This window comes from Microcaecilia unicolor, chromosome 1 (genome assembly GCF_901765095.1).
Source record: "Microcaecilia unicolor chromosome 1, aMicUni1.1, whole genome shotgun sequence".
NCBI lineage: Eukaryota > Metazoa > Chordata > Amphibia > Gymnophiona > Siphonopidae > Microcaecilia > Microcaecilia unicolor.
Window position 1 is genome coordinate 491,907,848 of NC_044031.1, and position 72,089 is coordinate 491,979,936.

Genomic DNA, 72,089 nt, shown 5'->3' on the forward strand with positions numbered 1-72,089 from the left:
TTTGTGGAGGAAACAGCGAGCCCTCCAAAACCCACCACAAACCCACTGTACCCACATCTAGGTGCCCCCTTCACCTGTAAGGGCTATGGTAGTGGTGTACAGTTGGGGGTAGTGGGTTTCGGGGGGGTTGGGGGGCTCAGCACACAAGGTAAAGGAGCTATGCACCTGGGAGCTATTTATGAAGTCCACTGCAGTGCCCCCTAGGGTGCCCGGTTGGTGTCTTGGCATTTGAGGGAGACCAGTGCACTTCAAATGCTGGCACCTCCCATGACCAAATGGCTTGCTTTTGGTCATTTCTGAGATGAACGTCATTGGTTTCCATTATTGCCGAAAATCAGAAACAACCAAGTCTAGGGATGACCAAATCTAGAGATGACCAAATTTAAGAATTTGGACGTCCCTGACGGTATTTGCAAAACTAAAGATGGATGTCCATCTTGTTTCGAAAATACGGGTTTCCCCACACCTGGTTCGGGACGTTTTGCGAGGACATCCATATCAAAACATGGACGTCCCTTTTGAAAATGCCCTTCTTTGTGTCATCAGCATATTTAATTACCTCACTAGTTACTCCCATTTCTAGGTCATTTATAAATATGTTAAAAAGCAACATTCCCAGCACAGACCCCTGGGGAACCCCACTATCTACCCTTCTCCATTGAGAATACTGACCATTTAACCCTACTCTCTGTTTTCTATCTTTTAATCAGTTTTTAATCCACAGCAGAAAACTACTTCTTATCCCATGGCTCTCCAATTTCCTCTGGAGTCTTTCATGAGGTACTTTCTCAAATACCTTTTGAAAATCCATATACACAATATCAACCGGCTCACCATTATCCACATGTTTGTTCACCCCTTCAAAGAAATGTAATTGATTAGAGAGGCAAGATTTCCCTTCACTAAATCTATGTTGGCTTTGTCTCATTAATCAATGCTTTTGAATATGTTCTGTAATTTTGTTCTTTATAATAGTCTCTACTACTAATGTCAGGCTCACCAGTCTATAATTTCCCAGATCACTGATTTTAAAGATAAATTACATATTACTAACAATAGTTCTGCAAGTTCATTTTTCAATGCTATCAGTACTCTGGGATGAATACCATCTGGTCCAGGTGATTTGCTACTCTTCAGTTTGTCAAATTGCGCATTACTTCTTCCAGGTTTATAGAGATTTCATTCAGTTTTTCTGAATCGTCAGCTTTGAATATCTTTTATGACACTGGTATCTCTCTCAAATCTTCCTCGGTGAAGATGAAAGCAAGGAATTCATTTAATCTCTCAGCTATGGCTGATAAAATGATAAGTAGTAATAGTAGTGAATATAACACATGAAAAATTTTACTTATGAAAGTCAAAACGTTAATGCCTAATATAATAATTTTTGAGTAAAAAGTAAAAGTATCACAACTACAATAAATGCAACTATTGTTAACATTTTATCCCAACAACTTTATTGCTCTACAATTCAATCCACTTTGCTTTTATTAAAGCTAAATTTTTGAAAATGACTGTCATGCATGCAAGTGTGCTTGTGAGTCATTAACTAAAAAGGTGTTCACCAACTCCACTAGCAGAAAATGGAGTGATCAGTCTGATAAACAGTTCCTTCAAATCAGGCCAGGTTGCAAAATTACTGATGTCTTCTGACTGGGTTTGCAGGTTTTGATCAAATGAATCTCTGAAACACTTGACTTCAGTATAGCAGAGTACTTTATAACCATTATTTTCATTATCTGCATTAGAAATTGTCTAATTCATCACTTGCATCTTCATTTTTATCTTCATTATCATTGTCATGCTGTCTAATTTCAAAGAAAACTTGGAATCGTCTGTTGTTCTAACAGTTTTTTGTCTGATGGCAAACTCTGAATATCTTTGAGAACTGATGGGGTTTTTTTTGTTTGTTTGTTTTGTTTTTAGCAGGGACGGTATTATGGCATGCACTTCCTGAATATTTGTGAAGTATGATATATCTTTTTACAGTTTTGGAAATCACTGAAGGCCTTTCTGTTTACTCAGGCTTTTAACTGAATATTCATGAACTGGATTGGCCACTGAATTTGAAGTCTATTTTTGTGCATATATGTATGTGATATGAGTATGATTTTAAAGTTTTTTCTATATGCTGAGCTTGTACACTGCCTAGTACGAAGGATAGAGCAGTTTATAAATTGTGAAATAAATAAAATAAATAAACTTCACATGTATGGGAACCCTTCAATCTTAACACCAGATAAGGAGACCACCTCTCTAAAGTCTATCAATCCAGTGGACAGTGATTCTAATGTAAAAGTTTCCATCAATGTCAGAAGTTTATATTGATAGAGACATATCTGTTCACCAAGAATTGCTACCAGTTTCAGCTTCACCTCTGCTTTTAAGTGACCCAAGTCATTACTGTTCTGTTTGGCTAGAGACCTGTAACCAGTTCAACAAACACAGGCAGCTCCACTGTTCTTATAGACTATATTCACTGAACAGCAAAATTTAAGATGAGATGTTCTACTGTTTGTGTGATGAGATTAGCAATAGCAAAGTCCTGTTCCTGGTTTTGCTGTTTCATTTCCTTTACTGAGGAATAATCATTTACAACTCACTTCCACTTTTGCTTTTTACTTTTAACTGCAAGCATCCCACTTAACTGATTAGTGCCGCTATATATTTGCAGTGAACACTTGAGCTTAATCTGGCTAACTTGCGGGTGATCCAGGGGCAAGGTTGGCACTTATGTGGTTAAGTGCCAATATTCAGCCCTTAACCACATAAGACAAGCATATGAATTGGACCGCATAAAAAGCAGTCCTATATTGTGTGGTTAAAGGCTGAATATTGCACTTAACTGCATAAGTTTTAGCGACCAACATATAACCAGATATTCAATGTCAGTGCCCTGACCTGACCTAGCATTGATTATTTGGGAATACAGCCAGCAGTCAGGGCTTAACCATTGTACCAAGCCCTGACTGCTTAGCCATTGTACCAAGTGAGGCTCTGGCCGAGGGTGTTGGCAAATAAGGGCACCAAAATATCCAGCCTCTGATATCACCTGGTCTACAGGTTGTCTTTTCTCCTCCCCCCTTGGTCCAGTCTCTCCCATTCTCTTTTTGTCCTCTCTGCGGGTCTGACACTGTTTCCTCATCTCTCTCACTCCCCCGTTATCTTGTAAAGTTTCATGTTGGTCGCTGGCAGGAGCAGCAGTAGCTTGACAGGCTGCCTTCGGGCAGCACACGAGAAGGAGAGATGCCGAACCCCATGGGGGTAAGGAAAGAGGAGGGAAGGGTGCCAGAAGCGATGCTATGGGGGTTAGGGGTGCCACCAAAGCAAGTTGGCACAGGGTGCCAGTATCCCTTGAGCTGGACCTGCCAGCAGGACACATTAAAACACTGACAGCTACCAGCTGAATATCGGCCAGACTGTAACATAGGCAACCCAAGTATACCCAAGTATACATAAAGGAATCCTGTGCAGAAGGAATGGATCCTCAGGAGCTTAACCGAAATTGGGTGGCGGAGCCGGTGGGGGGAAGAGGGGTTGGTGGTTGGGAGGCGAGGATAGTGGTGGGCAGACTTATATGGTCTGTGCCAGTGCCAGTGGTGGGAGGCGGGACTGGTGGTTGGGAGGCGGGAAATAGTGCTGGGCAGACTTACACGGTCATGCCAGAGCCAGTGGTGGGAGGCGGAGCTGGTGGTTGGGAGGAGGGGATAGTGCTGGACAGACTTATATAGTCTGTGCCCTGAAAAAGACAGGTACAAATCAAGGTAAGGTATACACATAAGAGTTTATCTTGTTGGGCAGACTGGATGGACCATGCAGGTCTTTTTCTGCCGTCATCTACTATGTTACTATGTATATGTGGAGTTGTGGCAGGGGCAGAGAGCAGCGGCGAAGTGGGGCAAAATGTGCCTCCCTCCCACTTTGGGCTCAGCCCCCCCCCCCCCCCCCCCCCCCACCTTGAGGTCTGGCTATACACCTGCCATACATTATTAGAGTTGAAGGGAATTATTTACTCTTTTATAAAAAGCTAAAAACTTTTTTGTTTAGGAGTGCCTACATTTTTACCTCTGCATTATTCTTTGAATATTAGACATTTTACTTATATTATTGCTTGTGTGATGTAGGCCGAATGATATTTGATATGACCTTACATGGATATTTTGGAATGATGTAACTTTTATGATGTTCATATTTCTATTTTTGAAGGCCACACTGAACCCTAACTAGGGGATATAGAGGGTAACAAAAGTGTCATTGGTATTGGTATCTGCTGAGTGAATGAAGGAGGAGGGGTAGGCAGGGGGAATTTTAGCTGCGTTTATCTATCTACCTTAATAAATCCTTTGAATTGAGGCCTCTGAGTTACTAGACTATTTAAGATGTCCACCAGATGGCATTAATCAGTTACTTATGGTCCAACTATTGAAATCCACATCATTTTATGTCAAATCATAGCATTTATTTACTTATTTATTTATTTATTTACTTATTTTTTTATTTCAGTATTTGTTTTTTGCTCTAGCTTCCAAATTCTAGGCAGATTAAGAAGTACATACATAATTCAGCAATACATAAAAACAAGCAGAATATAAAATGGCATACAAGACTAATCCACAATTCATAAGCAAATACTAGTATGCATCACCAAACAGAAAACTTGAAACCATGGAAACAGCTATATTTAATATTTGTTATTAAATTAAATTAATTAAGTTAATCCATTTGTTTAAAATAGAACAGATATCTAAACAACCACAATTAGGACCTCTTTTACTAAACCACCATGGCAAATCCCAGCACAGCAAATGCACTGCAGCCCATTCAGTAAATGGGCTGCAACGCATTTGCCTCACAGGAATCACTTGTGTGGTTTAGTAAAAGAGGCCCTTGGATTTCATCTTTCAACTCCAAAGGCATATTTATTCTTTGCATCAAATTAAGAATGCACCATAGCCATGAGAATATTTTTGAATTTCATATAAATAAAGATGAATAAAAAGTATGGATAGCCTTGTGTGTTTAAATTCCTGTGACAGAATTGAGTGGTGTGAAAATTGCATAACTTTTTAATTGAAGTGGCTTATGTGTAACATACTACGAATACTGTATGAGGCAGTTATTTTTTCTGAGAAGTTCTGACAGGAGGACTTTTCTCTGGTTAAGTGAATATTATTTTGCTCTGTGCTTTGGTGATTTAAAGAATGGTGATAAAAGGAAAATTGTAGGTTTACAAGTAAAGAGAGCTTGAATTTTGAAAAGCAAACAGGTGTGCTGAAAAATGGCTTGCGGTAGTGTAGGTGCAGGCTTTGGGGTGCACGCAGAATCATTTTTCAGCGCACCTGTAAATGTCTTTTTAAAATTTTTGCCAAAAAAGTACGTGTGTCAAAATCAAAATTGCCTCGCGTCCATTTTGGGTCTGCGACCTTACCACCAGCCATTGACCTAGCGGTAAAGTCTCACACGGTAACCGGGCAGTAATGACCTACATGTGCCAAATGCCACTTGGCGCGCGTCCAATACCCGCAGCCAAAAATAAAAATTACTTTTTGGCCACGCATATCGGACGTGTGCCAAAAATGAAATTACCACGAACCATGCAGTAGCCAGGCGGTAACTCCATTTTGGTGCACATTGGGTGAGCATAGAGCCTTACACAGATAAGTAAAAGGGCCCCTATATCAACCAGTTTCCATAGTGTAAAACTCTTTTCCTTACAGTTTTAAACTTGAACTTTCTGGCGAAAGTAGAAACTTAACTGTTACAGCCTACAATATTAACAGATACCCTCTAGAAGGCACAGCAAGGTATAGTTCAATCTTCACAAAAAAATAAAAAAAAAACCCTTTTTTAACTAGTTTCCATACTGTGCAACCCTTTTTTTTAATGTTCTTTGCATGGAAGAGAAGTAGCAGTGCACCTGTCCTGAATTAGGTACATAAGTATTGCTATACTGGGATAGACCAAAGGTCCATCATGCCCAGCATCCTGTTTCCAACAGTGGCCAATCCAGATCACAAATACCTGGCAAGATCCCAAAAAAGTACAAAACATTTTAAACTACTTATCCCAGAAATAGTGGATTTTCCCCAAGTCCAATTTAATAATGGTCTATGGACTTTTCCTTTAGGAAGCCGTCCAAACCTTTTTAAAACTCTGCTAAGCTAACTGCCTTTACCACATTCTCTGGCAATGAATTCCAGCATTTAATTACACGTTGAGTGAAGAAACATTTTCTCCGATTCGTTTTAAATTTACTACAATGTAGCTTCATCGCATGCCCCCTAGTCCTAGTATTTTTGGAAAGCGTAAACAGACGCTTCACATCTACCCGTTCAACTTCACTCATTATTTTACAGACCTCTATCATATCTCCCCTCAGCCGCCTTTTCTCCAAGCTGAAGAGCCCTAGCTGCTTTAGCCTTTCTTCATAGGGAAGCCGTCCCATCCCCTTTATCATTTTCGTTGCCCTTCTCTGCACCTTTTCTAATTCCACTATATCTTTTTTGAGATGCGGCGACCAGAATTGAACACAATATTCGAGTTGTAGTCGCACCATGGAGCGATACAAAGGCATTATAACATCCTCATTTTTGTTTTACATTCCTTTCCTAATAATACCTAACATTCTATTTGCTTTCTTAGCCGCAGCAGCACACTGAGCAGAAGGTTTAAACATATCATCAACTAGGACACCTAGATCCCTTTCTTGGTCCGTGACTCCTAACATGGAACCTTGCATGACATAGCTATAATTCGGGTTCCTCTTTCCCACATGCATCACTTTGCACTTGCTCACATTAAATGTCATCTGCCATTTAGATGCCCAGTCTCCCAGTCTCGTAAGGTCTTCTTGTCATTTTTCACAATCCTCCCGCGATTTCATGACTTTGAATAACTTTGTGTCATCAGCAAATTTAATTACCTCACTAGTTACTCCTATCTCTAGGTCATTTATAAATATGTTAAAAAGCAGCGGTCCCAGCACAGACCTCTGGGGAATCCCACTAACTACCCTTCTCCATTGAGAATACTGACCATTTAACCCTATTCTCTGTTTTCTATCTTTTAACCAGTTTTTAATCCACAATAGAACACTACCTCCTATCCCATGACTCCCCAATTTCCTCTGGAGTCTTTCATGAGGTACTTTGTCAAAGGCCTTCTGAAAATCCAGATACACAATATCAACTGGCTCACCTTTATCCACCTGTTTGTTCACCCCTTCAAAGAAATGTAATAGATTAGTGAGGCAAGATTTCCCTTCACTAAATCCATGTTGACTTTGTCTCATTAATCCATGCTTTTGAATATGCTCTGTAATTTTGTTCTTAATAATAGTCTCTACCATTTTGCCCAGCACAAACATCAGATTCACCGGTCTATAATTTCCCAAATCTCCTCTGGAACCTTTTTTAAAAATCAGCGTTACATTGGCCACCCTCCAATCTTCCAGTACCACGCTCAATTTTAAGGATAAATTACATATTACTAACAACAGCTCTGCAAGCTCATTTTTCAGTTCTATCAGTACATTGGGATGAATACCATCCGGTCCAGGAGATTTGCTACTCTTCAGTTTGTAGAACTGCCCCATTACATCCTCCAGGTTTACAGAGAATTCATTAAGTTTCTCTGACTCGTCAGCTTCGAATACCATTTCTGGCACCGCTATCCCACCCAAATCTTCCTCGGTGAAGACCGAAGCAAAGAATTCATTTAATCTCTCTGCTACGGCTTTGTCTTCCCTGATCACCCCTTTTACTCCTCGGTCATCTAGCGGTCCAACCAATTCTTTTGCTGGCTTCCTGCTTTTAGTATACCTAAAAAAATGTTTACTGTGTGTTTTTGCCTCCAACCTATCTTTTTTTTAAAGTCCCTCTTAGCCTTCCTTATCAGCGCTTTGCATTTGACTTGACATTCCTTATGCTGTTTCTTATTATTTTCAGTCTGTTCCTTCTTCCATTTTCTGAAGGATTTTCTTTTAGCTCTACTAGCTTCCTTCACTTCACTTTTTAACCACAATGGCTGTTGTTTGGTCTTCTGTCCTCCTTTTTTAATACGCGGAGTATATTTGGCCTGGGCTTTCAAGATGGTGTTTTTGAACAGCATCCATGCCTGATGTAAAATGTTGACCCTCGCAGTCGCTCCTCTGAGTTTTGTTTCACAGTTTTTCTCATTTTATCATAGTTTCCTTTTTTAAAGTTAAACGCTAACGTATTTGACTTCCTATGTATACTTCAAAGCTAATATCAAATCTTATCATATTATGATCACTGTTATCAAGCGGCCCCAGCACCATTACCTCCCACACCAGATCATGTGCTCCACTAAGGACTAGGTCTAGAATTTTTCCTTCTCTTGTCGGCTCCTTTACCAGCTGCTCCATAAAGCTGTCCTTGATTTCATCAAGGAACTTCACCTCCCTACTGTGCCCCGATGTTACATTTCCCAATCAATATCTGGGTGATTGAAATCACCCATTACTATTGTGTTGCCCAGTTTGTTTGCGTCCATAATTTCCTTTAACATTTCTGCATCTGTCTGTTCATCCTGGCCAGGCAGACCGTAGTACACTCCTATCACTATCCTTTTCCCCTTTACACATGGAATTTCAATCCACAGTGATTCCAAGAAGTGTTTTGTTTCCTGCAGAATGTTCAATCTATTTGATTCAATGCTCTCGTTAATATACAATGCTACCCCTCCACCAATTCGATCCACCCTATCACTATGATATAATTTGTACCCCGGTATGACAGTGTCCCACTGGTTATCCTCCTTCCACCAGATCTCAGCGATGCCTATTATATCTAATTTTCATTTAGTGCAATATATTCTAACTCTCCCATCTTATTTCATATTTCTTAGGCTTCTGGCATTCGCATATAGACATTTCAAAGTATGTTTGTTGTTCCTATTTACATGATGCTTAGTACTTGACAGCATTAATTTGCAATCTTTTGTCTGATTTTTATTTTTATTTAAGGACACCTGATCTACTACGGTCTCTTTTGCAACCTCACTATCAGGATACCCTATCTTCCCTGTTTTGGTGATATCTTTGAAAGATACCTTATCCCGAACCATGCGCTTTTGAGCGACTGTTAGCCTTTCTCCCATTTCTAGTTTTAAAGCTCCTCTATCTCCTTTTAAATGTCGATGCCAGCAGCCTGGTCCCACCCTGGTTAAGGTGTAGCCCATCCTTTTGGAATAGGCTCCCCCTTCCCCAGAATGTTGCTCAGTTCCTAACAAATCTAAAACCCTCCACTCTGCACCATCGTCTCATCCACGCATTGAGACTCCAGAGCTCTGCTTGCCTCTTGGGTCCTGCGTGTGGAACAGGTAGCATTTCAGAAAATGCTACCCTATAGTATCTGGATTTGAACTTTCTACCTAAGAGCCTAAATTTGGCTTCCAGAACCTCTCTCCCTCATTTTCCTATGTCATTGGTACCCACATGTACCAAGATAGCCGGCTCCTCCCCAGCACTATCTAAAATCCTATCTAGGTGACGCATCAGGTCCGCCACCTTCGCACCAGGCAGGCAAGTCACCAGGCAATCCTCATGTCCACCAGCCACCCAGCTACCTATATGCCTAATGACCGAATCACCAACTACAACAGCTGTCCTAACCTTTCCCTCCCGGTCAGCACTTGGAGACATATCCTCGGTACGAGAGGATAGTACATCCCCTAGTGGGCAGGTCCTGGCTTCAGGAGTACTTCCTACTTCACCAGGGTGATGTTCCCCTTCTAGGAGACCTCCCTCCTCCAAGGTAGCACAGGGGCTACCAGACTGGAGGTGGGCCTTCTCTACAACATCCCTGTAGGTCTCCTCTATGTACCTCTCTGTCTCCCTAAGCTCCACCAAGTCTGCTGCTCTAGCCTCAAAAGAACAGACAGTCTCTGGTAGCTAGGAGCTCTTTGCATTGGGCACACATATATGACATCTCACCAACTGGGAGATAATCATACATGTGACACTCAATGCAAAAGACTGGATAGCACCCCTCTCGCTGCTGGACTGCTGACTCCATCTTAGTGTTTTTGAGTTTTTCAACAATTTAAAACTTGCTACAGTATTAAGGATATTAGCCTAATATAAAAGTGTCTTTTAGTTTATATAGAATATTGTATGATTTATTTAGTGTTTCCTTCTTAGATGGTAATGAAATGTATTTAAAACTCTGTAAGAGCACTCTTTGTTTGTTACCCTAATTACAATAACTGACTATAAATGAAGAGTTGTCCTGGGGTGAGAGGGAAGACTAAACTAGATCCTGCAGTGCCTGCTAGATTCTATCTGTTAATGCTGTGGTACAAAGTTTTTAAAACTAAGTGGAAAAGACTACGGAGATTAGGTGATAAAATTTGCTTTCTATATTTTTATTTTGCCTAACACTAACCTACAATTCCTCCTTTAAACCCCAATCTTTAAGTTCCCAAAGCACAAAGCAAGATAGTGTTCACTTACCAAAGAAATGTCCTCTTCTCTTGGAACTTCTCAGAAGTTAACTAAGGTGTTAACTAAGGTACTGTGAGGAAGACTACAGAGGTCACTAGGGCAATATGATTACTCAAGTCAACTTTCAAAGGGTCTGTTTGAAGCAGTTCCCTTAGAATCAAAACTATAGAGAGAGGAAAGGTCCCAGATAAAGTTTGGGGATAAAAGATAAATTGGAGGTTTATTGATAAAGGCAGTTTATATTTAGAAAACCAACTTTATTAACTAGTTTTCATAGTGTAAAATGCATTCACTTTCTGGCAGAGGTAGAAACTTAAGTGTGACAGCCTACAGATAACCTCCAGATGACACAGCACGACATAGTTCAGTCTTCAATCCCAACCACCAACCCATAGCACATCAATTCATTTATAGCCTTAATGTATAGCCAATTCTAATTAGGATAAGAGGAAAGCTTTCATTACAGAGTTTTAATTACATTTTATTACTTTCTAAGAAGCAAACACAAAATAAATATAATCTTAAGGCTCTTTATATTAGTCTAATATCCCTAGTACTAAGATGCAGACAGCCTAGCAGCAAGAGGGGTGCTATACAGTCTTTTCCATTGAGTGTCACATGTATGATTATCTACCAGATGGCAAGAGGTTATATGTGACCAAGCTGAAGAACACTAGCCATTTCAGCCTTTCCTCATAGGGAAGTCATCCCATCCCATTTTTTGTCATCCTAGATTTAAAGACGGCCAGAGTTGGAGCTTTACATACTGATTCAGGAAGTCTATTCCAGGTGTAAAGTGCAGTAAGATAAAAGGAACAGAGTCTGGATTTGGCAGTGAAGGAGAAGGGTTCAGATAAGAGATCTTTACCCAATGAATGGAGTTCCCAGGGAGGAGTGTAAGGATACTGAGGAGCTGCAGAGTGAATGCATACGTCAATAACATGAGTTTGAATTGTATGCATAAACGGATATGGAGCCAATGAAGTGATTTGAGGAGAGGGCTAATATGAGTGTAGCAACACTGGTGGAATCCAAGCCATGCAGCAGAATTTTGAACAGATTGAAGGGGAGAGAGATGGCTTAGTGGGAGACCTGTGAGAAGCAAGTTACAGTAGTCTAAGCAAGGTGATAAGAGTGTGGATACAAGTTTTGGTAGTGTGCTCAGAAATGAAGGGACAAATTTTGGTGATGTTATAGAGAAAGAAACAGGTTTTAGCAGTCTGTTGGATATGTGCAGAGAAAGAGAGAGAGGAATCTAAGATGACCCCTAAGGTTATGAGCTGATGAGACATCTGGTCTGGGCATCCATAGTACCAGGGTCTAAAGCATTTACCTTTGATTGAGGGCCTCCTCTTAGCCCTATATGAGCCTTTGCTTTTGGTCCATGACATCCAGCTGCTGGGTTGTCTGCTGAAACAAAATAGCTAGTATCTAATCTCTAGTAGCACCTAGGATGGCTGCCATGGCTATATCCCTACTTCTACAGGGGGATGTTGCATTGGCTGCTTGAAATGCAGCTGATAGCAGAAGCTAGAATGTCAGGAACCTCCTCATTATAAGATATCACCACTTTCCTGAACATTATCTTCTTCTTCCTATGATGGCAAGTGAGAATGGGCATAGAAGGGTTAGGAGAAAGTAGTGGAGGAAGAGATGATAGGGGGATGGTTAAGAGGGAGGGGTGCAGGAAGAGATGGTAGTATTAGTAAGAGGTGGCTGGGATGGAGCTATGTCTGGGACTCCAGCTAGCTCCTGATGGTCCAAGAGTGCCAAAAACAAGCTTGTACCTGTATTACCTGGATATCCTAGAGGTGGTTGACTTTCAAATCATTCTACTTTAGTAAGGCTTTTCCCAGTGGTGCTTGATTTCACATCCTTAGTCAATCTGACTTCCTATGAGTTCTGATTTGTGAGTTTGCCATTAATGTTCCATGTTCTGTGGTTTGTAGTTGCATTTCATATGATCTATGAGCACCCCCTTTCCTCATGTTTCTCTTTTGTGTTATGCTACATTTATTTATTTATTCAGAACATTTATACCCCGCTTGATACCACTAAAGCGGCCTCAAAGCGCACATTGTACTTATACTCCTCTTGTGTTTGGTTTATGTGATTAGATTTGTTCTTATAGCTTCTGCCTCTCTTGTTGCTTGTTCATTGGTGTTTTTTTATTATCTCACTATTTTTATTTGCTACCTTTGCAAACCACTTAGATTTATCTGATTTGTAATATGAACTATAAACTATGAAACAGGTATTTGATGTTTGATCCCAATGAGCATAGCACAGAAATGTTTGCCATCATTATCTATACATAATTAGGTTGCCCTACAAATGGCAGGAGGTATATACACATGAGAGGGACACAAACATACGTTTTTGCTATGTTGTGAGTACTTACTGAACAGATTTCCTCAGGAAACTCTGCGTGGCTGGACACAGACGATGTAAGAGAGGCCTTTGGTATTGTGAGAATGGGCTAGTTGGAAGGTATGGTCCTAGGGTAATGAAATTAAATGCTGTCAGACCTGCGTCACAGTGTGAGCTGTTTGTTTGGGTGCTGGGTATGGGTTTCCAGAGATTTGTTTGGTAGAGGCTAGGCATGGAATGGGATAGTCTACAGGTACCATGGATCAAGCTATATATTGATCAACATAGCATCAGCAACTGGAGAACTTTGGAGAAGGGCAGGAAATTGGTTTGCTTGCCCTTGCCAACCCAAAAGATGTTTCCCTACCCCTGGAGCAAAGGAATGAAACAATATTGGGCCCGATATTCAGCTGGTGGCAGGTAGCACTTTTGACTACCTGCTGGCATTGAAGCTGGATATTCAATGTTGAGCCATTTTCAATGAACCCCATTTTTTTTGGATGCCAAACATGTCACCGGTTAAACTGATATTAAGTGGTTGACCAGTTAAGGTATAGCAGTTTGAAGAAAGGACTGCTATCAATGTGGTCGAATTCAACTGCTAATCTTTTCCAGTCTGGCGCTGAATATCCAACCTGATCGGATAAGTTGCATGACATAATCGATTTAGCGGTAGCTGCTAACTGTGAATATTCAGTAGTTAGCCACAAAAACACCATTTAACTGGTCAGCGTCCATTTCTGACTGGTTAAATAGTGCTGAATATCATGAGGGTTTGTGCTTACCCTAAAGGAGGTTCAGAGGTTTTCAGTGAGGTGGCTGGAATGTGTCACTAGTTGCGGCTGGTATATACACTGGGCTTTCAGCTAGTATATGAGGGAATGAGTTCTCACTATGGCAGGTTGCTGCTGGATGTAATGGTAGCTGATGAAGCAGGGGCAAATACATTCATGTAGCTATATCCTAATTTTGGCAGCATATATCAGCACTTAGTACTGACCTGCTTCTCCAATTGTGCTCTCTTACCTACTCCAGTTATTACCTTTCATACAGGCATAGAAATCTGGCCATCTTCTTCTTCAAATCCATAATCTGCATAGCGAGGGAAAGGGGAGTCACACACTTGAATTACAGGTTCCTTCTGCCATAGTGCTGGGTTTACCATGGACTCTAGTGAATGAAAGGGGGCATTTCCCTTCATTACATGTGTGTATGCTCATCTTTATAGTGAGGGGGTTCTGGGAGTTCACTCTGTTTATGTGGTAAAAGGATGGCTCTTGTAGCTAGAGCATAACCTTTTAGTGGCAACGTGACCCACTTGCACTTCCTTTTCCATCTCCTGTGTGTTTTTACCTAATGTGGGCCATGGGTATGATTCCTACATGGTGGTGGGGGCAGAGGATGTGGCAGTGTGGGGTCTAGATTTGCAGTTGGACCCTTTAGGGAGCAGTTGCATGGTCCTGCTCATATGTGTTACTTCTGGAAGAGTATGTGCTCAGTGCTTTCCACTTCACTTACTGCACAGGAAGCAAAACCCCTCAAAGCAGGCTATTGTACTCATTAGGAGTGTGCCATGTAGGTTAGTGACTTGTCTCCCACTGCCACTCTTTCAGCCTCCTTCGTCACCCTCAGAACCAGTGCACTGTTTCCTATTACTCTTTATTTGAGAAGCATGTCTGTGCATGGTAATGACTAGTGGACCTGGCAGATGGATGACATCAGAGTGCAGCCTTTTGGTCTCCCTCTGCAGTAACAGGTACATGTGATGTTAGGCTTATGCACATATTTGTTAATACTGCATGAGGGGTCCTACATGTTCGGGAATGTGAGATAGAGTTCTCCTTTGAGAGTGTGGCTGGGTAATTTGTAACCAGTTCTCATATAACTTCTATTCAATTTCCTTTTACCAGCCCCGATGAGATCCTTTTTTCAATACGTGTTAGTAATTTGTCTCTGAGCTACCTGCCCATAACTTGCATGTGGACCTTTTGATAGCATAGATATATTGTCAGACACATCTCACAGTTTACCATGCACCTCTGGCCTAGTTCATCATTCCTAGATCTGCCCCCTATTGGCACTAACCTTCCTGGGATAGAAGGCTGCCCTATTGTAACACCTGGAGTGGACAGCATTTCCCTGGCCCAGTCCATCCTGCTGGAGTCCCAGGAAGAGCCTGGCAAGGAGAAGATGATCTTTCCTCTCAAAACTGGGAATATCCTCATGCTCGTAACATCAGTGTGCACTGCATGTACAACTACATACACATGTAGGCATATGCATAGATATTCATGCACCTTTTTTGCATGTGGGTATCTTTATCCCTGCATATGCACATATTATATAAGCTGCACAGCCACCTACATGCACTTTGTAAATTAAACCTAAAGCAAAATTTTCCATTGTGCAATCAAAACCAAGGATGTAGGGGATTTAAAAATTTGCTAGGGTCTACCATGGGGGTCAGCACTGAAGTAAAAGATCTACGTGTTATTGTTCATAATACACAAAAATCTTCTGCCCAGTGTGTAGCGGCAGGCAAAAAGCAAATAGGATGCTAGGAATTATTATGAAAGGGATGGTAAATAACACCGAAAATACTATACTAATGCCTCTGTATCACTCCATGGTGCGACCTCACCTTGAGTATTCCATTCAGTTCTGGTTGCTATATATCAAAAAAGATATAGCGGAATTAGAAAAGGTTCAAAGAAGAGTGACCAAAATGATAAAGGGGATGGAACTCCTCTCATATGAGGAAAGGCTAAAGAGGTTAGGGTTCTTCAGCTTGGAAAAGAGATGGCTGAGGGGGAATATGATTGAGGTCTACAAAATCCTGAGTGGTGTAAAATGAGTAGAAGTGAATTGATTTTTTTTATTCATTCCAAAAGTACAAAGACTAGGGGACACTCAAGGAAGTTACATGGAAATATTTTTTTTTTAAATAGGAGGAAATATTTTTTTCACTCAATGAATAGTTAAGCTCTGGAATTCTTTTCCAGAGGATGTTGTAACAGCAGTTAGTGTATCTGGGTTTTAAAAAGGTTTGTACAAGTTTCTGGAGGAAAAGTCCATAGTTTGCTATTGAGGCAGTCATAGGGAAGCTACTGCTTGCCCTGGAATTAATAGCATGAAATGTTGCCACTATTTAAGTTTCTGCCAGGTACTTGTGACCTGACTTGGCCACTGTTGGAAACAGGATACTGGGCTAGATGGACCATTGGTCTGACCCAGTATGATTATTCTTATGTTCTTATTAATGTGAAGAATAGTTCCTCTCAGTTATCCAAGCCATAATGAACCACACCCTTGGCTTCATGGACAATACAATGAACAAAGCCCAAAGGACCTAGGTTTGTTCATTGTATTGTATTGTCCATTGTATTGTATTGCCTGGATACATCCTAGCTTGAACCAAGTGCAAAAAGTGCTGGTACTGGAAATATATAGTCGCAAATCTAAAATGCATCCACTACTGTCACAATTCTAACAGTTGACCCCAAGACTGAATACCATTCATAAAGTTCATAAGGTTCAGGAAAAATAATTCAAAACATAACTACTCAAAAAAGTTATTTATCTGTATATGCAGTGTAAATAAACCATTGGCTCTACAGAGCTGTGTTTCAGGATATCCTTCATCAGGAACCCCGATACCCAACAGTCTGAAGTTGCAATTGAACAGCAGTTGGCCTTCCAAGATGGTGATTGTGGTCCATCTTGGAAGACTAATGGCTGTTGAATTAATTAATTAATTTTGTACATTTTTGCATTCTCTACTGTCCTTGGTTTTGATTGCACATTGAAAATTTTGGTTTGGGGATTATTTGTATGTATTTCCTGGTTTTGGTTTGTTGTTGGATTTATTTCTCTACCTTTGCAAAATACAGGCATTTATGTAGATGCCATTTATAGAACTCTCTCTGGGCTAGATTCTATATATCGTGCTTAAAAAATCAGCACAGACAGTTGCACCACGTAAAACGGTGTAGACTTTGACGCCTAAATTAGGCATGGGCCAAGTGTATTCTATAACAATGTTCATAGATTTTAGAACCACCCATGAACCGCCTATTCCTTGCCCATGGTCATGCCCCCTTTTCAGCTATGCACCTTAAAATTTACGCACATCACTTCACAAAATAAGCTTAGATAGTTGTGTGCTAAATTCTAATTATTGGCAATCAGTACCAATAATTGCTTATTAATTGGCAATGATCAGCACTGATTGTTTTCTTAACTAAATAATTAAGTTGCACATGCAAATCCAGAATACGACCAGGCTTGTACATGCAATTTAAGTAGCACTATATAGAATCCAGGGTCTGTGTACAATTCTGGAGACCACATTTTCAAAAAGATATAAACAAGATGGAGTTGATCCAGAGGGCAACTGCTAAAGTGGTCTGTGGTCTTCATCATAAAGATAACAGGGAAAAGCTTAATGATTTCAATCTATATACTTTGGAAGAAAGGAGGTATGATAGAGACATTTAAATACCTCTATTTCATAAATGCACAGGAAGCGGGCCTCTTCCAAAGAAAAGAAGCTCTGGAATGAGTGGGCATAGGATTTTTATTTATTTATTTATTGCATTTGTATCCCACATTCCCCCACCTATTTGCAGGTTCAATGTGGCTTACATAGATTTGATAACATTGTCATAGCTGGATATCACATACAGTTAGTTATGTGTGGCAATTATGAAGGGGAGAGGGAAGAAGGAAGAGAGTTGTTAAGGTAGTTATAGAGGGTGTGCGATCATAATTGAGTGGACTTAGTGAAGTTATAGGTTTTCATTGTAGGCCTTGTTGAAGAAGAATGTTTTCAGAGATTTTCGGAACATAGTTGTTTCTTTGATTGCTTTCAGGTCTGTAGGTAATGCATTCCATATCTGCGTGCTCTTGTAAAAGAAGGTAGTGGTGTGCATCAGCTTGTATTTAAGTCCTTTGCAGCTGGGGTAGTGCAGGTTGAGAAATTTGCGGGATGATCTTGTGGCGTTTCTGGGAGGTAGGTCCACGAGGTTTAGCATATAGATTGGGGCGTCTGCATGAATGATTTTGTGTACAATTGTGCAGATCTTGAACGCAATGCGCTCCTTAAGTGGAAGCCAGTGAAGTTAAAAGGGTATGTAGTCAGGAATTATCTAAGGAAATGTTTCTTTATGGAAAAGGTGATAGACATGCAGAAAAGCCTCCTAGCGGAGGTGATGGAGACAACAAGGACTGTGTATGAATTCAAGGAAGTATTGGACAAGCACAGAGGATCTCTAAGGGAAGGTAGGGGGTTCTAGAGGTTAGTAGTTGGTGTAGTTGAGCAGACTGGATACACCATATGGTCTTTGCTGTCATTTTCTTTGTTTCTATGTTTCTTTGTATACAATTTACAGTAAAATTTCCCAATGAAATTATTCATTTCTATCAATCTTTATTTGTTCCATTTGTAAAGACATTTCAAAGAGACTGAATGATGATGTGATTGTAAATGGTTACGTTGTTGCTAATGGAAGAAATAGTTGAAAACCCATTTGCTTGATTTTATGTTTTTATGACATATTACTGTCAAGTGTTTTATTTGGCAAACTGAGAAACCAAGGGTGCTTTAGGTTCTTTAAAATTATTTCCTCAGCAGCACTACTGTTTTGCTCACAGTCAACTGATTCACATAAACATTGTGGATCACATTTGACAGCACTATGTACAGATACATTCATGATAAATTTTAATTTCTTACTACAGATGTTAAGAATATTTTTATGTTAAAGTATAAAATACATATACACTGTTATGCTACCTTGATTTTACAATAAATTAACTTTGGTTTAAAGAAATTCATGCTGAAGTTGAATCTAGAACATAGCCAAACTTAACATTTCAATGAGTAATAACAGCATAGATAGTGAAGTACTCAATGAGCTTAGAACTCACATGACAAAAAAAAACATGAGACACACCTTAGCACTGAAGCAAATGTCTTTTGATAACAAGATGCATCTTTCAAAACAACAGCATGTCTTCTGATCCTTGAAAAAATAAATTGGCAAACAGCACTTTTGTCCAGAAAATAAGAATTTCACAATGAAATGTGTAAATACAAAATACAATTTGTACTGAACATTGAAGATTATACAAAAATATTATTGTTCATGTTGAGATATGAGATTCTCCTTAAAGGCAAATTAACACTATCAACTGGACTTCCTACAATGATTCATTTATCTTCATGTGCTATTTGATCCAGAGACTATTCTGCTCTTTGTGCAAGCAGAAGGGTTATCACACTATCAGGCTCATTTTCGAAAGAGATGGATGTCCAAAAAGTGACATAAATCGGCACTTGGACGTCCATCTCTCAGACATCCAAATCGGTATAATCAAAACCCAATTTTGGATGTCTCTATCGGAAGTCCGTCGCAAGGATGTCCAAATCTCAAGGGGGCGTATCAGAGGCATGGTGGAGGTGGGACTTGGGCATTCCTAAGACTTGGACATCTTTGAGCCATAATGGAAAAAAGCAAAGACGTCCATGACTAACACTTGGACGTTTTCACCCAGACCTGTTTTTATTACGAATAAGGCACAAAAAGGTGCCCGAAATGACCAGCTGACCACTGGAGGGAATTGGGGATGACCTCCTGTTACTCCCCCAGTGGTCACTAACCCCCTCCCACCCTCAAAAAACATAATTAAAAATATTACTTGCCAGCCTCAGATGTCATACTCAGGTCCAAGACAGTGCACGAAGGTCCCTGGAGCAGTTTCGTAGTAGGTGCAGTGCACTTCAGACAGGTGGACCTAGGCCCATACTCCACTACCTGTTACATTTGTGGAGGAAACAGCGAGCTCTCCAAAACCCACCAGAAATCCTCTGTACCCACATATACAGTGGGGGAAATAAGTATTTGATCCCTTGCTGATTTTGTAAGTTTGCCCACTGACAAAGACATGAGCAGCCCATAATTGAAGGGTAGGTTATTGGTAACAGTGAGAGATAGCACATCACAAATTAAATCCGGAAAATCACATTGTGGAAAGTATATGAATTTATTTGCATTCTGCAGAGGGAAATAAGTATTTGATCCCCCACCAACCAGTAAGAGATCTGGCCCCTACAGACCAGGTAGATGCTCCAAATCAACTCGTTACCTGCATGACAGACAGCTGTCGGCAATGGTCACCTGTATGAAAGACACCTGTCCACAGACTCAGTGAATCAGTCAGACTCTAACCTCTACAAAATGGCCAAGAGCAAGGAGCTGTCTAAGGATGTCAGGGACAAGATCATACACCTGCACAAGGCTGGAATGGGCTACAAAACCATCAGTAAGACGCTGGGCGAGAAGGAGACAACTGTTGGTGCCATAGTAAGAAAATGGAAGAAGTACAAAATGACTGTCAATCGACAAAGATCTGGGGCTCCACGCAAAATCTCACCTCGTGGGGTATCCTTGATCATGAGGAAGGTTAGAAATCAGCCTACAACTACAAGGGGGGAACTTGTCAATGATCTCAAGGCAGCTGGGACCACTGTCACCACGAAAACCATTGGTAACACATTACGACATAACGGATTGCAATCCTGCAGTGCCCGCAAGGTCCCCCTGCTCCGGAAGGCACATGTGACGGCCCGTCTGAAGTTTGCCAGTGAACACCTGGATGATGCCGAGAGTGATTGGGAGAAGGTGCTGTGGTCAGATGAGACAAAAATTGAGCTCTTTGGCATGAACTCAACTCGCCGTGTTTGGAGGAAGAGAAATGCTGCCTATGACCCAAAGAACACCGTCCCCACTGTCAAGCATGGAGGTGGAAATGTTATGTTTTGGGGGTGTTTCTCTGCTAAGGGCACAGGACTACTTCACCGCATCAATGGGAGAATGGATGGGGCCATGTACCGTACAATTCTGAGTGACAACCTCCTTCCCTCCGCCAGGGCCTTAAAAATGGGTCGTGGCTGGGTCTTCCAGCACGACAATGACCCAAAACATACAGCCAAGGCAACAAAGGAGTGGCTCAGGAAGAAGCACATTAGGGTCATGGAGTGGCCTAGCCAGTCACCAGACCTTAATCCCATTGAAAACTTATGGAGGGAGCTGAAGCTGCGAGTTGCCAAGCGACAGCCCAGAACTCTTAATGATTTAGAGATGATCTGCAAAGAGGAGTGGACCAAAATTCCTCCTGACATGTGTGCAAACCTCATCATCAACTACAGAAGACGTCTGACCGCTGTGCTTGCCAACAAGGGTTTTGCCACCAAGTATTAGGTCTTGTTTGCCAGAGGGATTAAATACTTATTTCCCTCTGCAGAATGCAAATAAATTCATATACTTTCCACAATGTGATTTTCCGGATTTAATTTGTGATGTGCTATCTCTCACTGTTACCAATAACCTACCCTTCAATTATGGGCTGCTCATGTCTTTGTCAGTGGGCAAACTTACAAAATCAGCAAGGGATCAAATACTTATTTCCCCCACTGTAGGTGCCCCCCTTCACCAATAAGGGATGTGGTAGTGGTGTACAGTTGGGGGTAGTGGGTTTTGGGGGGGTTGGGGGGCTCAGCACACAAGGTAAGGGAGCCTTGTACCTGGGAGCATTTTATGAAGTCCTCTGCAGTGCCCCCTAGGGTGCCTGATTGCTGTCCTGGCATGTCAGAGGGACCAGTGTACTACAAATGCTGGCTCCTCCCATGTCCAAATGGCTTGCATTTGGACGTTTTAGACTTGGACGTCTTTGTGTTCAAAAATCGCCAAAAACCAAAGATGGACGTCCATTTTTTTCGACAATGACCTTCTCCCTGCCTCCGAATTTGGATGTTTTACAAAGATGTCCAAATTCTGACTTAGATGTTTCTTTCGAAAATGCCCCTCTATCTCACATAATGATGATGCCTAGTTTTATATTACCATTACGAGAGAGTTGGTTCAAATACACAGAGCGAACAAACCTCAAATGTTTCATTATCTCCTTATTAGCACTGTAGATATTTTTAGTTAAGTTTGGATCATAAATGCTGCCGATCCTTTGTTAGTATGGAAATGTGTGCACTTATAAATGCATTGACCATTGTTATGCATCCCATCAAATGCAGACTATAAAGACAGCAGAGGAAGCAACAGGAACGCAGACATAGACTCAGTGTTGTATCAGGAAGTTACAATCAGCTGCCATTCTTATCAGGAATTACATTTTTACCACAGATATCTATGTAAGACCTTTCATATTCAGATATATTACAAGGCAGCTACAAATGTAAGGGTCATCTAATTCCACAGTAAGTTATGCTGATATAAAGAAAATCTTTTCAAGGCTTTGAGTGTTGCAACTTGGATACACTGAAAAAAAATTCAGTGACAGAAAATTGTACAAGTTTGCAGTAGGCTGTGTCGTGTGCAGTGAGTGATAAGTCATCTCTGGACCCTTTCAAGGAGAATAATCACATTTTTTGCAGAAATTCAAGTCAGAGCTTCAAGTCTGCCCTGGATTTTCCCAGCTATTTAGCACTTGGAACTGTATGCTTCAGATCACAATAATTCAGAAAAGTTGATTAGATAGCTGGCTGCACTTTTTATTTTCTGTTCAAACTGCTGTAGTAATCTGAGTCAATCCTAGGTCACGTGATATTTCTCTTTCTTGTGGAGATAAAGAAGACAGTTCCAGTGCTAGTCATACTGGCTTGTTTGTCCCATCAACATCCTTCATGTTTGGCTGGTCCTGAACTATGTTTCTGACTCGACTGGTGCCTTGCTGGTCTAGTCTCACTTTTGACGGTATGCAAAAGTCTTTGAAGCATCTTTTGAAGTTTTCATCCAGAAAAGCGTAAAGAATGGGATTTAGACTACTGTTGGTATAACCTAATGCAATGCAGCAATAATACATGGAAATCACTGTTGTATTTTGGGGTACATCCACAAGAGCCTCTACCAGGATAAAAATATGAATAGGGGTCCAGCAGATAATGAAAACGGCCACAACCACGAGGACCAGCCTGGTAATGCGACGAAGGTTTCTGTCTTTTTCTCGAGATCCCGAGAGAAGCCGCACACTTTTCAAGCGCAGTATCATTAGGGTGTAGCAAATTGTTATAATGAGAACTGGAATGATAAATGCAAATACAAAGACACAGATTTTCATGAGAGTGTCCCAATACCAGTAAGGAGACGGAAACTGAAGTGCGCATTCTATTCTACCTGGAGAAGATATGGAAAAGATAGGAAACTGTTTAGTTTAATGTATACTGGATACTTCTACCAACAAAACAATAATCCAAAGATGCTCTGTTAAACAAAACAATTTATAGAACTGTATACACAGGGCTTTTTTGAGGAGGTACTTGGGGGTACTAAGTACCAGCACCTATTTCATTGTCTACTAAAATTGACCCATGGACCCCAAGTTTTAATGAAAAAGCTCAGGCTCTACACACCAATTCTGCCTTGTCATAGATTCTGTGACTGGTTGCAGGGAGCTTGGCTATTGTGGGGTGAGTCCCTCGGTGATCACCCCACCCCTGAAGGGTGGCCTAGCATTTGAGTACCGGCACCTTTTTTGCTAGAAAAAACGCACTGTGTATACATATTGTTCAATGAGCATAAACTATTTGTACCACTGTTGATTTATGCTACCTTCGTATAACAATTGCAAGTTTGCTTTATTTTGACTAGCCAAACAACATGTTACTGAATTTCAAAAAAAGATATCGTCAAGATACAATATTTCAAAAGCAGTTCCAGACTCAGCTGGAAAAATTGATACCAAACTATTCTTCTACTAATACCTTCTATATGCTGCTTAAAATTCTCAAACTTGAAAACCTTTGTAAACCAGTCATATCTAGTATTGTTATATTCACAGAGGTAATATTTAGATTAAAGAAACAGACTTGTCAGAAATATAGGCCTAGATTCTATATATGGGGCCCGAAAATTCCGTGCAGAAAAAAAATACACCTAGGCGTATTCCATAAAGTATGCCTATATTTTATAGAGGGCCCCTTTTACTAAGCGGCAGTAAGCCCAACACGGGCTTACTGCTTGCTAAACAGGAAGTACCGCTGGGCTACCACAGCAACCCGGTGGTACATCTTACCTCTAGCGCAACATCATATGCGGTGCTACAAAAATATATTTATTTTTATAGCGCCAGAGTGTAACCGGCTGTAATTGGGCAGTGCCGCAAACTGCCTGGTTAATGCTGGGTTGGCGTAGGAGCCCTTACCGCCACCTCAATGGGTAGAGGTAAGGGCTCCTCTGAAATGACCGCACGGCCATTTTGTGCAGGAAAGAGAGATTTCTCTTTTACATGCTGCTGTAAAAGGGGGCCTCGGTGTGTGTGAAAAACACGCGTCAACGCCAGCGAAGGCCCCCTTTTGCAATGGCTTGGTAAAAGGAGCAAGAATGTGCCAAAAGTTCCAGGTGGTTTGTAGAATATGGGGAGCACCCATCTGCTCAAATAAATTTAGTCACAGGCAGTTACATCAAATAAAACATGGTATAAATACTGATGCCTAAATTAGGTGCAAAGCAAGTTTGTTCTATAACAATGCACATAGATTTTAGAAATGCTCATGAACCTACCATGTCATGCCCACTTTTGAACTGTGTTCCTTAGAATTTAAGCACAGCACATTATAGAAAGCACATAGACAGTTATTCACGTAAATTCTAATTAATGCCAATAATTTTGTTACATTTGTACCCCGCGCTTTCCCACTCATGGCAGGCTCAATGCTGCTTATATGGGGAAATGGAGGGTTAAGTGACTTGCCCAGAGTCACAAGGAGCTGCCTGTGCCTGAGGTGGGAATTGAACTCAGTTCCTCAGGACCAAAGTCCACCACCCTAACCACTAGGCCACTCCTCCACTCACAATCATTGCTTGTTAAGTGGAAAGTATTGGTGCTGATTGGCTTGTTAAATAATTAAGTTGCATGCACAAATCCAGAACACCACTGGATTTGCTCGCGCAACTTAAGACGCACTATATAGAATCCAGGGGGTAGTACAAAACAGAGTCAGTTTCAATCAGGAACTAGTAGCTATCCCAAGCATACTCATTGTCACAATAGATATAACATCCCCTGTGCATTTGGCATAGCTGCATGCTCACGTTTCTAAAACAAATATGTAACCTAGGCTATGAATATTTCCCCAATTTATAAATCCATCTTTCCAGCAAAATGCCCAAATACATATGATTATTATTAAAATTATAAAGCAGGATGTAAAAAAAAGCATAAAATCTATAAAGCAGTTTTCAATACAAAAACATAAAAATAACATGACCTATAAGTATTACATAGTAAATAATTTAAAGAAATATACATGTATCCCCAGATTTTATGGTGTCCTATTACTAAGGCTAAGCAGCGGTAACTACTACCGCGTGCTTCCCGTGTGCCAAAATGCACTACCGCGGGGTGCATTCAGGCATCCTGCAATAGTTCAGGCATCTGCACACACTTCTCTAGGGATGTATTTGGGGGGCGGGGGAGGGTGGACAGTAGGCATTCCAACGCTAATCAGCACAGCTGCATAGCTCATGTGTTATTGGCCACACGCTAATTTGGAAATTAGTACCTGGCTATTTTACAGCCTCAGTGCACAGGGAAACCCACAAACTAATTATAGTGCATGGCCCCTTTTAGCACAGCTTAGTAAAAGGCCCCTATATATGATGCCCAAAATTGGGTGCCTATTCAAGATGTGCACCCAACTAAATTGGCTAAGTAGCCAATTAATGCCAATAATTTAGAACTAATTGACAGTAACTGGCACCAATTTGGATTTACACACATCATGTTATGTGATATTTATAACAATGTGTGCCCAGATTGCATAGGGTACAATCCAAAATGGGGCGTGGCCATTGGAGGTGCATGGGTGCATCAGGGGTGTTCCTACATTTTCTTGCACTGTTATAAAATATCGGGGATGTGCACCCAAATTGGGCAGTGGAAATTATACCCGGTTTCTGTAGGTGGAAGTCCTGGCACCCAAATTTGTACACCAAACTCTTTGAGTGCCTATTATAGAATGGCATTGATTTTTTAGTGTCATTTACTGAATCTAGCCTATAATATTATGACAAATAATCCATACAAGAAAAATTGCAAAATAAAAACATTTTGACCCACAGATATTTCAGAATCAATAATATCTATTATATTTACAAATCATGGAGATTTCTATAATTACCAAAATAGAAACATAGTATGCTAAATTTAAATGGCAAAATTGGAAAATAAATCCCCAATTGGATGCCACACCAAGTTTTTCAGATATAACTGGTAGATTGACAATATTTTTATGATTTAGATCAAGAGATATTTCAATGGTTCCAAAACCTGTCCTGGGGGCTCCCCAGCCAGCCATTTTTACAGGATATCTACAATGACCATTAGAGAGATTTGCATGTAGTGGAGGCAGTGCATACAAATCTCTCTCATGAATATTCATTATGGATTTCCTGAAAACCTGACTGGCTGGAGAGCCCCCAGGACAGGTTGAAACCACTGGGATAAGTGACTCTTAAACAAACTTGTTTTTATTCATTCCATTTTTCAATCAATCATATTCATATTAAATTATTCCACATTTTTGGACACAGTGTTTGTTCAGATAGACATCTGTAAACGTCTGTACACAGAAAAACAATAAAGGGATGCAATTATCTTCATAGTTCTACTTTCTACCATTCAGATAAAAATAGTTCTTAATATAGATCCAAACCTCACCATAGTACCATATATTTTAAACACAAAAAATAGGAATAAACACTGCAAAGCTCTGGTCGAGTTCTTCAAACAAAAAGGCTATGACCTTAAAATCATTATCCATTTTTAAGGGAGTTCTGAGAGAACAAGAAGTCTCTCTAAGTAAGTGAATATTATTTTGCTGTGATATATGATAATTTAAGCTTGGGATGGAGGAAAATTTGAAGGTCTATAGATAAAACCTGTTTTTAATTTAATGAAACAAAACAAGCATTAGTCATTAGCTTGTTAAAATATTTTAAAATAGGCCTCACATTTTTTGCCCTAGATTGTATTTTAATGTTACAGACCATGGACAGTAAAAAAAAATAAGGTATAAGATAGATTATCAGGTCTCAATTTGTTCCATTAGTTTGTATTTGTTAGAGCTATAGAACAATAAAAAGATTTTAGTTACGCTTATCAGCTACAGAACCTGTTATTTTAGCGTATTTTTATACAGAAAAATGCCATTCAACAGAGCTGAATTGGGTGTTAATGAAGGTACTTTTAGGAAGGTAAAATAGATGCAAAGGTCACTTTGGCATGCTAAATAGATTGCTAATCATCAAAAGGGCTGTTGGAAGCATTTTCCTTAGAAGCAAATTGATATAGATAGGAAATGTGCTAAATACCTTCTTTTCTGAGGGACTTCTGAGAGAAGAGGAAGACTCTTGGGTAAGTGAATATTACTTTGCTGTGAAAGTTTGGTTATTTAAGCTTGAGATAGAAGAGAATTTGTAGATTTATTATAAAAAATCTGTTTTATTTTATTTACAAAGGCAATTAAATATTAGCTTGATAAAATAGTTTCAAATTATTTTGCCCTAGTTTAGATTTAGGGGGGAAGTTATCAGCATGGGCTACTGTTAAGTCAGGTTATTTTACTACAAGTCAGGTTTAGCACAGGGTCCCATTTTATGCATTGAGACCCTGTGCTTAAATAAACTGACAACAGTAGTCCACATTGAAATGTCCCCCTTAATGTTTAGAGCCCTAGAGCTGTCAAAAATAAGGTAGTAAATAGCTTATCAGGTATCAATTCTTTTGCCTAGTTTAGACTTGACAAGGTATCTGAGCAGTTAAAAATAAGGTATTAAATAGTTTATCTGGTCTCAATTATTTTTCCCTAGTTTAGATTTAACTGATAAATCCCTAGAACAGTTAAAAATAAAGTATTAAATAGCTTAGCAAGTCTCCGCTTTTTGCACTGGTTAGGCTTGATAAGGTATCTGATACCTTAACTTTGATTGTTCTAGGGCTTTAACAATTAAATCTAAACTAGGGCAAAAGAATGGAAACATTATATGGCAGTTTGACCCCTAGCAGTAGACTTAGAATTAAAAGACACTACCTCACCAGATGTTTTTTGCAACGTCAAGTCCATTTTATTCAGCATAAGCCAAATGTTCTCTAGGCTGATCTCCGGAGTTTTCTCACGAGGATTTACCTCGGAACACAGTGTATTCTGCAGGGTTGGTCCCTCGCTTGGTGAGCCTTTTATCGCACTTCCGGCGATTTGAGAAATCACCCCCAACTCCGCAGTCAACGCTGGACACGGAGGCAACATTGTCAGTGGTGGAGAGAAGGAGACTTCCTCTCCCAGCGTTGACTCCCCTTCTCCAGTCGTCAGCGCTAAGGGATCCGTATCCCTCATTTTCGTCGAGGAAGCGGTGAGGAAGCGTTCGATGTTTTGCTGGGTCGGGGTGGAGGTTGAGGAGGGCGGGGGCACTATTCTCATCGCTGCTTTATGCTTGGTATGTGGCATCTTGAATAGGAAGAAAAAGGCAACCCTCGCTAGCTTCTCAGGAGCGCTCCACTCAAACATCCGACTCTGCCGCCATCTTGACACACCCCACCCCCCTTATTGACTTTAATCCATATTTCTATTTTTAATCATTTATACTGGATTAGGATGTATCTATGTTCTGTGTCTATGAAAAAGACATTGTTCTCTGTTGGCACTGACTGTGTAGGGTCAATGATCTGTACTATTCTGGCTGGTTTAGTTTTATAATAGGTGTATTGATGTTCTAGTGTTCAACGCAATATTTAAGATGTTGCCTTTTCCTAGGTACACCCTTGTATGACTCATAGAAGTTACTACTTATGGTATGGTAGAATTGCTTTGTAGGTCCTGAGTGACATTTCTTGTGTTTTGTATTGATTTTCAGTATGCCTGGTACTGGATTGTGGAGGAGGGTGTTAAAAAATGATTGGCCCTGGGTGTCAAATACCCTAGGTTTTCCACTGTAGGGATTTGAACTCACTACCCTAGAATGATGAGGGTGGTGATCTAAGTACACTGCTACCTTTTTGAGAGTCTAGCTGGGGCCACTTGAAGGCCAAAGACTGTCTCCCTGACAAGGTATATTCAACATGTAAGCAGCTCAGGAGGCCAGGAACCAGCAATGGATTTCTAACATCAGGCCACATGAGGGAGCAGGACAAGCAAGATGAGGACAAGGAGGAAGATGATGCTACAGTTAGGGAGGAGCAGGACACCTCAATTGCCTCCCTGATCACCATTTTCTTCCCCCACCCCAACCTGCCAACCTTGGAGCCCAGGTGCCACCTCAAGGACTGGTCTCAGGAGGGGCTAGCTCCCTTCCAACAGAGGCCAATGGCTTGGAGGCTCAACCCTCCTCCTCTCCCATACAGAAAGCAGAGGCTCAACCAGTTGAATTGGCAGTTGTAGTTGTAGCTTGACATGCACCTGCCCCTCGAGCCCATCCTGTATTGGAGACGGTTGAGGAGAGGCCAGAGGTCATTGAGAAGTGACCAAGGGTTGTGAAAGGTGGTATGGCCCACCTGGTTTGTTATCTGCTAGGCTCAGACCACTCCCAGGATGCTGAAGCCTTCCCTCGCCTCCTTACATACCTCCAGGAGTATATGGGATCCCTTCCTGCCTTTGACAACTCTCCTCTCCGTTCCTCTCCTCTTCCATCTCCCTTTTAGTTTAGTCTATACAGTACAGTAGCCCATTTTTGTCTTTGGGTCTCTCTTTTTTTTCCCCTACCCCTTTTATCAACAGTCCTTTTTCCCCTGTTCTAGATACACTGTTCCCCTGAAACCTTTTCCTTATCATTTTGGACTAAAACATATTTGATTTTTCTCAGACAGGTTCTACGGTTCAGGTTTATATGGGTGTCCTGTGTTTTTATATCAATGCTTATGGCTGCCAGATGTGCTAGCAAGGTTCTGAGGTGACTCCTCAGGTGTCCTGAGCTCTGTGAAGAGTACAGGGGAAAGAGCAATCCATTGGGCTGTTATGTGCAATATCTGCTACACGCAGGGGTGGTATACACCAGTTTCTTCTGTGTGCTGCAATATTTGACGACACTGGGCCCAGGCCCTCCAAAAACATATGACCACACCTTGATAGAATGAGTAAGATGGAGTAATGTATTGGCCCTCCACATTCAAAGTAAACTGAACAGGCATAGATGCAAGATAACAGGATTTGTCAATGTCTATACATGCTATGACGCACATGACCCTACTGGCCCACTTGAACACAAACAATATCTACAGCTACAGCTTAAGAACAGAACCCTGATGCCCCACACAACTCTTTCTCCCCCCCTGCAGACCAGCCAGAAGACAGATCCATATGTTAGGTTTTAATGGAAAACACTCAATGGGTCCCAAGGTGTGAGACATCTCACTGTCCATGGAAGACACCATCCTTGTCTAACAAACACTCAAGGTTACATAAATGGGCAAGCAGAAGATATGATGGGAATCTAAACGCACAACCCCTGGCCTTTCTTACTACTCAACCATTCCGGACTCCAGTAGGAGTTGCTGCAGGGAACGGCCTCAGAGGCGTAGTGGGGGGGAGCCATGGGAGTGGCCTCTCCCCATATGGACGTCTGCCGGCGCCGGCACCTATTTTTTACACAATCTGTCGTATTTAAAACACATGCCAGCGCTGGTGGCAGTCCGCTCCCTCCACACCTTCAACCTGGCTACACTTCTGAACGGCCTAAAAGTACTGAACAGATAAGCAGTGTGTGGGTGTGGGTAGGTTCTATTAGGACACCATACCACACTTGTAGAGGACCTGTGCAATTTACCACAGCCTTGTCCTTTCTGGATACTGGATATTTCAACACTCCACTAAGATATGCAGGTGGGATCAGCCAGGCAGCTACCTCCCATACCATAAGCCAGCTGCTGGGAGTTTTCCTGAAAAGTGACACTGTGTATATCCCCTTGCATGAGGCTAAGCAGCAGAAAACAAGGACAGCTGTCTATGATATTGCTCATTTCCCTCCACTGTTGGTACCGGACCAGAGAAACAGCAAGAGCCAGGGAGGAAGAGAAAGACAGTGAAGAGGAGGAACCCTACCTAGGGGGACTGCTGCCTCTGGGAGACCACCTCAGAGGCCAGCAAGTGAGAGGGAACCTCATCCAGATTTTGGGGGACAATAGATGGAAATCCATAATATAGACCAATGACAAATGATGACTGAATGGGACCCAAGACTGCGCTAGCTGATGTCAGAAACCTCTTTAGCTCACAGGTCCCAGCCAGAAAAGGGATCCTGATATCTGGTTTAACTGGGAAATACAGTCAACATCTCTCTCTATCCCTTGTATACACTATGCTGGTCTAGCAAACACTCAAGCTGTATAGGGTTCAGTAGGTGAGTAAGCAGTAATAGGGTAAGATTTGAAGCCACTGCCCCTGGCTTCTAGGCCACAGCCTTAACCACTAGGCTATATCATTGGGCCCACTATATCTCTCAATTGTAACACTGCGAAGTGTATATTCCCACCACAAGACTTTTCACACTACACACCCCAGCCTCATAGTCCATTGCAGCAGAGGCAGAGGTTGCCAACATTATGCTGTTGGAGGCAGATGAGGACAGTAATGGAGACACAGGCAGAGAGGCATGGGAGCAGAACGACCATCTGGAACAGGAGCCACCAGCAGGTGAGGAAGAACTGCCTGAAGATGATGCCTCTAGATGTCCAGAGGAAGATCTTGGCCACCATGAGAGGAAACTAGAAGGAAAACAGAGAGAGAAGGCTAGAGAATTGCAGAGACAAGAGCAATGAACAGCAGCTGCTGCTCAGGAAAGAGGCCACTAGTATAATGGAGGAGCTTGGAGCCATCTATTATCAGCAGGATGAAGGGGGCAGGAGATAGCAACAGTGAGGGAGGACATAAAGGGTGAGGGGAAGTGGGAGAACATGGGATCTTCATGTCAGTGAATGAGTCTCCCTTATTTGACTGTACTGCACAATGGGAGTGGTACAGGAGAGGAAAGAGGAGGAAATGGCTTATCTGGTTGCCCTCTCTGATATCAGGGTTCTGAGATTGAGGCACAGGTCTCCTGACCACTGGGAATAGTCTGGCCTCAGACCCTCCTCTAGCATAATATCACAGAATGAGGAAGAGGTTATGAGGCCTTTATTGCACTCCCACAATCGCATCAAAGAAAACATGCATTGATACAAGATTACAGAGTCAGTGCAGCTCAGATAATGGGATGAGGCAGATAACAATACAGGTCAACTGCAAAACACAGAATCCTGCTTGATACAATAACAGAGCCACTGGTTCCAGATGTACACCACACCCTACCTCAATTGTTCGCCTGCTTCCAAACTAGGGACCTCTGTGTCCCAAAAGATGAGGATATGTGGCACAGATATCCAGGTCCAAGACCCACCCCCTGATACTTCTGAGACACAGTCAGCAGTAAGACACTGAAAGGATACAGCAGTAGAGGGGGGCTGGTCAATTCTGGGATATCCAGCTGCACATCAAATTGCCCAACACAATTGTCTAATATAACTAAACATAGATTTCCAATGCTGAAAGCTTAATACATTGATGTTCAGCACTGACGCAGAATAGGACCAGCAACATGAAAAGGGAGAGCAGCAACATGACACACACGATGCTGCTGCAGAGTTGCAGGAAGCTCCTGGACACCCTGAACAGGAGGAAACACACAAAAATCCAGGCTGGGGTCAGCCATTTTGTCTGTTCAGCCATGTACAGCCCGGGGGAATGGTCATATTTAAATCACCATTTGTCACCTGTATATCCTACATATACTCACCTTTTCCAAACATGTGACTGGATGAGAAATGCTGACTTGCTGGCCTCTCTGGTGGACCCGATGCAGTGACAGATCCCCAAGGTGGCCATCTTCTTCCTGCTCACCCAGACCAGAAAGTCACAAGACAAAGAGTGAGGCGGGGTCACATTTCATATGTTCAACCATGTACAGCACTGGAGGGTGAGGGGGAAGGAAGAAAGGCTTTGAGTCACAGAAAGTAATGGCACACCATGTACAGTGTGTGTGTGTGGGGGGGGGGGGGGGAGGCTACAGTCACATTTCATCATAATTTGTCACCTGTAAATCTAACATACTCACCTATTGTCGTGTTCTCGAGGACCTTGGCATTCTGTCAGGCTTCTTCCCCGGGAACCCTGGGTATGTGAGTCCTTGGACCACGGCCGAGGAGCGGCAGTGGCAGGCAAGATCACCTTTGGAGCAGAGAAGAGACAAGGCTGGACTGGAACCCCGGACTGGAGTCCTGCACTGGAACACTCGGGACTGGAACGCACCGGATCGGAACACACTGGAGTAGGCTTCACCTACGCTTAGCTGCCTTTCCCCGAGGGTTGAGCCCTCAGGTTTGAGCAGCCGGTAGGGCTTATAGGAAAACCAGAACTGGAACCAGCAACAGGAACAACCGGAGTCAGGATCCAGCCTTGCTCCCAGGTACCTAGGCTAACGTGAGACAGGCAGGCAGGGAATGTCCGGGTTCAGGCAATAGTCCGAGACAGGTGGCTGGCAGAGAAGATCTGAGTACAGGCAATAGGCAGAGACAGGTGGCTGGCAGAGAATATCTGAGTATAGGCAATAGGCAGAGACAGGCATGGTCAGGTTCAAAGCAGGAGTCTCTGGGCAGGCGGCTAGCAGAGCAGTAGATAGGTACAGGCAAGGGTCAGAACCAATAGCAAGACTAGGGCTGGAGCTCCAGTAACAAGGAGAACTGGCAAAGGATAAGACTAGGGCTGAAGCTCCAGAAACCAAGGAAACCCCACCGGGGAAAACCAGAGGCTAAATTCAGGAGACCTAGAAGCTGTACACAAGTTAACAAGCAGAGCAGTGCCCAAGCTAACTAGGCAAACACTAGGAACTCACAAGAGCAAACACAGAAGAACTAGTAAGCTGTACACAGGCTACCAAGCAAGGCTGTGCCCAAGCTAACTAGTCAAACACTAGGCAATCACACAGAACTGGACAATATAGCAGTGCATAGAGCACTCTAGCATACCAGGGACCTTATACGATGCAAAGGCAAAGGCTGCAGTCTCTAAGTGCTTAATAAAGCCCTTCAACACCAAAGGCACAGCTGCAGCAATCGCTAAGCACTACGGAGGCTGTTCAGGCACAAACCACAGAGCAGGCAGAAAGCACAGTGAAACACAGAGAGGCTTCCCACCCCCAGGTGTAGTGTAGTGAAGCAATTAGAGTCATGCTGGAAGCAGCCAGCACACAGAGAGAGCGCTAACCCAGGCAACACCCACAGGTGCAGTATAGTGAGGCAATTAGTGTCATGCTGCTGGATGCAGCCAGCACAGAGAGCCAGAGCTAGCTCAGAAAGGACAGACAGAAGAAACAGGAGCCAGCTAGGAAGCTGACCCCCAGGAATAAGGTAAGTCTGAGGGTGGTCACGGCCACAGACGTGACACCTATCTCACAAGAAATGTTTCTGCAGGAGATTTTCTGTGACTTGCTGGGCTCTCTGGCGGGTGCGGTGGCAGATCTCCTAGGTGGGGTTCTTCTCTTCACTGTCACTCTCATTCTCCCTGGTTTGTTGCCTAGGTTGTGGCTCTGGCTCTGGGTCTGGCATCTGCCTTCTAATAGGTGAAGCATGAAGCAGGCTGTGACTATGTCACATACCTTGGTAAGACTGTACAGTAGCTCACCACCAGAACAGTCCAAATAGTGGAATCTGTTTTTCAGCAGGCCAAATGTAGGCTCAATGAACACCCTTGTTGCAGCTTGGGCCTATTGTAGCGAACCTCCTCTGGCCTCAGGGGGTTGACGTTCAGGGTCATGAGCCATGTCCTTAGCGGATAGCCATGGTCACCTGTATTGAGAAGGGAGATGAGGTTAACTAAGGGACACACACCTTTTGACAGTCCCAACAAGAGCCATCCTCCAGATCACTGGGTCAATACTGGTCACACACCAGTGGAGCAAACAGAAAGATGTGATCTCCCTATTAAATCAGAACTGAGTCGCACACTGCTCATCTGTTAGGTCCAGAACTTGGACCTGATCCTGTAAACCCGCTGCACCTTCTCCCTCCTCTGGACCATCAGCAAACCAATCCACACATCTGCCATGACTGTGTGCTGAAGTCACTGACACACACACAAACACTCGTTCATACACACACCCACAAACACACAAACTCTGGGACACCAATAGGAACACAAATAGACACACACCAAAAACAAGTGGCTGTAGAATACCCCCCAACCCTCACCCACACACTTATACAGACACTAAGTCAAACTTTACTACCCCTTTCACCTTCCTTATTTAATATTATGATGATGCCTCTAGCCTCAGCACTCGCAAAGCTGGACCTCAACCCTTTCATCTACGCGGATGATATTACAATCTACATCCCACTTCACTCCACCGTATCAGAAGTTGCTAACCTCATTGATGCCTGTTTCTCCGCCTTGGAGCATTGGGCCTGGGTGTTCCACTTCAAACTAAACAGGGAAAAACCCAGAGTCTTATCCTCTCGTCCGCTCACACCCACATATCTGACACAATGCTTCCAGTATTGGGCTCTGCCCTTCTGATTGCTAACAGCCTGTGACTTTTAGGAGTGCACCTGGACTCACATCTCCAGCTGGCTGATCACGTGCACTTGGTCTGCAAAAAAATGTTTCAGGCAATGTGGAGGCTTCGGCGCATAAGGCACCTCCTTACCAGAGATTTGTTCCGGACCCTTGTTCACTGGCTCGTCCTCTCCCATCTGGATTATTGCAGTGGAATTTATGCGGGCTGCCAGGCCTCTTTGTTGAAAAAGTTCCAAACAGCTCAAAATACTGCTGCGAGACTCATCCTTAGAGAACAACGCTTTGCTCACGCTGAACCATTGCGCTTTAAACTCCATTGGCTGCCAGTACAGGAGCGCATTGCCTTTAAACTTTGCTCCCTGACACACAAAATCATCTATGGGGCTGCCCCGGATTACATGCTCCCCTTGATCGACCTTCTGCCTAGAAATGCCAACTCTGCTGCTCGGTCCTATCTCCACCTCCACTTCCCGAGCTGTAAGGGTGTCAAGTACAAGAAGATCTTCACCTCGTCCTTCCGCTACTGGAGTCCCAAACACTGGAACGCTCTACCTCGCCACCTTAAAACTCAAGAGGACCATACCCTCTTCAAGAAGCTGTTAAAGACCTACTTCTTTGCCAAGACTTACTTCCTAATTTCCGCTGTTGATTGATGCACCCCCTTGTCCCTTCCCTGTCTAGCTCATACTGTTAGATTCTCCTCCCCCTTTTTGCATCTTGTATGCTTTTCTGTGCTTTTACCTTTGTAATTTTTACATAACTTTCTGTAAGCCACATTGCGCCTACATGAGTGGGAAAATGTGGGATATAAGCAACCCATAAATAAATAAATACAAACTCGAAGGCAAACCCCACCTCACACACACAAAGAGACACACCAATACAGATACGGTTAAACTTAAACACACCAAATTTCATGCACAGGTTGGGAGAGAGGGAGGAGGAGGGAGGGGGGAAGGTGATAGAGATAGAAAGAGCAGGTGGGGGAAGGGAAGCAGATGGGGAAAGGGAAGAAGAAACAGAGGTGGAACAGGTAAAGGTGAGAATGGAGGAAGCTGTAGGTAAAATGGGGATAGGATAAAATCACAACACATAGGAATCAACAAATAGCACCAAGTAACAGCAAAATCACATAGAAGCATGAAAAACACTTTCTGGAGTCCTAAGGACAACATGGTATCTACATGAGCACTAATTCTAGCACCTGCGATGATGGGTACGGTAATTGATGCCATTGCATCATAATGTTTACCAAGTGCAACTCTGATCAGATCAGATGAAAAATCAGTGCTGAATAATAAAAAAATAATCAGGAGGTCAATGTTTCTATCCTCTGGTGGGACTCAATGCTGCAAAGCCTGAGTAAACAGCGCAAGCCCCTAACCACTGGACTATCATAGCTACTGAGTTGAGGACATGCATTGGTTGACTTTACCAGCACTGCAACAGAGTTTCCTCTAAAAGGTTAGCATTATGGTGCTATGTTCTGGTACTCAGTACTTGTGGAACCCACAATTAGAGATACAAATCAGCTCTAACAGCAGAGGATAGGGTCCCCTGCTACTACAGTCCCAACTCTCTGGTGCAACTCAAACCTGCAAAGACTGAGTGAGAATTTCAAACCTCTGATTTCTAGATTATCAGAGCTACACAGTTTGCCTAGGGGCATTGCAGTAGAGGTTTCAGGGCACACTAAGGATCTTGGTGTTATTTTCCTCTTGCTTTACATTCCTGTTGAACAGGACACCTATGCTGTAGGCCTGTTCTTCATTGGGAAGCCATATCCTGTCAAAACAGGAAGTGGAAGTTTCCAGTGTTGGCAGAGACCCCTCAAAACTCTATGGTGGGGCATCTCACACTTATATGAGGGGCCCTCAAGAGAGGTTGTCCTCCTCCTTCTAGCTATCTCCTTGCAGTGGCTTACTGCTGCCTTGGCAGCAGCCCCAGCAAGGGGTGGGTGAGTACTAGACTAGACCTTGTTTGCTTGACTACATCTTTAGTGTCACAGAAGATCAAAATTGAGACAGATGTGTATTGTTATGGGGGATACAGAGCAGACAAGTTATCCATTCCAAGAGTGAGATGTTTTTGCTGGTCCTGGTGTTAGATTGACATCCCAAAGTAGTGTCCCTGATTATATATATTGCAATCAGTGCTGTAGGTCCCATGATGCACCAGGATGAGGTAGGGAGACATCCCAGACTAGCCAAGAGATCCTTCTCTGGAGACAGGTAACTTGGCAGATCTGGGTAGAGGGTGTGTAACAGTGGGCCGTGAGCCTCCCAGGTGTACCATTACCATAACCACAGGGTGCAAAGGGGTAGCAGATCAAGTGCCTCACTGTGCTGTTTTGGCCCATTACACTGTTCTTACCGAATTCTTCCCATCATACAAAACAAAATGTGATGTTTAAAGAGGGAAAGAGAATGGGACTTGATATACTGTCTTTCTTTGGTTAAAATCAAAGTGGTCTGACATATTATATAAACGTGCTTATTTTGTACCTCAGACAATGGAGGAATAGGTGATTTACCCAGGATCACAAGGAGCTGTGGTGAGACTTGAACCCAAACCACCTGGATTAAAGGTTGCCATACTAACCACTAGACTACTCCTCCAGTAGCTGAGGATGTGAAAAGCATGACTCCATAATGGTCCCAGGGCTCTGGCTGCTGGTTTGTTGGAGGAGAGGGGGAAATTGGCTTTTATCTGGGTGGTGGTTTTGCTTTGACAGTTGGCATTCTGGCTGTGTATCTGTTATTGTTCAAAAGACACTTTAGTCAGTTAAAGGAAAACAGGAGACTGGAAAAAGCATGGTTGCCCACAACGTTGAGATATGATTACCCCAAGCTACAGGAACAGTTTACTCCATAGGAGTAGCAGTGTCTTGAAGAAAACAATTCAAAGTTAAAAATGCCATAAACAGAATATGCCAAAATGCACCAAGGCGGCAGATGTGACCAGTTATGCTGAGGAAAGACTGGCATAATTAACGGCGCTTATATCACAGCGGACAGAACCGAATTCTATAACCCCTCATCACACCCCTTTTTCCCCTATGCACGGTAAGAATTGGGCACACTCCGTTACAGAATATGCCTAGTGATCTACACGCATAGATTCCTATTAGTAGTACTGATTGCTTGTTAGCGGCCATTTATTGGCTGTTTAATCAATAAGTTATTCATACTACATAGAATACACTTGGATTACCACACAGAAATGTGGGTGCCCTATATAGAATATGAAGGATTATGGGGGCAATTTTCAAAAACCTGCTGAGTGGGTAACTTAACTAGATAAAGGTACCTCATTAGCTTTAGCCAGATATCTAGCAAAACTAGCCAGCTACTTTTTAAAGAAAAAAAAATCTGGCTAAGTCTCTCTGGACAGATTGAATGATTACACTAACTACTCAATCGGACAGCTTCTCCTTGGATGGCCTGTAGCCCTCCTAGGGAATTTTGAACTGGGTAGATTTACCTAGCTGAATCCAATGTTGGCTGGATAAATCATTTGGAAATTAATTCTCATATAACAGTGTAGCTCTGTTCTGTGTCTAAAACAGATAATGAAAATAAACAGCCTTTGAAAAAAAAGGGGCATGGGTTTTGAACACTGTTTTCAAACAAGTGGAGCCCTTATTCTCCAAAGCTTAAACAAAGGGTCCTTATGACAAGTAGAAGAAAATCTCAACTACTACACTCTTTCAGATGTCAGCCATATTAAAATACAAAATGACATTGAGGTGGCACTTGACATAAGTGTTAGAAGATGAACGATTGAACACTCAAAGAAGATGTTGATTTGATCCTTATTCAGTTTCTTTGAGGACATTGCAAGTATATGTTCAGATCTAAAAGAGCTCTATAACAGTTAACAAATACCTCTAAACATACAAAATAAGTCTGGCTTAGTGGCTCAGTGTCACGAGACGAAACAAGCTTCAACTAACAGACCTAGTATATACAGCATGGGCTAGGGATGAGGAAGAGGCAGTGTGCATAGTCAATGAGGAGATGGAGTCTCAGACATCACTTCACAATTCCACCACATTTTAGAGGGAAGTAAAGTGGGTGGCCCCTGTAAAAAGACATTATGGGACTTTTGCTCCAGAGTGGTCCATTAAGGATGAAGCAACAGTTCCTGAGGGTCTTTTGCATAACGTTCTGCTTGCACCAGTTCTCCTGCATCTTTCTCTTATAAATGAAGTAGGAAATTAAACACAGATTACTTTTCAATTATTATAAAGATAGTATTAGGCCAAAACTACAACTGAAAAATCCAATATGTTCTGTATAAGAAGAAGAAGCTGGTTTGGGGTAGGGAAGGGCTAGCTAAAAAATTATCCAGAGAGCAGTAATATTCGGATAGCTTATACAGAATGTAGTAATCAGAACTGATACATCCTAATCAAAACATGTTCAATTCTGCTAGTGTTTTTTAGCAAAAAAGTGCAAAGACTAGGGGACACTCAAGGAAGTTGCATGGAAATACTTTTAAAACAAATAGGAGGAAATATTTTTTTCACTTAATGAATAGTTAAGCTCTGAAACTCTTTTCTGGAAGATGTAATAACAGCGGGTAGAGTATCTGGGTTTAAAAAAAGGTTTGGACAAGTTCCTGGAGAAAAAGTCCATAGTCTGCTATTGGGATAGACATGGAGAAGCCACTGCTTGCCCAGGGATTGGTAGCATAGAATATTGCTACTATTTGGGTTTCTGCCAGGTACTTGTGACCTGTCATGGCCACTGTTGGAAACAGGATATTGGGCTAGATGGACCTTTAGTCTGACCCAGTATGGCTATTCTTATGTTCCTAGGATCTGACAAAATAGAGCCTTTTCTAAACTATATGCACGAGTACACATATATTCACCAGCATATGCAGTGGAAGCAAGCATTTTTACAAAGATACACACTGAAAAACTGAGCAGAAGAACGTGGCTACTTACACATGTGAGTTGCATTTGCAGGTAAGCATTTTAAAGCATGCACATATAAGTTGCATGTGTAAGTTGTGAAACTTCACCTTACATGTTTTAATTGCAATCTGACATGAACTGCGGAATGAGTGGAATATCATTTTTTAAAAATAAATAATAAATAAGTTGGTGTTGCACAATTGACACGTATAAATTACACATGTGTCTGTCATTTTGTAAACCTGCATGTATACCTCCCATTAATTAAGCACAGAGGCTGCAATTGTTATTTATTGGCATTTTGATGATGAAAATTATCAATAGGAGATTAAAAGAAGAGCTCCCCTTAATCCTTCCTGTAAAGGACTTGGTAAAACCAGCATTTTTAAAAATAAATTTGCATATGAAAGGGAGCAATTGTTAATCCCAAAACTGATATAATGGACCATACATATGCATTCTCTTTCTAAATACATATATAGATTTTGGCTCTACCCAAACCACACTTTCTTGCAATCTACACATGTATACTCTGGAGGAAAGGAGAAACAGGGGTGATATGATACAGACGTTCAAATATTTGAAAGGTATTAATCCACAAACAAACTTTTTCCGGAGATGGGAAGGGGGTAGAACGAGAGGACATGAAATGAGATTGAAGGGGGGCAGACTCAAGAAGAATGTCAGGAAGTATTTTTTCACGGAGAGAGTAGTGGATGCTTGGAATGCCCTCCCGCCGGAGGTGGTGGAAATGAAAACGGTAACGGAATTCAAACATGCGTGGGATAAGCATAAAGGAATCCTGTTCATAAGGAATGGATCCTCAGGAGTTTAGTCGAGATCGGGAGGTGGGACTGGTGGTTGGGAGGCGGGGATAGTGCTGGGCAGACTTATACGGTCTGTGCCAGAGCCGGTGGTGGGAGGCGGGGATAGTACTGGGCAGACTTATACGGTCTGTGCCAGAGCCAGTGGTTGGGAGGCGGGGCTGGTGGTTGGGAGGCGGGGATAGTGCTGGGCAGACTTATACGGTCTGTGCCCTGAAGAGCACAGGTACAAATCAAAGTAGGGTATACACAAAAAGTAGCACATATGAGTTATCTTGTTGGGCAGACTAGATGGACCGTGCAGGTCTTTTTCTGCCATCATCTACTATGTTACTATGTTACACATAATGCAGTCATACATGTGTAAATACCAGCTTTCTAAAATTGGGTTATATAAGTGTAGGGGATATACATAGTAACATAGTAACATAGTAGATGACGGCAGAAAAAGACCTGCATGGTCCATCCAGTCTGACCAACAAGATAAACTCATATGTGTATACCTTACCTTGATTTGTACCTGCCTTTTTCAGGGCACAGACCGTACAAGTCTGCCCAGCAGTATTTCTCACCTCCCAACCACCAGTCCCGCCTCCCATCACTGGCTCTGGCACAGACTGTATAAGTCTGCCCTCCACTATCCTCGCCTCCCAACCACCAACCTCTCTTCCCCCACCTGCTCTGTGTAAATGATGAGTCAATCACAATTAGGGCTTCTAAAATAAGAGCCTTAGAATAAGGAAGATTTCCTGGCACAAACCTGTTATCTTTCTGAAGAAAAGCAGGTAGGGTTTGCATAGAGGTGATGGTCAGGGATCTCAGAGTGTGGCTATTCCTGCAGCCGTAGGTTTTTCTCTCTCTTCTAACTTTGGGGTGAAGGTATTGACTAGTCCATTCTTAGAACCTCACAGCTCATTTGCTGATTTCTTTTCCTCCTGAAAGTGGAGCTGCAACAGGTGATGCTACCAGGACTTAGAACATATTTGAGAACATAAGTGCTGCCCTACTGGGTCAGACCAAGGGTCCATCTAGCTCAGTGCCCTGTTTCCAACAGTGGCCAGTCCAGGTCACAAGTACCTGACAAAGTCCCTAAAAGTTGCAAGATTTCATGTTACTTAACCTCAGAGATAAACATTGCCTTTCCCCAGGTCTAAATTATTAATTGTTTATGGATTTTTCCTACAGGAATTTGTACACCAACTGTGATGCCCCCCTAAGGATTGTCCCTGGGTTTGCGGCCCAACCTCACAGAAGCCCCCCTGGGCCAGCTCCTTCGGTCCCTAGTTTGTGTGGTGCCTAGTGCCTCCACCTGAGGCAGAAGGGTTGTAGCAGGTAAAATGTCCCACCTTTTTACCCAGGAAAATTCCAACAAACACTTCTGTGAACTTAACTCTCTTGGAATTTTCCAAGCCTCTGTGATCTGTGACCTGCACCACCTTTGCAGGATTCACAGATTCCATAGAGCACAGCAATCACAGCACTCTTTTGGCTCAATCCTGTAACTGCAGCTGTTCCAGCACTGAGAGAAACCCCTCCTCCTGGTATAGAGACAGACAGACAGAGGGAGATTTTCCTTCTATTTTAGCTCTTTGAGATTCCCAGCCCTCTGTAGGATAAACTCTGGTATTGCAGCCTTTTAGCAAACCCTTTATCCTAGCAAATCCAATCCCCACTCCATTTTCCTTGTTTTTCATCTCTCACACCCTATTCCTGAACCTTACACTGCTTCCCTAGTGCTACTCACTTGCCTTCTCTAGGTATCAGGTTGAGACATTTGTCTGTCCATCATAAACACTTCCGTTATGCCTGCACAATTTGTACCTTTCTTTAAACATACTATAATCATTTACTTTTAGCTGTTATACTCATTTTATATGTACAATTTGATCATAGCTAGTTATCCCCTTTTAAGCAGTAAGTTCAATAATTTGCATATGGCTGTGACCCTTCTCCTACAGCACACACTGAGATCAGCGTGAGATTGCTAAGATACATTTCAAATGGGAGCCTTTCTCCAGCACTCAAACATGTCTAATTAAAACAGGTTCACAGAGGGGTCTCATAAACCACGTGCCAACACACAAACCATGTCCTCTTGAAAACTACTTTATAGAGAGTGTTTTACAACCTCTTATGATTGGTGCTTTAAATATAAAATGGGGGATGCAGTATGCACTTTTAGGAATGTGTTTTATAGAGAAATGACCATCTTTGAGGTCTGAGCAGCCTCCAGATATTAAGCATTGTTGGAGTTTTCCAGGCACAGAGACAAATACAACCGCATTATTTGTACAGGCTAACAAATAAACTTTCTCAGGAGTATGGTTAATGCAATGGGCTGAGAACTGGGAAACCAGGTTTGATTCTCACTGCAGCTCCAGGCAAGTCACTTAAGGACACTTTTACTAAGCTGTGGTAAGTGCTAGCGTGTGCTTACTGCTAGAAAATGACACAGGGACTGGGACCTGTAGTAACCATGGGGATGAGGATAGGGACAGAGCCCATGTGGATGGGGTGGGGACAGGGACAGATCCCACTGAGACGAGGCAGGGATGGGGACAGAGCCTGTGAGGACGGGAACAAACTTTGTTCCCATGTCACTTTGTACTTTGAAGCCTGTTAATGAACTGGACTGTTAATTTTGTTTGATTGATGCAGACGACAATACTTTTATTTTTTGGAAAAACACGCAAACATGCTGGCCACAGCTAGCAAAATTTGCATGGAGGATCCTGCTACCAGCACATCTTCTAAGAAGACATCTCCTATTGCAGGAGGGACTGTGGAAGACAGGAGAACTAGACTGAATTCTGAGATTGTTGATGACTTCTTATTCATCCACAGATTAAAAAATCATAACAGTGCTTCATAGGGTATATTTCTCAACTCTAGGGCATACACAACGGGTTGTATTTTGTATCCCTGGACATTTTAATAGGGTGGATTAGGATTTCTTGGGGTAGAAGAAGTCAGTTTCTTGGGGTTGGAAGGGTAGAGGGTGGTGGTGGTGGTGGGAGGGTTTATTATAGCTGCTCATTGTTATTATTGTTTTCTATTTGTAATTTATACACAACAGTTGCACAGCACATTGTTCCTTTTTATACTTTAATAAAAAGATTTAAATATAAAATCGTAAGTGTTTGAGGCTTCTGCAGATAAGAACAGAGCCCACGGGGATGGGGCAGGGACGGGGACAGAACCTGCAAGGACGGGGCCTGCTGGGACGGGATGGGAATGTAGACAGGGCCTGTGGGGATGGGGTGGGGACGGGGACAGAACCTGCAAGGACGGGGCCTGCTGGGACAGGATGGGAATGGAGACAGGGCCTGTGGGGATGGGGTGGGGACGGAGAGAGAACCCATAGGGATGGGGCATGGATAGGGACAAATTTTATCCCCGAGTCATTCTCTACTTACTGCAGCTTAAAATAGCAATACTGTGGGATGTGCTCAGGCATCCTGCAGTAAATGCTAAATCAGGACACACTAACCATGCACTAAAAAATATTTCTAATTATTCTGCAGAGGTGGCATGTCTGTGGCAGAGAGAGGGTGTTTCTTCACTAATCAGCACAGCTACAATACCGTATGCTAACTGATTAGCACAGGATTAGTGTGTAAGCCAGTGGCAAAGCCAGACCTCAATGTGTGTGTGTGTGTGGGGGGGGGGGGGGGGGGGTCCCAGAGCCCAAAGTGGGGGGTGGACACATTTTGGCCCACCTTCCCACCCCCTCCCTGCCACCTCACATACCTTGGCTAGCGGGGGTCACCAACCCCCACCAGCTGAAGCCATTTGTCCAGCGCTGGTCTCCACCGCATTGCTTGCCTTGCTCTTCCCCTCACATGGCATATACACTCATTTTAATGCAATTGAGCATGCACAAAGTGTCATGCATGCTCAGTTTCACTAAAATGAGCATTCACGCGACATGAGAGGAAGAACAGGGCAGGCAATGCGGCGGAGAGCCGGAGACCAGCGCTGGACAAACGCTTAAACTGGTGGGGGTTGGGGACCCCTGAAAGCCAAACCAGGGGCCTCAGAGCCAATTTGTGGGGCCCAAGCTCCTGTGCCCCCCCATTGATACGCCACTGATGTAGCCCATTCCATCTACAAAATAGTTGTCGGTAAGTGCTCACAAGTTCATTTTTTATAATGACTACATGTTAATAGCAACATTAGCGCATGACCATTAATTCAATTAATGGAAAATTTGCCATTTTACTGCTGCAGTAAAAATGGCCTTAATGCATGCTAAGGCTAAGGCCACTTTTTACTGCAGTTTAAAAAAGGACCCCTTAACCATCCATTGCCCCAGGTACAAAAATTCAAATCATGAGCCTATTAGAGATAGAAAAGTACCTGTATGTAATATATAAACTTATTTGGTTGTACCACAGAAAGGCAGTGTCAAAATGTATGACCCTGACCAAGTGGTGTGCTGGGAAATTTTTAACAACAGGTTCTGTTTCTGGGGGTAACTGGCCCTGCAATTGGGGGAGGAGGCATGGAGACTAGGGGGCATTGCATTCCTCTCTCCCCCCTCCCTCCCCATGCAGGCACACTAGCCATATCTTTGCTGGTAAGGATGCTGAGCTCCATCAGCCAAGTAAATGGACCACCACCACGCCCCACTGCTTGTTTCTGGCTCTGAGTAGCATTCTCGCACATATTTGCATGCATTGGCGCCAACTCCGTGGGTGCTGTGGGTGCTTGAGCACCCCCAATATTTTCCCGCTGGAACCAAAAGTTCCCCAGGAGCTAGCCTGCTGCCCAACCTCTTCGCCCACTCCCACAACAGTCCTTCTCCTGCCCCTCGCCTTTCTGAATGCTGCCCATAATTTAAAAGTCATCTTACTAGGGTCCCGGCGGCAGCAGTAGTGAAAGGCAAGCACGAGCAGGCTCGGTGAGTCAGCGCTAAGTTCAGCCTGCCTTCCCTTCTCGTTGGTCTCAGCTCTGCCTATGGTCCCACCCTTGCGGAAACAGGAAATGAGGGTGGGACCAGAGGCAAAGCTGAGAGCAATGAGAAGGGAAGGCAGACTGAACTTAGCGCCGACTCGCCGAGCCTGCTCGTGCTCGCCTTTCACTACTGTTGCCGCCGGGACCCCGGTAAGATGACTTTTAAGTTATGGGCAGCATGCAGGAAGGCGAGGGGCAGGCAAAGGACTGTTATGGGAGTGGGAGAAGAGGTCGGGCTGGAACTTGAGTCGGAGGGAGGGAGGGTCTGGAGCTCGGAGGGAGGGAGGGGGTCTGGTACTCGGAGGGAGGGAAGGAGGGGGGTCTGGAACTCTGAGGAAGGAAGGAGGGAGGGAGGGAGGGAGGGATTGGAGTCTGGAACTCTGAGGGAGGGAGGGGGGTCTGGTACTCAGAGGGAGGGAGGGGGGTCTGGAACTCAGAGGAAGGAGGAAGGGAGGGAGTGGGGTCTGGAACTCTGAGTAGAGGGGGGAGCTGGAACTCTGAGGAGAGGGAGGGGGGCCTGGAACTCTGAGTAGAGAGGGGGCAGGAACTGAGGAGAGGGAGGGGAGCCTGGAACTCTGAGGAGAGGGGGAGGCGAGGGGAGGGGGGGAGAGAGGGGAGGGAAGGGGGACAAATGCACCACCTGTAAAAAAAAATTAAGCACCCCCAATCATTTTGAAAAGTTGGCTTCTATGCTTACATAAGAAGTCCTGACATGCTGGTCAGAGCCAGAAACAAGCAGCGGAGAGCAGTGGCAGTCCATTTATTTGGTTGGCAGGGCTCAGTATCCCTGCAAGCAAAGGTAAAGGTGTTCAGAGATGCCAATGGTGGCCCATCTCAAAGCTGGAGATTTACCACCACTATGCTGGAGACTGAAGGCCAATGAGTGAGGTTTTTCTCATGAGCCCCCAGCCATGTGTAAAACCTGTTCTGGCAGATGCACATTCCAAAAACTGACATATTCTAATCAATAAATATATAATAATTTTTTTTCTACCTTTGTTATCTGGTCAATTTATTTTTCTTCTTGTGTTGGTCCCAGTCTCTGGTTTCTGCTTTCCTCTTTCTTCTTGTAACTGTTTTGCCAAAGTCTCCTTGTACATTGGCACTTCCTTTCTCTTCATGTCCACCATCCATCTTCTCTCCCAAGTCCAGCACCTCTTTCCCTCTCTGTGCCTTCTCCCTCCTTCATTCCCCTCAATTAATCTCTTTCTTCCTGTCCAGAAACTTTCTTCCTCATTGCTCCCCCCAATGCAGTACTAATCTCCCTTCCTGTCCTTCCTGATGCAGCACCTCTGTCCCTCCTTGCCCCCACCCCTGATGCAGCACCTCTGTCCATTCTTACCCCTCCTGATACAGCAGTTTTCTCCCTCCTTGCCCCCCCCCCCGCAGTACTTTTCTCTCTTGTGTTGTTGCCCACTCCCCCAATGCAGCACCTTTCTCCTTCCTTGATCCCCATCATGCAGCACCTCTCTTCTTCTTACCACCCTATGCAGCTCCTCTCTCCCTCTTTGCCACCCCCCATGCAGCACCTCTTTCCCTTCCTGCCTCTCTTAATGTAGCACAGCTGTCCCTCACTCACTCATGGTGTACCTGACTGGCTATCTGTGGCACCATGTTGCCCTCTCCTACAATGCAGTATCTTCCTGCCTCATTGCCCCACATGAACCAGCACCTCTTTGCTCTCTCCCTCTTTGTCCTCCCCCTGCACCTCCTTGCCTCTTCTGCCACGATTAATTTTTTTTTAAGCAGTGCTGGCACATGTCAGCAAGAGCAGGCTTCTTCAGCCAATCTCAGGGGCCTTCCTTCAGCATGTCCCACCTCCAAGGGCTGAAGGAATGCCTCTCGGGATTGGTTGAAGCAGCTTCTTCCTGCTGACGTGTGCCAGTACTGCTTAAAAAAATTAATCTCCACAAAAGAAGAGACAAGGAGGTGCGAGTGGAGGGAGGACAGAGAGAGCAGAGAGGTGGGGGGTGGCGGTGGTGAGAGAAGATGCCTGAGCCACAGGAGAGGAAGAAGCTGCCACCACCAGGAGGGAACCCAAGTCACCTGAGTCCAAACTTTGGAAGCCAGTTTTTGAAGCAGCTTACTTTTTTTTTTGTACCCTGCGCTTTCCCACTCATGGCAGGTTCAATGCAGCTTAGGTACTTATTTGTACCTGGGGCAATGGAGGGTTAAGTGACTTGCCCAGAGTCACAAGGAGCTGTTCTTCCTGCAGTGGGAATCAAACCCAGTTCCCCAGGACCAAAGTCCACCACCCTAACCACTAGGCCACTCCTCCACTCCACTTTAACAACTGATTCCCAAAATTCGTAAAAAATTAACAAACTGCTCTTTCGAGCTGGTTCAAGCCCTCACCCTAATAGAAATCCTCTAGATATTATTTGGTTTATTTTTGTAGTTTAAATATTGACTGAAACCAGAAATTGGCAGACAATTTCTCCTGTTCACTAGTTCCATTTAATTAAATAATATTACCTGGTTTACATATACAAGTTCTTACACAATTTTTGAATAAAATACACTTACCATCTCTGGCATTGGTGCCTGCAAGGACAATGGCAGATATACCAACAGATGATGATAATAGCCAGATACATATATTAAGGATCTTTGCCTTAAGAGGAGTACGGAAGTCGAGAGCCTTCACTGGATGACACACAGCGATATATCGATCAACACTCATCATGGTCAAAGTGAATATACTCGTAAACATATTATAGTAGTCAATTGAGATCACTATTTTGCATAAGATATCACCAAATGGCCAAGAGTTCATCAGATATTCAGTGCTCTGAAATGGCATTGTTGTGGTAACCAATGCATCTGCCATGGCCAAATTGAAAATATAAATGTTAGTTGCTGTCTTCATTTTGGTATACCTGTACAATAAAAAGACAGAAATGTTATTGTGTCTATGTTGTCATGGATAGCTACTTGAATTATGATCCTTTATGGATTTCATTGTCAGTAGCTGCACATATTTCACAGTATTCTTGGAAGTGTGCCCAGCAGGAATCATTCATCAAGATCTAATCTTGTCAATGTAATGGAGAGCTCGGTTATAGAAACATTGTTAATCAACTGATCTATATTCTTACCAGCATCATCCTCAGCCTTTCGTTATCTGTGGCCCAGAGAGTGATATAGAGCAGGGGTTTTCAACCAGGTCCTCAGACACGCCCAGCCATGTTGAATATATATGAGGGAGATATGCATATACTGCCTTCATTGTATGCAAATTATCCTAAGTATATTCATTGGAGATATCCTAAAAACTAGACTGGATGGGTGTGTCCTGAGAACTAAGCTGAGAACCCTTGATTTTGTCTAATCTTAAACTCTTTAACATTGGATCCATTCAATTGCAGTTATGTTGGTTTAAACAACAATGCTGGCCATATGATATTTTTCTGTTCTAATATTTAATCATAATTTTAGTAATAAGCATGGGACAGAAATATATACCATGGGGAAAATTCTATAAATGGTGATATATGTTAGGTGCCGATAAAAATTGGCAATCACACTATTCTATTAAGGGCACTCTGAGAATAGAGTTGAGCCTAGTGGTTAGGGTGGTGGACTTTGGTCCTGGGTAACTGAGGAACTGAGTTTGATTCCCACTTCAGGCACTGGCAGCTCCTTGTGACTCTGGGTAAGTCACTTAACCCTCCATTGCCCCATGTAAGCCGCATTGAGCCTGCCATGAGTGGGAAAGCGCGGGGTACAAATGTAACAAAAAAAACACCTCTATGCTCAGTGCTGAGCATGAGGACTTCCACCAGCTGAAACCTGGTGTAAATCCTGGCGTATATGTTGGGCATGGATCCATGCTATTCTGTAACACTGTGCTCATCTTTTGTGAATGCCCCAGACCTGCCTATGCTCCTCCTATGGCCATGTGCATACAATGAGTTGGACATGATCCAATATAGGTGCCAATAGTTACAGAATAGTGTGCAGTCAGATCTGTGTGCAAATCATAATTAGTGCTTATTAACTCCAATAATTAAATCGTTGGAGCCCATTAATTAATTTTGTACATGGATCATGGATCTGCACCCAATTTTGAGTGCCAAAATTTAAGGGCAACCTTTACAGAATCTGGGGGTATCTGTTGATTTGAATTTTCCTTCATTTTTATGGCTTTTTTTTTTTTAGATCCACTACCTATCTGAATGATTCCTGCTTACTTATATCCTATAGTCTATAGCAATTAAAATTATTTTTAATAACTAGAAGTCTGGAAGAATTAATAATTTTAGTTTATGGTGAAGTAGCATATGCATTATTTCTAACTTTTAAGCTGGTGCTGCTGCAAAAGTCATGATAGCAAAAACCTTTTCTAAATTTTATGACATAATAGATCTTTTTAATGGAAGGAGTAATTTTATAAAGGAGTTTTTGTGTGTAAATCCTGTTTAGTGCATGTAAAAGGCCTCATAAAATTATTCCATAGATTTTATGCATAAAAGTACAGTGACAAAAACATGTGTACTTTTATCCAACCTACAGTTGGGAGAGTAGAGTGGGATGGAGTGTGGGTACAGCTATGAAGTATTCACATAGTTAATAAAATAAGCACCTACGTGCCCATGAAGGTATATTTTAGCTGTGATTGTGCGGGTTTTGTAAAGCATTTTAGATCCACATAGGTGTCTATCCCCCTCATTCTATACCTTGGTGTCTACATTTATGCCAAAAATCAAAGAGAATAAAAAAGAGGTCCAAAAGTTCTGTACACAGGATATCAATAAACTTCAAGGCAGAGTGTACAGGCAAGTATCAATTAACTTGAGTCTCAATTTTATTTATTTATGTATTCATTTAACACATTTATATCCCACATTATCCCACTTAGTTGCAGGCTCAATGTGGCTTACACAATACCGTAGAGGTAGGCTCCGGTTCAATAATACAAATACATAGTACAGTAGTAAGCATGTAACAAACATCAGTATAAAACATCAAGGAAATAAAGAGGGGGTAGTGATAGAAGTCTAGTACAGTCCATATTTTGCTGTTTCGCAGGAAGTAGGAAGTTAAATTGGATCGGGGGGGGGGGGGGGGTAGGCCTTCTTAAACAAGTTGGTTTTCAATAGTTTCCTGAAGTTAAGGTGGTTATGGATAGATCTCACAGCTTTGGGCAAAGCGTTCCACAGTTGTGTACTTATGTAAGAAAAGCTGGATGCATAAGTTGATTTGTATCTAAGTCCATTGCAGTCTGGATAATGCAGATTTAAATAAGTTCGGGATAGGCTGGTACTAGATAAAAGTGGAAACTGTAAATGTAATTAAAATGTCAATATGCTAAACACGTTTTGGCACCTCAGTGCCTGTTTCAGGGGCAGTTTTTACAAATGCAGACAGTTATTCCACCTATGGTGATTTCCTATATTACTCCTAAGGTTGCAACCAGTCAATAACCAGTATAATTTTAGTGCACAACTTGTTTAGCACATAAATGCAAGAGGATGTGCACAGAGGGATGTGCATGGGTGGGACATAGGCATGTCCAACATTTACACAGAAACAGAGAAAAATATAGACAGATGAAGACTATATGGCAGGGGTGTAGCCAGACCTCGAGATGGGAGGGGGCCAGAGCCCAAATTGGGAAGCACATTTTGGTCCGCCGCCCCCCCCCCCCCCCACTGCTGTCCCCCTGCTGCTCCCCACTCACTGCCGCCGCCACACATACCTTGGCTAACGGGGGTCCCCAACCACCGCCAGCTGAAGCCTTTGTTCACTGCTGGTCTCTGGCGCAGCTGCATTGCCTGCCCTGCTCTCTCTTCCCCTCACATCTGGCATGCTCGTTTTAATGAAATAGAGCATGCGCGCATGCTCAGTTTTACTAAAATGAGTGTGTCGGACATGAGGGGGAAGAGAAAGCTCTAGATATGACCATAATATCTGGAGCTGTCACATAGCCTGGTATCTACTGTCACTGTCACATCTTTGCTGGGTGGGAGGGGGGTCAATGACCACTGTGGGATTAAGGGGGAGTCATACCTTCATCCCTCCAGCTGTCTGCTGGTCAGTTAGGGCATCTTTTTCTGACTTACTCATGTCCAAAACAGGTCTAGATAAACACATACTTCTTTTCTGCCCTGGACCTATTTTCTGTTTTATTATTGCAGAAAAATGTCCATGATTAAAGCCTGCCTAAGTCCTGCCCAAAACACGCCTCTAATGCCCCCTTGCAATTTACATGAACTGCAGAGTAAAACATCCCAATTCTGAGTTTCAAAAATCACAACTTAGACATTTTGGCAAGAAAAAACATCCATTTACCACTTTGTGCTGCTTTTGAGATAAATGAGCACCATATTGTGTAAGACCAATGGTCCATCAAACACACAGTACCTTGTTTCCAAAAGTGGTAAATCCAGGTCAAAATTAGCTGGCAGGATTCCAAAAAGTACATATATACTATTCAGCCTAGTTCTAAGGATAAGCGGTGCTTTTCCTCGTCTATCTTGTTAATAATGCTTTTATGAACTTTTCCTCCAGGAACTTGTTCAATCCTTGTTAAACCAACTATGGTAACTTTCCCCATATCTGATGCAATAAATTTAAGAACTTAATTTTACACTGATTGAAAAAATATTTTCTCAAATTTATTTTAAATGTACTACTTTCTGGCATGTCTCCTAGTCTTCTTACTTTTTGAACAAGTAAACAACTCTTTTGTGTTATTCCATTCCATTTCTTTCATAATTATATGGACATCTACCATGTTGCCTCTCAGCCATCTCTTCTCCAAGCTAAAGAGACCTAAACTTTACAGCCTTTCCTTGCAGGGGAGTTGTTCTATTCCATTTATCATTTTGGTTACCTTATGCTGTCTGCACATGATGATTAATAGCTTTGTAAGTAATAATAAAATTTGTTTTTTGAAAAGCAGCCAAAGTAACAGATTTTCTGAAAAACCAACTAAAATATGATGATGAAATAAAGATTGATATAAAGAAAAGTGAATAGGAGTATACCTGATAATGACAAACATGACTAGTGAATTTCCCACCAATCCTACTACAAAGACCATGGAGTAGACAGTCGTGATAATTATAGGAATCGCCGGGGAAATGTTGGTATGATTACTGGAGTTTAAGTCTGAATAGTCACTGCCATTCTCATAGTCAGCCCAGCCCAGAGGCCAGCTAGAGTTGGGAGTGCATCTTAATGTTGAGAAGCATGTGGAATCCAGTGGAAAATGCCTTTCCTTCTCTTCTTCCCGAAAAATCTGTACTGGAGACTCCATTAGTCACCTTGCTCTGTTGTCTAGGATCAAGGACAGCGAAGTACAGACCAAATCCGCACTGTACAGATCAAAACATAAAAAGACTGAGAGATAAGGAAAAATAGCACAATGTTATACCACTTGATGTCAAATATATCAAAGGCCCCTTTTACAAAGCGTCAGTAAGCCCAATATTTATTTATTTATAGCATTTATATCCCACATTTTCCCACCCGCGGGCAGGCCCAATGTGGCTTACAACAGTAAAGGGCTGAAAAGGCATACATTAATTTGGTATAAACAATCAATATGGGCTTACTGCTTGCTAAAAAGGAAGTACTGCCGGGCTACCACAGCAGCCCGGCGGTATTTCCCACTCCTAGCACGCCCTCATATCCAGCGCTACAAAAATATCTTTATTTTTTGTAGCGCCAGTGTATACCCAATGGTAGTTGGGTAGTGCCGCACACTGTCAAGTTGCCACTGGGTTTGTGTGGGACCCCTTACCGCCACCTCAATGGGTGGCGGTAAGGACTCCCCCCTCTCAAAATGGCCATGCGGCAAGTGCTTCACTTGCCACATGGCCATTTCTTTTAAAAAAGAAAGACCTACCTTTTACCTGGTGCAGTAAAAAGGGGGCCTTGGCGTGCATCAAAAACACACGCCAAAGCCAGCACAGGCCCCCTTTTGCCGCAGCTTAGTAAAAGTGGCCCTGAATTAGACTTTCTTCTAATATAGCACTCTATGGATCCCTTTTACCTTTTTATAGCACCGAGGCCACCTTTTAGAACTCTCTGTAAAAGGGCCTTTTTTCAGGAGGACTGGTAAATGGCTGTGGAGTAAGCAAAATATTGCTGCACGGTCATTTACAGCTAGAGCTCTAGGGAGTAAGGGCTCCAGTGCTAGAAAATAAAAATATTTTTTTCTAGCACTGGAAGTGGTGCATGGCAAAGGCAGGACTTCCACTGGGCTCTTGGGTGAGACTGGTGGTAGACCTGATTTGCTGCACACCAAGCCCACGCTACCTCTTCCAACCTTTAATTAAGGGGCCCCTATATTTTTAAAACAGTGCAGTCAATGGAAATATAATGCTGTTTGTTTGTCTTTTAAAAGCTATCAAAATGTGCTAATAGTTCAGGAGATCATATAATCAGTTTGTTTTCTGAAATGCAACATAGTAATTAAAAGAAGAAAATCTGCATGCATTTAAAAGGCATAATTTTGTCTTACATAAGGCTAATGCATTGCTTAGATGTGGCAGCACGTATGCAGGATGAAATTGGCTTAAAGTTGGTTTCAGCAATATTTTCAAATTTTGTCTTACAAAAAAGAATCATAAACTTAAATTAATTGGGCCACAGTCAGCCCTGGGGATGGTTCCATTTGTTCTTTACAGAAGTTATATTGCAAAACAGCAATATATATATATATATATATTTTTTTTTTTTTTTGCAGATAACATTAAGTGAGGTGTGCAACAGAATTGATACTTCAGGGAATGTGGATTGCGTACGTTTAGTAGCGCTATAGAAATGATAAGTAGTAGTAGTAAGTAGTCAATTTGGAGGGATTTAGAAAAGCTTGGGGAGAGGGACAAAAAAAGCACATGCAGGATGATTTGGATACATTGCAAACTACAAATACAGTTTCAAAAAGAAGCCCTGCATAGAGTTTCCCTTTGAAAAGTTAGCCTTCAGGTGGGGAAGCATGTACTTGGGGTGGAGGAGCAACCTAATGGATAGTGCAATGGGGTGAAAACCTCAGGAACCAGATTCAATTCCCAGAGCGGCTCCTTGTGACTTTGGGCAAGTCACCTAACCCTCCAATGCCCCAGGTACAAAAACTTAGATAGTGAGTCAATTAGGGACAGAGAAAGTACCTGTATATAATATGTTTACCACTTTAGTTGTACCACAAAAAGGTGGTATATCAAACGCATTACCATTACCCTTCAAAGCGGGCACATGTGTACCTATGGAAAGCACCCACAGGGTATCCAGAACAGTCCCATTCATATATAATCCCTAGAATTATTTCTCTGATGGTTATGCTAAGATCCCCTTAAGATGTTGATATGTTCTATTTTAGGGGGCCTTTTACTAAAGGGCGATAGGGCTACCGCTGCATTGGAATGTGGCAAATAGGGCTTACTGCCGGGCTACCACAGGAGCCCGGCAGTAGTCCCGGCCTCTTCTGATTGCCAACTCTGGCAATAGAAATGATTTTCTAGCGCTGGGTCTTAATTGGCAGTAATCGGGCAGCACCATGTGCTGTCCTGTTACCACTGGGGTAGCGTGGGAGCACTTACTGCCTTCTAAACGTGTGGCGGCCATTTCCCTTTAAAAAAAAGCATTGGAATGTGGCAAATAGGGCTTACTGCCGGGCTACCACAGGAGCCCGGCAGTAGTCCCGGCCTCTTCTGATTGCCAACTCTGGCAATAGAAATGATTTTCTAGCGCTGGGTCTTAATTGGCAGTAATCGGGCAGCACCATGTGCTGTCCTGTTACCACTGGGGTAGCGTGGGAGCACTTACTGCCTTCTAAACGTGTGGCGGCCATTTCCCTTTAAAAAAAAGCATTGGAATGTGGCAAATAGGGCTTACTGCCGGGCTACCACAGGAGCCCGGCAGTAGTCCCGGCCTCTTCTGATTGCCAACTCTGGCAATAGAAATGATTTTCTAGCGCTGGGTCTTAATTGGCAGTAATCGGGCAGCACCATGTGCTGTCCTGTTACCACTGGGGTAGCGTGGGAGCACTTACTGCCTTCTAAACGTGTGGCGGCCATTTCCCTTTAAAAAAAAGCATTGGAATGTGGCAAATAGGGCTTACTGCCGGGCTACCACAGGAGCCCGGCAGTAGTCCCGGCCTCTTCTGATTGCCAACTCTGGCAATAGAAATGATTTTCTAGCGCTGGGTCTTAATTGGCAGTAATCGGGCAGCACCATGTGCTGTCCTGTTACCACTGGGGTAGCGTGCGAGCACTTACTGCCTTCTAAACGTGTGGCGGCCATTTCCCTTTAAAAAAAAGCCTTTTACCTGCTGCAGTAAAGGGGGGCCTCGGCGGGCGGCAAATCCATGTGCTGATGCTACCACAGTGTCCCTTTTACCACAGCTTTGTAAAAGGGACCCTTAGTCATTAAGGACCCCTTTTGCTGTATCTAGTTCAGTTGGGTTAGCACTTGAGAACTGCAGGGGATCCTTCTTAAGCTAGAACAGCTTGAAAGAAAAGAGGAATTAAATCTGCAGGAAGCTTAATTTTTTTATCTGTTTATAAAAGGTAACATATATTTCAGGGTGTCTTGTTCTCACTTAAGAGTACTGAAAAGCTACTGATGGATGACATGATTTAGCTTGCTGGCACATGATTTCAGTCAGTGGGGCCAATATTCGGCCCGTGGTGGTCAGATTCAAGCCCCGATACCCAATGTGAGCCATATCTTGGCACCAGCATTCAATATCTGAGGTCAAGAGCTGATCCAGAAGTTATGTAGGTGACGGCTGATATTTAGTACCAGCACCCACATAGCTAAGTGGACAAAAATAGAACTGCCCAGTACCCACATAACTGCTGGTTCCTGTTCAACTCAGCCCACAGACTGCCCCAGCACTACCTGGGCAGTACCATTGTGGTGAGAACAAATATTCAGTGGCACCGCTCCGTTAAGCGCATAAGAATGTTAGAATAACCATATAAGGTCAGACCAATGGTCCATCTAGCCCAGTTTCCTGTTTCCAACAGTGGCCAATCCTGGTCACAAGTACCTGGCAGAATCCCAAATATTAGCAACATTCCATGCTACCAATCCCAGGACAAGCAGTGGCTTCTACCATATCTGTCTCCAGGAACTTGTCCAAACCTTTGTAAACCCAATACACTAACCACTGTTACCACATCGTCCGGCAGTTAGTGAATCTGGATTTTTAAAAGGTTTGTACAAGTTCCTGGACAAATTCTATAGTCTGCTATTGAGATAGACATGGGGGACTTTTTGTCCAGGAACTTGTCAAAACCTTTTTTAAACCCAGATACCCTAAGTACTATAATGGCCAGTCCGCTCAGCATTGTTTAAGTGAGCAGGAGCCTTTCCTGCCAGCTTAAACCATGCTGAATATCAACTTCAGTAAGTCTAGAATTGCTTAATTTAAAGTCAATTGTTAATTTGTTAATTCAAGTTAAATGTTAGTTGCCATTCTGTCTCGCACTTAATTTATGTAAGAAGTTACACATGAATGTGCATGCTGTAAGAAGCTATAGTACAGAAAATATTGGCCAAAGACAGATGTTGTAAACTATGTCTAGGCTCTCTGGCCTGCAGGTGGATCCTTCTCAGGCTAGAGCAGTTTGAGAAACCTGAGGAGACCTTAAGATAAACTGAACAGTACTTACACAGTCATTATAGAAGCACCTAGACATGTAAATAACAAATTTTAAGCGCTGATCATCGCTGGCTAAAATATCCGCATTAGAATTTAGGTACAGTTCATTACAGAATACGCTTAGCGAGTTGTGCATGTAAATTCTAATTATTGCCAGTTAGTGCTCATTATCGCTTGTTAGGTGTTATCAATGCTGATTAGCTTGTTAAACCAATTAAGTTATGCACATTGTTATGGAATACGCTTAGATTTCAGCATGGAATGCTAGGCGTGCTATATAGAATCCAGCAGTAAATCTGCTGCTTCTGCACAATAATTTGCTTGGAGTTAGCAAGGAAGTAATCGCCTCCTATTTAGCAGATGGTAATTGGTCCGATGCTAACTGCAAAAGTGCCAATCAGCATGCAGTATTTGCAGCACACTAACCACAACCCCCCCAGATTCTATATATGGCACCCAGATTTGCACACACAAATTTGTGCATGCGCCCAAGAAGCACGTGCAAATTAATTGAATAACAAGCTCTGAACCATTAATTATTGGGTGCTAACAACCAATTATTGATGTTAATTGGCACCCATTAAAATTTGTGCATGCATCTGGCTGCATGCTATTCTATAAGGCAGGGGGTGACCAACTTCCATACCATGTATCTCAAAATGGGGAGTGGCCACGGGAGGGACATTCCAAAAAGTTACACACATTGTTATGGAATGCTGGGCCAGTGCACCCAATGGACGCTAGCATTTATGCCAGATTTCAGAAAGTAAAAGTCTGGTGCCAGGAATCAACACTAGGCTCTATTCTGTAAGGGACACATGCCTTTTATAGATATTGCTTAGCATAGATTTTCTTTGGTGCTCATTTTTCAGTAGCAAAAAAAAGGAGGTACAAACCCTCACGGATCTGTGAGATATGAAACAAAAAGTGAGGAGAACGAATGAGGATACCAAAAAATATATTTATTCATATAAAAAATAATGAAAGATGACGACCCGACACGGCCGTGTTTCGGCCAAAAGGCCTGCCTCAGGGGTCTTTTTACAATCTCAGGTAGTATGATGTGCATACGCTCTGAGAGGAATGTTGAAGCCGGACTCACTTGGATCTCCTCTCCTTGGAAAAAATTATTGTAATGATCAGGAACGAGCCTGTAATACTCCTCTCGTAAAAGACGTTCTCCTCACTTTTTGTTTCATAGCTCATTTTTCAGTGTCATTTATAGAATCTGGACCAAAATGCCTTCCACACCTATTCACCATTCATGACATCCCCCTAACACAAAAAGCACTTAACCCATGGTTTACCACGCAGTAACTGCAAAACTACCGCAAAGCCCCCCAACATATATGTGCGCTAGCAGTTACTGCGTGGTAAACGTGCGTTAAATTGGATGTGCGCCCAATTTACCTGTGTAACTTAATTGAATAGCGAGCCAATCAACGCTGATAATTGGGTAGTAACAATTAGGAGTTAGGCGCACATCAGATCTGCGCCTATAATGTTGCATGTGTATCCGATGTGCGTCTAACTTCTATCACAGGGGCATGGTTATTTGTGTTTTGGGGCATTCCCAAAATTTATGCATGTAAGTATAGAATCACGCCTAAATGTAGGTGTCTTCATTTAGGCCTGCTATGAGCTAAGTGCTTAACACAGTGTAGCAAAAGTACCTCATAGTTTAACAACACACCAGAAAAGCTAAGAAAACAATGCATCCAGTTCAAAATATTTCACACCTTCTGTCTCTTCCCACTCCTAACACTTCTTGTTTTTCTTTTTGTTGTTATTTTTTGTTGTTATTATGCCAACTTCTTCCCTCAAGCAAGTTGAAAATATCAATAAAAGCTTGTTCCTTAATCTTTTGTCTTAGGGGTCCTTTTACTAAGGTGCATTGAAAAATGACCTGCGGTAGTGTAGACGCGTGTTTTGGGCGCACGCAGAATTATTTTTAGCGCACCTACAAAAAATGACTTTTTAAAATTTTTGCCGAAAATGGACGTGCGGCAAAATGAAAATTGTCGCACCCATTTTGGGTCTGAGACTTTACCGCAAGTCATTGACCTAGCGGTAAGGTCTCACACAGTAACCGAGTAGTAATGGTCTACGTGCATCAAATTTCCACTTGACGCACGTAGCTGCTGCGCGTCAGAAAATAAAATATATTTTTCAGACGCGCGTCAAAATTGAAATTACCGCAAGGGCCATGCAGTAACCGGGTGGTAACTCCATTTTGGCACGTGTTGGGGATGCCTAGGCGCCTACGCAGCTTAGTAAATGGGCTCCTTAGTGATTTAAGTACTTCACTCCTACAACTCTTTCAGCACTACTGAACTGGGATGTCCCACACAGTATTGACCGGAAAGAATATTTTCTAAATATGATAGTTCCAAAAACATAAATTGCTTTTGTCAATAGACAATTTTACATTTACACAGATAATTAAGTACAAAATTCCCACCCAGGAAAAATAACGTATGGTCTTATGGCTAAGAATCTTCTCTTTTGAAATTGAGACTCGCTGTTTACATCTGGAAACATACAAACTGCATGACCCAAAATCTTATTTTGTTTAGCAAGAAAAATGCACAATAGCCAGCTTTGATTCCAAAGCCAATGTCCATCTGAGTAGTTTTCTCAACAGATGGATAAGTCCTTGAAGACATCTGTTTGGAATCCAGCATTGTTTAATGTATGTACTTGAAATATATTTCAGACTATGTTGAGGGCATCTGTGGATCGTTTTGTTTTTCTGAACAAAAATGACAGTAAACAAAATCAAAGAGTCACTTACTGAGGATCTGAAAGGACTGGAAGAATACTTCATCACAATTCAGAGAAGATCACTGTCACTGCTTTGCTTAACAAAGTGGCCAATTCAGAACTTGCAATCACATTTTGTAGTGCTAATTAACAAATAATTTAGGGGTCATCTTGAATTGTAGTCTGATTTGTCATGAACATCATCTATAAAAGACTATTTATAGAACAAAGTCTCAGGTAAACATCATTTACAACTTTGATGGAAAGGACTATCAATATGATAATTAAAATGTCCAAGAATTAGGAGGATTGGAAAATGAATAATAGCTCTCATTAGAGATTAAGAGAGAGAGAGAGAGAGAGAGAGAGAGAGAGAGAGAGAGAGAGAGAGAGAGAGAGTCCCAGGTAGCTGTTTCAAAAGTAGGAGGAACATAACAGCAGTGTAAAAAAATATGTACCAAACTGTCACAGCTGCTTAGGTATATTCTATTGCAGAATTTTGTGCAGAATAATAGGAGCCATGAATATGTTTTAGAAGTAACTAGCTTACTGAATCCTGCACAGATTCCCTTGCTGTTCATTATAGCAACCCCAGAACACATGCTTAGAAAGATACCTCATGGCAGGGAAATATGTATTGCACTATTGCACTGTAGCACAAAGTCTAAAACAAGTGTTTACTTTGCATTTTGTGACTTTATTACATTTTATGTTTCAATATTGGGATGTGGTACAGTGAGCGAGGGCGGGCCCGGAGTCCAGATATGACATACCACACAGCAGTTTCAGGTAAAGGCAAATAATATTTTTTGAAGGGGTTGGGCAAGGAGTCCAGTTCAATTCACAGTACTCTGTCAAAATACAAAGTTTGCAAGATTCCAAGTTGGACTTGATCTACCTGACCGTAGTAGTTGTAGTTTACACATTGGTGGTGGAGTCATATGCTATGAGGTGTCGCTGTTTCCTTCTGGACCTCCTTAACCTAGCTTTAGCCTCAGCTTATAGACTTCCTGGACCATGCCCTCCTGGCTCCACCCCTCTGGTGTCACTTCCACCTTAGGCGAGACTATGGGATTTAAGGTGGCTCTAACACTGTGAGGGAGTGGTATTAAAGGAGAGGGGCAGCATCCTATAGACTCTGTCACGGGGGGGGGGGGGGGGGGGGGAATAAAGACCTCAGGAGAATCTCCCTGCTATTAGTAATTATCTCTCCTTCCCCCTCTTTGCATATGCACCAAGTTGTGAATGGCTTATGGGGGCCACCACAACGATGATGGTTTCCTTGGCAGGCCCTGAGTAGGATGAGGTTGCCAGTGCCACCACAGGGCAATGAAGGATGTGGAACAGTAGCCTAATGGTGGTTAGTGCAGTAGGCTGAGGACTTGGAGAACTAGGTTTGATTCCTACTGTAGCTACTTGTGACTCTGGGCAAGTCACTTAATCCTCCATTGCCCCAGGTACAAAACTTACAGTAGATTTTGAACCCACTATGGACAAAGTACCTGTATATAATATATGTAAGTCTAATTATACCACAGAAAGGCAGTATATCTAATTTAGGTGCCAATAGTGTGCCTAGTTTATTGTAGAATAGTGTTGCTTATGTACATGATTATTGTCAATTATGCATTAAGTGCTAGGTGCTATTCCATAAACAATGCACCTAAATCTCTTAGCATGGAACTGTTAGGAGAGTGTACATGTTGCCAAGTGACACACACAACTTATAGAACTCTATTGGTTGCACACATTTCATGGTGTGCCCATTTACCTTAAGTCCTTTGCTTAAGGTTACAGGGAACAGCTGTGGGATTTGAACCTGGGCCTTCTGGTTCCCAGTCCATTGTTCTAGTCATTAGGCTACTCCTCCATTAGTCATCAGAATTAAAATCTATGTATTTATTTAAATATAATTAGTTCAACTAGAAAGTACTACTTATCTTAAAACACAGGCTTTCATTCAAAATTTGGAGTGAAACTAAAGAGTCCATTCTGGCATGTTTTCCTCAGGGACTTGAACTCTAAGCCAAACTTATCCGTAACTCATAAACAAATATAAACTGCCGATTTTCAAATGAATACACCTTTAACATATTTCAACTGATGAGAAGTATCGCTCTATGCATGTGTTACACTAGTGCTCAACCTCCCTTGATTTTTTGGTTTAAATACAGCACCCACCACCCTATCCGTGGCTTGAGTGGTATATTGATGAATACAAGTAGAGTCAAAGGAACATAGACTTTCCAGTACATCAAGAGCTGTATAATCTACCCTAGGAAACATTCTGCTTTAATATATCAATCGTTTTATGGAATAGAAGAAAAGCTTATTGTTGCAAGAGACAGTAGGAGAAAGGAATCAACTAGTAAGAACTTTCCTACAAAATGCTGAATTAATGAGTTAACAAAAGAAAGCCCTTAGTTTCGCCCTGCAAGGATAATACTGATGCAGACTCAAACAGACTCACACAAGCCATGGGTATATGCCCTACAGTTTTCATAATAGGGGGCTTACCTTTTTGTAAGGAAAGTAAATACGAGTAAGAGAAAAAAAAAGTTGATGTGGTTCTCTAAAGCAGTAGCTGAAAAGGTAAGGACGAAGAGGTTAGCCTTCATAAATTAAAGAGATCATAAAAAGGGGAAGATTAAAGAGACATCTAAAAATTTAAAACAAAAAAAAAACTGAAAGAGGAAGACAGGCAGCCATATCTGGAAACGTTAATAGGAAAGCGAAGATGCAAATGGAAGAAAAAATTAGTCAATATGTTAAAATGGGGTGGAGGGGGGCACTGTTCCCTCTAAGCTGAGCAGGAGTCCTTTGCATTGCTGCCAGTGTGAGGTGGTGCTTCAATATTATATTTTCAATTACTTGGGACAGGCAGGATCCCTGGAATCCTGCAGAACTTTCCTGCCCCTAACTATTGAAAATGTAAGAGTGAAACAGCTCCCTCACTGGCAGGGTCATGGGTGGAGGACTCCTGCTTAGCTTAGAGGGAAGAGTAGGGGGGGGGGGGGGGGGGCGTCAAGACATTTTTTAGATATTTTAGGGATAGAATGAAGTACAAAAGTGGCATTGCGAGACTCAAGGATGAAGGGGAAGAATACCTAGAAGCTGTTAAGAATAAGGCAGAATTGTTCAACAAATATTTATTTTCTGTTTTCACAGATGAAGGGCCAGCAGTAGGACTGCAAAAGACAAACACAAATAGAGATGGAAGCGTAAAAGATCTTAAATTTTCAGAGGACTGTGTTTGTGAGGGGCCAGCTAAACTAAATTAGACAAAGCAATGGGGCTGGATAGCAGATCTCACAGTGCTGAAGGAACTTAGGGATAGTTCTGAAGGCTCCACTGCCTAACCTTTTCAAAGATTCTTTAGAGTTGGGAGTGGTTCCAGAGGACTGGAGAAGAGTGGTTATGATCCCTCTCCACAACAGTGGAAGTAAGAAGGAGCTTAGGAACTACAGGCTGGTTGGTCTGCCTTCTCTGGTAACTGTTTTTTTTTTGGTTTTTTTTTAAATGATGACCACCACAGGCAGAATTAGGCCCTGATATTCAATACCAGGCCATGTCCAGGTACCAGCATTGAATATCCAGTGCTGAATATTGGTCAGGACTCACATAAAGGGAAGCAGGTGCCCTCAACTCCTCTAAGTCCACCACTCTCCCTCTGACCTTTATCCCGCTTTTCTTTCCCCCAAGACAAAAAAGGAACCCAACCAAACCCCTACCACCACCCCATGTAGACCCCTCTAGGCTTACTTTTGATTGCCCAGGTGATCAAATGGGTTGTAAGGGCAGGAGCAATGCCTACTCGCTCCTGTCTATTGTGGCTCTGGCCTCAAAATGTCCACCATGACCTCTAGCAGCAGACTTACTATATTAGTGAGTACTGTGAGACTGCTGTTAGAGGTTGTGGTGGCCATTTTGAGGCCAGAGCTATAACAAGCAAGAGCAATTGGGCAGCTTCTGCCCTTAGGACCCCATAGACCACAATCAACAGTAGGCCTGGGGAACTACATACAGTGGAGGGGTGGGGGTCTGGTTGAGAGTTTGTCTTGTCATCATGGGGGGGGGGGGGGGAGAAGGCACAATAAACCCTTCAAGTTGCTACCTGGATATTATCTAGGCGCTGGCTGATATTCAGTGCTGGGCAAAGATAGGACTGCTATTAATGTAGTCCTGTCGGTTCAGTTAGCTATTTGGGCACCATCACTGAATATTAGCATACATATAACTGCTGGCTCCTCCCCAATTCTACCTCTATAATATCCCTCCTGCCCCGTTTCAGTATGGCTGCTTAGTGCCAATATTCAGTAGCACTACTCAGTTAAATTCTGCTGACTATTGACCACCAGCTTGCTAAGCATGATTTAAGCAGGCAGGGGCCTCTCCTGCCCACTTCATTTGTTTTGAATATTACCCTGTAAATTAATGGAAATGTTTCTAAAACAGAAAATAGTGAGGTTTTTGGAATCCAATGAATTGCAATACTTATGGTAGTGTGGTTTTACTAGGGGCCGGTCTTATCAGACAAATCTGATTAATTTCTTTGACTGGGTGACCAGACAGTTTGACTGAGGAAGAGTGCTAGATGTAGTGGATTTAGATTTTAACAAAGCCTTTGACATAGTTCTGAATAGATGACTTATAAATAAATCGAGTGCCCTTCGTATGGGCCCTAAAGTGACTGACTGATAATAGAAGTTGTTTGTGGTCATTTACTTTCATATTTATCCAAGGCTTTTTTTTGAAGGGGTATTTGGGTGTACTGAGTACCAGCACTTTTTCCATTAGCTGCTAAAATTGACCCATGGAGCCCAAGTTTAAATGATAGAGCTCAGCTTCTACACTTGCCAATTCTGTCTTGCCATTCTGTGACAGTTTTTTAGGGGGCCTGGCTATTATGGGGTGGGTCCCTCAGTGATCAACCCACTCCTGAAGGCTGGCCTAGCATTTGAGTACTGGCACCTTTTTTGCCAAAATAAACACATTGTATTTATCACTTTTTGATTATTTGAGTTAGTTATTGCTATCATTATACTTGGAGGACTACCATATTAGTTTAATAGTTGTCTATTTCTTTAAGATTGAACTGCCATATAGTCATGAGATTTCCAGCCTTAAAGATGAGCTAGAAGGCATGAAGGAGATTTTTGTTCTTATATCCATCTATATTTCTGAGTCCAGTTTATAATTCCAATCTCATAAACTGTTCGGGGAAATGAAATTTGATTGATGACTTATCTTATTCCACATTTGTCTCAGTGTTCTGCAGTACTGTTTGCTGATCTTTTTGCTTAATGTTTTAAAGATGACAACATATTTGGGGCGCTGTGGAGCACTGACAAAGATGGCAGCATAATCACTGAGCTCTCTAAGACTCCTATCAAATATTGGATTATCTAACAATCCGTTACTATCCATTTACAGTCTAACTATTACAATATCAACTTTTATCTTTATGGCTGCTGGTAAAAACAGCAAACAACTTCGAGATGAACGCGTGTCACCAGAGGGCAGAGTGGAAAATTTGCTGAATCAGGCACAGCAGCCATCTTAGAAGAGATGCATGCTCTTAAAGAATTAATCACAGAGACTAAGGAAGGTCTAAACAATATAAAGGAAGATCTTTCACTCATCAGAGCTGATCTATCTAAGCTAAACTCAAAGGTACTTACGATGGAAACGAAAATTGATGTTACAGAAATCAACATAAAAATGCTACAAAAACAGGTTAAGAAAATTGAGCTGCTTGAGAGAGAAATGGAGGACAGCAACAACCATGTAAGACGTAATAACATACGTCTCCTCAGATTACCTGAAAACTTGGAGGGATCCGATTCTGTACAATTTCTAGAAAAGTTTATACCAAATATTTTGGGTCTCCAATTCGCCAAGGATTTTGAGCTGGAACGTGCTCACAGATTGCCATTGCAGTGAGGCCCTAAGGACAAATATCCGTGGCCTATCATCATGCGTGTACTGCGTCACCCTCAAGCTTCAGAAATTTTACAATGTGCCCGTGTTTGAGCCCCAGTAAAATATGAAGGCCAAGAACTAGAATTCTTTCTGGATTTATGCAAGACAACGGTTCAAGCACGGAAGCAGTTATTGGCTTACAGGCCAAAACTGAAAGAGATCAATGCAAGATATGGTATGTTATACCCTGCCAAGCTGAGGGTAACCTATAACAATGTTATCAAAGATTTTACCTCGGCTGATGCCCTGGCTTCATATCTGGATGAAATAGCTCCAAGTAAAATAGATGCAAGTTGAGCTTAAACTTTAATTATGGCTGTTTTTTATTACACTTCAGTAGTTCCTAGGGCTATACTGTACTTTTATGTGAGCCTCCTTAACAACTACTCAGGTTTATTTTTCTTCCTTATTATCTTCTCCATCTTGCTCTTACTTTTTACAAGGGCTATCTTAGTTTGACTAATGTGTTTTTCTCTAAATTGTATATGACTTAATATAAGTACTAGATTGTTATTATATTAGTAATGATAATCCTAACACCATTTTTGGCTTCCTGTAATCCTCGGAGTCAGTGAGGGGATGCTGGCCATCTGGGTATCCATATCCCATGGTTAGGACATATTGTGTTTGTTTATCATACACAGTTATGTTTTATGTTAATGTACTCGGTTTTAAAAATATGATACTTTATATGTATAATTTCATCCCTTTACTTAGGAGTGTATGCTTACTACTGTATTTACCAGTGCACATCCCAGGTGTTACATGACGCTTAACATTCTATCCCTTAATGTGAAGGGATTCAACAACCCAATCAAGCGTAAAAAAATTTTAAACTCTTTAAATAGATATGCACCTGATATTATCTTTTTTCAAGAAACACATTAATCTGAGCGTGAGTCACTTCAACATAAAACCTCATGATCTCTAACCCCTGTTTTCTCTGCTGCCAATGGAAAAAAAAATGGTGTGGCCATACTCATAAGGAAAAAAGATAATATAAAATTAATATCCTCTGATAGTGATTCAGTTGGTAGATGGGTTAAGGTCCATCTAACAGTGAATGATGAACCCTTAATGATATTGAATTTATATGCACCAAACACTGATTGCCCTGAATTCTTCCATACTATTGCTGATATCATTGCCACTGCAGGAGATAAATCTTACATAAGAGGTGGTAATTCTAATCTCATCCTGAATCCTGATATGGATAGGAAATCCCTGTTTCCACACAAGAAAACCAAAGCTTGGTTCATTTTGACAGAAATAATGCAACAGCTTAAACTATGTGATGTTTGGCGCCTACTGCATGAAAAAGATCGTGATTACACATTTTATTCTTCACCACTTAATTCATACTCTCACATTGATTATTTCCTGGTTTCTGAGGCATTGTTAAGTAAAGTTTCAGATAATAATATAGACACTATAATTTTATCTGATCATGCGCATATTTCTTTACAGCTCATTGATCTTTCTTCTAAGCCACGTGCAAAATCTTGGCGCTTTAATGCTGGCTTACTTGCACACCCTGAATTTATAGAAGAAATAAAGAGAGACATTATTGAATATTTTCAATTTAACACTTTGGAAGATACTAGTTGGATAACTAGATGGGATGCATTCAAAGCTTATATACGGGGCTCAATCATACGTTATTCAGGCAAACAAAAAAAGAAGCAATCACAAGAAATTAGTGATTTGGAAAAATCTATATCATGTTTAGAAAAAAAACATCAGTACACCCCTTCTTATCTAGATACTTTGAAAAAATTACGAATGGCAAGATATAAATATAACAATTCTAGCTGCTAAGGCTAATAATGAGATATTCATGAAATCAGCCCAATATTATGCCAATAATAATAAAGCCGGCCATTTGCTAGCTAGTTATCTAAAATCAAAAGCTGAAAAGAATGATATTTCTGCTATTAAAGATGATAATAATATTCTAATCACAGATCAACAAAACATATTAAAGACTTTTCAACACTTTTATGCCGCATTATATAAGTCAGAATCTAATCTAGATGATAATGATCTGACATTTTTACAGGACTTGGATCATAATACTCTTGATGATAATGATAATTCAGTACTGATGGTTCCCATAACTGAACAAGATATAAAAGATACCTTATCATACAAGATTATTCTCACTGCTGATCTTGGTCTAAGTACTTCTATGAAGACGTATGCAGCCAGGTTATTACGCATACCAATGCATATAGCAATCAAGATGATATGCCATAATTGGAAAGACTTTACAAAGTTAACATATTACATGTGGTGGAATACTGTCTGTTTAACTGTTAAATATGAGTATATGGCTGCTGTTAGATGTGGATCCATTTTGTCCTTTAAGAAAGTGTGGTCCCCATTACAACAATATATCTCTGACAATTAACAGAGTTCTAATATCGGGTATTAAACCTATCTTTTTGCGTATACACTCCCCTATTTAATCATTGTTCTGTATTCTGTGAATTGTAACAGTGTTACCATTTAGTTTTATAGTATCATATTTGTTTATTTTCTATATTTGAGCACATGTGGATGTTTTGTTAAATTTTGTCAAGGTTGATATATTTTTGTTATAAACACCAATAAAACTTATTGACCTAAAAAAAAGATGACAACATATTGAAATATTCTGCTCAGAGTGTGGTGGCAGCCAAAAAGCAAACAGAATGTTAAGAATTATTAGGAAAGGGATGAAAAGAATATTATAATACCTCTCTATCACTCCATGGTGCGACCTCACCTTAAGTATTGTGTGCAATTCTGGTTGTCGTATCTCAAAAAAGATATAGCAGAATTAGAAATGGTTCAAAGAAGGGTGGCCAAAATGATTAAGGGGATGGAACTCCTCTTATAATAGGAAAGGCTTAAGAGGTAGGACTCTTCAGCTTGGAGAAGAGACAACTGAGGGGATATATGATAGAGGTCTGCAAAATCCTGAGTGTAGTAGAACAGGTAATCATTAATCAATTGTTTACTCATTCAGAAAGTACAAAGATTAGGGGACATGCCATGAAGTTACATGGAGGGGCATTTTCGAAAGGAACACTCAAGTTGTGATTTGGACGTCACTGCAAAACAGCAAAAACCAGGGGCTGGGAAACCTGTATTTTCAAAACAAGATGGACGTCCATCTTTCTTTCGAAAATACCATCAGGGACATCCAAATTCTTAAATTTGGTCGTCCTTAGAGATGGACATCCTTAGACATGGACGTTTCTGATTTTCGGCAATTTTCGAAACCAAAGACGTCCATGTCAAAAATGTCCCAATGCAAGCCACTTGAGCGTGGCAGGAGCCAGCATTTGTAGTGCACTGGTCCCCCTGACATGCCAGGACACCAACCGGACACCCTAGGGGGCACTGCAGTGGACTTCATAAAATGCTCCCAGGAACATAGCTCCATTACCTTGTGTGCTGAGCCCCCAAAACCCACTACCCACAACCGTACACCAGTACCATAGCCCTTACGGGTGAAGGGGGGCAGCTATATATGGTACAGTGGGTTTGTGGTGGGTTTTGGAGAGCTTGCTGTTTCCTCCACAAATCTAACAGGTAGGGGGGTATGGGCTTGGGTCTGCCTGTCTGAAGTGCACTGCAGTACCCACTAAAACTGCTACTGGGACCTGCATATGCTGTCATAGACCTGAGTATGACATTTGAGGTTGGCATAGAGGCTGGCACGACGTTTGCTTAAAGATGTTTTTGAGGGTGGAGGGGGCTAGTGACCACTGGGGGAGTAACAGGAGGTCATCCTTGATTCTCTCCGGTGGTCATCTGGTCATTTCGGGCACCTTTTTGTGCCTTATTCATAATAAAAACACAACCAGGTTAAAACGTCCAAGTGTTCATCAGGGACGTTCTTGTTTTTTTTCGATTATGGGTCCAGGACAACCAAGTGTTAGGCACACCCAAGTCCCGGCTTCGCTACGTTTCTGACACGCCCCCTTGAACTTTGGACGTCCCTGCGATGGACTGCAGTTGGGGACGTCCAAAATCGGGTTTCGATTATACCGATTTGGACATCCCTGGGAGAAGGACGTCCATCTTCCGATTTATGTCGAAAGATGGAGGTCCTTCTCTTTCGAAAATGAGCCCAATAGTGTCCTTACTAAATTCTAGAATACCAATACTATATTAATAAGTATATATCTAAGATAGAATTTTTTCCACTTACACATTACCATCTTATCTACTGGAGCCACCTGCCAACATCTGGAGGTTGGGGAAACTTTAAATGAATAATAAATAAGCACTGATATGTGTTTGACATCTATCAACATGAACAGCAGATAATTTAACTGTGTGCTTGAAAGACCGTCACCAATCCAATGAGTAGGTTTAACCATCTAAGGGAATTAAAGTAACCATTAATTCCCATCTATTTCTGGAGAGAGGAGGAAAGATTTCAGACTTAGGGGTTCTTTAACTAGGGTGCACTGAAAAATGGCCTGTGCTGGTATAGAAGCATGTAGACATGTATTGGATGCATGCAGGTCCATTTTTCTACGTGTCTGCAAAAAAAGGCCTTTTTGGGTGGGCCGAAAATGGATGTGTGGCAAAATGAAAACTGGTGCACGTTCATTTTGGGCCTGACACCTTACCACCACCCACTGACTTAACGGTAAGGTCTCAATCGTTAACCGGGCGATAATCGGCAGCGTTCGTAGAATGCCAATTTCAGCCTGGAAAATAAAAGATGAGGCCTGGTTGGTACATTTTAATATTAGGAGCACCTGTATGGATTTTCCATTAAAGGAGGCTTCAGGCTCAGTTAAATACTTGGTCATGTATATACCAGCTAACATGCAGAAGTTAAATGAGTTAAATGTGACACCTCTCCATAGTAAATCGTTGGATTGTCTAAGACTCTGGTTGGTCCTGAACTTAGCCCTCTCAGGTAGAATATTTCTTTATAATATGCTTATTCTACCCAGTTGGCTTTATTTGCTGCAGACTCTGCATTTGTGGCTGAGAGACTCAGATTTGAAGAGGTTGTATGGAGCCATTCGTTTGTTTCTATGGAGGGGCCGGAGGGCTAGGGTGATTCTTTCCACACTTGTATGCTCCCTAGATCGAAGGATGGTTTGGGGCTTTTAGATCCGCATCAGTATAATTTGGGGTGTGGGTTGCAACCAGCAGGACTGGTTGTTAGGTATGTTGCTGAGTATTTTAGACACTCAATATTTTTTAAGTGCTACCAGTAAAAACTAGCCGTTTTCAAATTGCAGCACCATGCAATAATTAAATGGCCCTCTAGCTCAAATGGGAGGGATTCCTACGCCCCTACCTCAGGCTGACTTCAACTCCCTGGTGGCCCATTAGGCCCAATGCTTCCCCATCCACACCATCACCACAACCAACAGACTTTAGGCTAAAAAGTTAAAACCCCCCCCTCCTCCAAACCCCTGTCCCTTTGCCAAGTATTTCTTACTCACTACAAGTGATCCAGGGGCAACCCCTTCCCATAGGCTCCTAGCCTTCTCCTTTCTGTCAGCAGGTCTACACCTCCACCCCTTTCTCTGTTCTCAGCTGTCACTCTCACTATAACC

The 72,089-nt window shown here is 42.3% G+C and overlaps 1 protein-coding gene across 3 annotated transcripts; it reads right to left on the reverse strand.

Moving 5' to 3' along the window:
• Positions 1-22,498: 22,498 nt before the first annotated feature.
• Positions 22,499-53,412, reverse strand: OPRK1 (opioid receptor kappa 1). Of its 3 annotated transcripts, XM_030190143.1 has the most exons (4): positions 53,141-53,235; positions 48,675-49,027; positions 35,483-35,488; positions 22,499-23,022 (listed from the first exon to the last, which is right to left on the reverse strand). In XM_030190143.1, exons 1-4 carry the CDS (start codon positions 53,194-53,196, stop codon positions 22,499-22,501), a joined length of 939 nt encoding a protein of 312 aa, XP_030046003.1. In that variant the 5' UTR covers positions 53,197-53,235. The 3 variants fall into 3 exon arrangements, with proteins under 3 accessions (XP_030046003.1, XP_030046002.1, XP_030046004.1); XM_030190142.1 differs by lacking the exon at positions 35,483-35,488 and having other exon boundaries at positions 22,499-23,018; positions 48,671-49,027; positions 53,141-53,412; XM_030190144.1 differs by lacking the exon at positions 35,483-35,488 and having other exon boundaries at positions 22,499-23,018; positions 48,671-49,027; positions 53,156-53,175.
• Positions 53,413-72,089: the final 18,677 nt, after the last annotated feature.

Coding starts and splice junctions, on each gene's coding strand:
- OPRK1 (XM_030190142.1), bottom strand. CDS start 53,412: ATGGAGTCTCCAGTACAGATTTTTCGGGAAGAAGAGAAGGAAAGGCAT. Junction 49,028..53,140: donor GTCATGTTTGTCATTATCAG/GTATACTCCTAT, acceptor TTTATTGTACAG/GTATACCAAAATGAAGACAG. Junction 23,019..48,670: donor ACCAATGCCAGAGATGGTAA/GTGTATTTTATT, acceptor TTCTCCAGGTAG/AATAGAATGCGCACTTCAGT.